Source organism: Erigeron canadensis, chromosome 8, assembly GCF_010389155.1.
Source record: "Erigeron canadensis isolate Cc75 chromosome 8, C_canadensis_v1, whole genome shotgun sequence".
NCBI classification, from domain to species: Eukaryota; Viridiplantae; Streptophyta; class Magnoliopsida; order Asterales; family Asteraceae; genus Erigeron; species Erigeron canadensis.
In genome coordinates this window covers 38,291,920-38,350,687 of record NC_057768.1, presented here as the reverse complement: position 1 = coordinate 38,350,687, position 58,768 = coordinate 38,291,920, and the positions used below count along the sequence as shown (strand labels likewise).

The window sequence follows — 58,768 nt, the reverse complement described above, 5'->3', positions numbered from 1 at the left end:
TAACAATAACTTTATTATTTATACACTGTAGATGATTTATTGAGAATCTCTATATGTTTTTATTGGTCGGATGTTAGTGCAGTTAGCATCGCCAAAAAATCTGCTCTAAATGTGCTCTCCATTGTTGGAGGGACCTCATCAAGTTCTCTACCACCTGCTGCTAGTGGTTCCAAACAAGGAAAATAAACTGCTCTAAATGTGCGTGGTAATTCATCAAGCTCTCCGTCGCATGTTTCCGGACTCCCAAAGGTATCTCGAATTATAAAAGCTGTTGGTCGGCATGTTCATGAATTTTTAGACTAGGTAGTCATCATGGGTGTGGGTTACTTAAGATCTTTGTTTATCTTCAATATATATGCTAGCTATATAAAATGTATGTATAAACTTTGTTGAAAAGACTTAACTTTATAATTTATGAATTTTTTGTTTTACTATTCTAAAAGTAAGAAACATTGTAGATGATTTATTGAGAATCTCTATATGTTTTTATTGGTAGGATGTTGGTCAGAGTAGTGGCAACCCCAAAGAATCTGCTCCCCAAATGTGCGTCCCACTGGTGGTAATTCATCAAGCTCGCAGGAATCAGTTGTTGGTGTTGAGAGTTTCTTGAAACTACTAGAGAAACAAGCTAGGCAAATCAATCAGTTGACTAGGGGCCAACAAGAGATTAAGACTACTTTTGGGGAGTTGTCCAAGGATCTTACGAGACTCGATAAGGGCAAGAGGAAGCCTGGGGAGTAACTATATATCTACTTTATGAAATCAAATCATCATCTTTATAACTAGCCTACTTTATGTTTTAGTTTTTATGTCATTTATGTTTAAAGACCTTGTGTGATTTTGTTGTGTTAGAAGGTGGTTAAACTTTGAATGCTTTCACTGTGACTTTAGCTTATGAGATCTTAACTGGAGACGATTTGTCAAATTTGGCATTGTTGTTGTTATATATTGCTTTAGTTTTAGTTTATGTGTTTAGAATTTGTAGGAACTTGTGGTTTTTTTTTTTTTTTGCATCATTAAGAACGATTCTAATGAACACCGATTAATAACAATTGGTATAGTTGCATGAATGCTCAAAAACTTGTTTTGGGTTATACTTTGTGGGTAGATCTTGAGAAAATATTGATGTTAGATCTTAGACAAGATATATGGTGGTGGTTAATGCAACTGCGCGACTGGTGGTGGTTAGAAGTACAGGTTATTTATGTAAATGTAATTTATGTACTTTGGTTATATTAGGAGTCAAGGGATAAATGTTTGAGTTTATTTTATTAAAAATACTTTTGGTAGATTGTGTATACTAGATATTAGATGTGTAGCAAAAAAAAAAAACAGATGTGTCAAACTGTCAATGATAAGGGGCATTTAAGATATATAAATCAACCTTGTAATGTGAAAAGAGAAATGGATCGATTTGTATGTTAAAAAAAAATGGATGGATTTGTAACATTTGTTGTGTTTTTTTTTTTTACTATATATTTATAATATAACTAAAAGAAAGGATTGGTGGTACATTTGGCACCCCTAATCCCTCTCTTTTAGCCTAATCATCCATCCTTTTTAATCATCTAATTTTTAAATATTAATCTAAATTAATTTACACTTTTTGGTTTTCTATCACCAATTTACACTTTAACCCCAATCTTAAACAATTAATTTATACCTTTTGGTTTCTCATCACCAATTTATACTCTAGCCTAATTCAAAAATAATAATTAACTTTTACTTTTGATTTTCATCACCAATTTACACATATACTTTCGACAAATTTTTAAATTCGAGACAGAGCCTGACAGGTAGATCACCCTTTCACCGCCGCAACACGCAGGTACAGTTCTCGTTAAAATATAAGAGCCGACTGACCCATTTTTAAAAACAAATTGGATTTAATTAAAAACATTGATTATAAAGTTGGATTTCAAATAGAATATAAATACATATTAAGATAGAAAAAAAGTTAAAAAATTGCAAAATAAATGATGTCATAATATTATTTTTATATAAAAAATATTAATTATAAAGAGTCATGGTTATGTGAAATGTCACATAGTAAAATCTTTAAAAAAAATTACCTCATAACAATTTTTTTTTAATTTATATATAAGATAAGATTACTTAGGAAAAAGAAAAATGATAAAGTATTCTAATAACCTTTATTTATTACTTTTTTAATTTTATCATTGCTTTATACACATGTCATAATATAAAGATATTATGTTATTTTTCTTTTATAAAAACCTGTCATTTCTATAGGAAAAATATTTTAAAAAATAGGTATTTTATTTTAAGCCAAATTAATAAAAGTAAATATGTCATTTCCCAGGAATATAATGATGAGAGCCGTACAGACGAGTAGACGGAAAGAGATCATAGCGTCTGACAACCCAACTAAACGGTTCATTTTCTGCTTAAAATAAAACATGATGATCATATTAGTATATATATATAGCAACCGATAAACTGCTTTCTTTTTTCATGTAAAATTTATTCTCTCATATTCTAACTTATCAAACTTACTAGTGATGGATGACGATACTTTAGTAACCAAGTCATCACTTATTAGGAATAACTGCAAAGAAAATATGAAATTTAAATGCTATATTCCTGGTGCAATGTTTGGTCGGTTTTCATTCATCAATGTTTTTTCTGGAAAAGCCGTTATTTTGGATGCTGAAAATGATCAAGGCATGGTTGAAGTTGCAGTTATTGTGCGGCTTCTGCAGTTACTCTATAAAGGTATATATATATATATATATATATATATAAATGCTACTATATGATTCCCAATTTGAAATATATATAGATCGATCTAATAATTATTATATACATATACAAGTCCTTATTTAGTCCCATCTTGTTACAGAAAGTGCATCATCAAAGCATAGGATTAGCATTGCAGTGTTATCTCCATATCATGCTCAAGTTGAATGCATGCAACACAAAGTTGAAAATCACTTCAAAAACAATGAGTTTTTCAAGGTTAAAGTAGGTTTTGTTCGTAAATGTGAAATTGAAAAAGTGGATATTTTGATAGTATCAACTGTTGGGGCTGATAAAGATGAATGCCTTGAGGAAGTCAACAGAGGTCAAAACAACATTAGTGACCTTTTCACTTGGCCAAGGTTAATTATGTCAAGATTACTCCAGTATTCATTAATTAGGGTCATATTGCATAAAAAGTTACTAAAATTAATATATCCAAATTTATAGTTTTATTTTTGTTTGAAAAAGTCATGTGGAAGGATTTTCAATCTGCAATCTAGCTTCTTAACCAAATGAATTTTTCAAAAATGAACTTCAGTGATTTTAGTAAAAGATTTTTCAGATTACATGTCAACCTTATCTGAGCATCTCAATCGAAAGTAACTTTTTTAAAAGAGAAATAAAGGTTAGTAAGTCTAATTAAAATTAGGTATATTTGAGTAACTTTTTATGTACGTAGTTCTCTAATGAACTATATATACTTTGTGAACATTTTTCTGGCTGATGCATGTTGCAGGCATTGTTTGTGGATTTTAGGAGATGAAAATGTGCATTTAAAGAGAGGGTCTGTATGGGAATCGTTGATTCTTGAAGCCAAGGCTAGTCGATGTTTCTTTCAGGCTGCTGAACACAAGGACCTTGCCAAGGTCATCATTGAAGTCAAGAAAGATCTTCGTCAGCTTGATGAGTTGCTTAGCGCGAAGCCTACACTCTTCCAAAATACAACATGGAAGGTAATTAGCCTTCCTAGCTAATAACAAATGAAATTAAGTTTGGTTATGTACATTAATTCATTGCCAAAAGTAGTTCATATATCATGCATTTAACTTTTGATCATTGATCCTGCAGGTTTTGTTTAGCAGCAGCTTTAGGGCCTCTTTTTTGAGAATCCAGTCGTGGGACACTAAGAAACTTGTACTTCTTATGCTTCTAAAGCTTTCTACTGGTTGGCGGCCGAAAAGGAGTTCGACTGCAGTTTTTGTTAGTAAAAGTCTTTATTCTGACATTATGAGAGAGTTCAAAGTCAGAGAATTGCATCTCATATGTACAGTAGACATTGTTAAGGAGACACATTATGTCCAAGTCTTGAAGGTTTGGGATATAATGCCCTTTAACGAGATTGAGGGGTTAGTAAAAAGTCTGGAGAGAATAATTGGAACGTATACCCCAGAATATATTAAGTGTTGCCAAGAAAGATGCGCTCAAAGGTATGCTCAATATCCTGGTTTCTTTTATTACAGTGATCTGCTATATGGATAAATTTTTCAAAGTGTTCTTTGTATTATCAGGGGTTCTGAATTACCGAGGAAATGGCCGTTGGAATCTGTAATTATTCAGCATAAACCAGAAAGCCAATGTGATGAAATATTTAAGGATGGTGCCGATGGAAATGTTTGTGTTGAAAATGTAAAGGTACGAGAGAGTTTGATATTAATGAAGTTTTTTTCTTTGTCAACTGGATCAGTCAAAAATATGATTTCTGGATGTGATGGTGGGGATCTCGGGCTTCCGTTTGAGCTAACCGAACAAGAAAAGGATGCTGTCTTTTTTGACAAAAGCAGCTTCATTCTTGGAAGATCCGGGACGGGCAAAACGACAGTGTTAACTATGAAGGTATTTCAAAATGAACAACTTCACCACTTAGCATGCGAAGGATTTCATGAGGGAATGGAAAGAAACGAGGAGAATACGCAGGATGTTTTGCGTCAACTTTTTGTCACGTTTAATCCAAAACTTTGTTATGCGGTGAAGCAACATGTCGATGAATTGAGAAGGTTGGTGAATTAAAATGGTGAATTATAACCATTATGTTGTGAATCAATATGCACTAGTAATTTACTTCAGTTTACTGCAACTGTAATTTTGTTTCCTGTTTTAGTCATTTAAGTACAGCAGCAAAGGAAGATAAATACTAGTTGGTCCATAACTAACGTAATAAATACACCTATGAGTTGCATATAATGCTATTGTGTTTTAAGATGTATGTGTTTATGTTTATAGTTATTTTGCGGCGTACTATGAGTCTTGCTAAATATTCGCCTTCTAACAATGAATTTGTACAATATACAGACTAACATGTGGCGGAAGCTCGTCTTCTCAGAACAACTCACCGTGTATACATGATGATGATAAGATGATGTTTTCTGAAGATATTCCCGATCATTTTGTTCATCTTTCACATGATGTGTATCCGCTTGTCATAACATTCCATAGATTTCTGTTGATGCTTGATGGAACAGTTGGCACTTCATACTTCGAGAGGTTCCCTTCTTTCAGGAAGGTCATTTCTGGCAATCAAACGAGTAACCCAAGACTTGTTGTCTGGAAACATTATATGAGCAAGGATGTTACTTATGAGAGATTTTGTTCTATTTATTGGCCTCACTTCAACAATAAATTGACAAAAGGTCTTGATCCATCGTTAGTTTATACTGAGATAATCTCTGTTATAAAGGGTGGATTAAGCTCAAACAAGAATCCCAGTGAGATCCTCTCTAGAGATGACTATGTTCAACTTTCTGATAGAACTTCCATTTTCAATGCAGAGAAGAGAGAAATTATATATTCCATATTTCTTAAATATGAGAAGAAAAAGGGGGGAAATGAACATTTTGATTTGGCTGATTTAGTGAATGATCTTCATCAAAGACTAGAAGTAGAAGGATATACGGGAGACATGATGGATTATGTATATATTGATGAGGTCCAAGATCTTTCAATGAGGCAAATTATGCTTTTTAAGTACGTGTGTACAAATGTTGACGAGGGCTTTGCTTTTTCTGGAGATACAGCCCAGGCTATAGCAAAGGGTATTGGTTTCAGGTTTGAAGATATACGCTGCATGTTCTATAGAAAATTTCTTTCTGGTTCTGGAAAGGGGAAAGTCTCCGAGATGTTTCTGTTAAGCGAGAACTTTCGTACACATGCTGGAGTTTTGAATTTGGCACAAAGCGTTGTTAACCTTCTTGGCCACTTTTTCCCTACATTTGTTGATGCTTTGTCCCCGGAGACCAGTCGAATTGGTGGGGAACTACCGAATTTGCTTGAAACTGATATAAATAACAATGCTTTCAAGATCATATTTGGAACGAAAGGAGATAGGTCTCAGCAGATAGTAGAATTCGGCGCTGAGCAAGTTGTATTAGTTCGTGATGAATCTCTTAAAGAAAAGGTAGTCGACATTGTTGGGAAGAATGCTATTGTGCTAACAATCATGGAATCCAAAGGCTTGGAGTTTCAGGTAACCCATTAATCTTGTATCTCTATCATGGGAAAAGTGCATAGAAATGGGTCAAACACTCCATCTCAGGAAACAAATTAAAATATTTGAGTCAAGGTGATTGTGTAAGTTAGCTTAACGTGGATGATATGAAAACTATTATTTCTTCTTTTTGAGTTTCTAAAAAACGTGAATATTCATAAGAATGGTAAGTGGGTGGTACATAAATCAGTTAAACTATCTATTTCATCATCAGGAATGGGGAAAATATGGTTTTACTTATAGTCGTCTGTAATCTTATAAATAGTCCTTTGATGTAAAGTTAACATAGTGTGGATCCACCAAACCTCTTAATACTATCAGGCTATCATCAACAACAAAACAAAAAAAAAGGGTAATTGAATGGAAACCCCTGATCCCATGTATCATCAACAATAAAACAACCAGAAGCCATATCTTTCATTGCTTGCTTTCAGAAAAAGAAAGTCAACTTGGTCAAAAATCGGGTCACATTCACCTTGAACTAAAATTTGGCTAAGCAGATATATTTATTCTTTTGAATATTCAATTGGTTTTTATAGACTAAGCTTGACTTTATGTATTTTAACAGTACTGCATATTTTGTAGGATGTATTGTTGTACGACTTTTTTAGTACATCTCTTTTCTCAAATGAGTGGCGTATCATATATGAATATATGAAGGAAAAAGTCTTCCTCAATCCACCCTCTACTGAACTATATTCAAGTTTCAATATGGAAAAGCACGCTGTTTTATGCTCTGAGCTGAAGCAGTTGTATGTGGCTATTACTCGAACAAGGCAGAGGTTATGGATTTGTGAAAGTACAGGTTTCTCTGAACCAATATATGATTACTGGAAAAAGTTGAACCTTGTTGAAGTACAGCAGTTGACTGATACGTTTGTTGACAAAATGCACATTACAAGCAAACGAGAGGATTGGAGATCACGTGGCATGAAGGTCTGACTTGCAGTCTGACCCATTACAATCTTTTGGAACTGAGACAGTTTAAAAAATCAACTGATTACATACGTGTGCAAAAGAAACAGTTTGAAGATACAAGCAATGTGCTTATCTTTTAAGTTTAAAATTTTCTTAAAGGCACTTAGAATTTTTTACAAATATACACCACACGTTTTTCTGTAGCAAACACAAATGTTTCCCGGACCAGTATGTCTATGTGAGTCTGTTAAAAGTGTTGAGCTTAAGTTGTGGGGGGAATTGGCAAAACCTCTGCACTTCTAAGTGTCTAGAATTTGACTTAAGCTCTACTTTACTCGTTTCAAACATATTGTAAACTTGGACAATTTTACACGCTATATGGAGTTGTAAAGCTTCATGAAGTTCCTTCTACTTTACACTCTACACATTTCTAAGTATATACAAACTTTGAGCATTTAAGGTCATAGAGAGAATAATAAAATTATTCGGATAACCCAATGATTTGTTGTAGCTAGAGTGTTGCATGGTTTTTGGGAGATACCTAATGACGTCTACTGCATCTAATTTCAGCTATTTCATGAAAAGAACTTCAGGATGGCACGCATGTGCTTCTCGAAGGCTGAGGACACATATTCTGAAAGACTGTCCGAGGCCTATCAACTCCGTGCAACTGCTGATAGCACTTGGGCTTCACAGCTTGACAGGAAGAAGCTTTTTAAGGATGCCGCCAACTTATTTAACCATATTGGCAAGAAAGAACTGGCTGCCGAGTGCTTATATGAGATGGAGGATTATAAAGCAGCCGGTAATATTTATTTTGTTTATAAATTTCATCCATTTAAAATTGCAATCGATAACTATTGAGGCCTACAAACAGATTTCACAATATTATTTAGTGAGTTACGGTTGGTAATTAAATTAGTCATTAAGAACTACATGTCCTAATGCCTTATTTGAACTTTTCATGCTTTACTTGAAACTGAGCGAAACAAATGTGTTAGTGTGAATCTATGCTGGAAAATGATATTCGAAATTTTGAAATGGACAGGTGATATGTACCTGAGTGTATTTCAGCTTGAGAAAGCAGTAAGATGTTTTTACCTTGCAAACCGTTATGAGCTTGCAGTGAAAGCATACGAACAAGCTGGAGAATTTTCCAAGTGTCTTACTGCTTGCTGTGATGGGAAATTATTTGAATTGGGGTTTCAGTTAATTCGCCAGTGGGGACGTAAAGGTGATGCTGAGCTAGATTTTCTGCGCAAAGCGGCTCTTTACTATTTTGGTGTCAAGGATTTTAAAAATATGATGATGTTTGTTCGCTCTTTTCACTCAAAAGATAGGATTCGGGAATTCTTAAAGGGAAAAAGTTTCTTTGATGAACTGATACTTTTGGAACTAGAATGGGGCAATTTTGAAGAAGCTGGAAAGGTCTCAAGGCTAAAAATGAGTCATGTGACCAAAGACCCCCATGAGTATGGGCCAGAAAGAGAGACATCATTAATAATCTTGTGGCATGTATTCTTGAACTCTCGTGTTTTTCAAATCACAGAGGAACTTGTTGCTCAGAAAGATGAATTACTAAGGATTGCTGTCTCATTTGCAGAAAGGGATTCTAATGTTTCCTTCTATCGGTTTGTGTGCAAAGAGGCAGAACATTTGTCTGAAGGGGAAACTGAGGAAGAGTTATTAAAAAGAGGTATCGAGTTTGTATATTGCTACAAAGAAAATGATTTGGCTGTGAGATTGGAATGGGTCAAGTCAATCCATGAGGTTAAAGAGATCGAGGAGGTTGTGCTTGACCGGGTTCGTTCCTTTCTGGAGTCTGCAAACCGTTTAAATGAGCTACTATTACTGGATGAAGTACGTGGAGAGTTTGTAAATGCAATACGTAACAAAGATGATCAGTCACTACAAGTAGCATCAAGGATACTCTGGTATGTCTTTTTTGGATCTCTTTGGGCTCATGGGAAAAGAGCTTTGCCTCTAAAGAACTTCAAACAAAAAGCTGAGCTTCTGGATGCTGCAAAGAGTGCAAACTCATATTCAATGGGTCAACCTGATCTACAGTATGCTGAATTGGTGTGCACAGAGTTAAGGGTTTTATCTGGTGCCGAAATCAGCTTAGACCAGATGTGTAGGTATTTGAGGGAAACGCCAAGAGAAAAAAGCCTTAGATTACATTATCTGATTTCCCAAAGAGTTTTGGGTCGTCATCTTCGCTTGATTAAGCCTTCAGAAGGTGTGTTATCGATAAACTTGGTTGCTGTTGAAGGCTTGATCTACTTTTGGAGTTATTGGATGGAACTGATATGGGAACTAATCAACTGGTGCAATACACATGGCGGTCAGGAGTGTAATGCCCGAACAATACACATGGACTTTCATTCGAATTACTTTGGGTTAAGGAAGTATGATGGGTTTAAAGATGAGAGCTATGTTGTGCTGAATACTGAAGCCCATTGGGTGAAAGAGATGCATCCTAATTTAGTCAGGAACGGATATTTGTACATAATTAGTGCTCGTGAGTTTTCATCTACGGCTGCAAGATATTGGTGTTCAGAACTTCTTTTTGTTGCCGAGAAAGTGTTGAGAGAACTTGGATCTCTTTATGCCTATTTAACTAAGAAAAGCTTCTCCGTGTATCTCCGGACAAAAGTTCTTATAAGTTTGTTTGAGGTTGGAAAGTCTCTGCGGAAATACAAGCTTCCTTACAGTCATCGATATCAAGCTAGTCTCATGGTGAATCAATATTGCCAACCATGTGTTGATGACTTCTTGGGGAATGTTTTTCCCATCAATTGGATAAACACACAATCAAAGGAAATGATATCTTTGAGGGGAAATGAGTCGTTTCTGAACATACTCAATGAAGCAATCTACAAAAACACCAAGTTGCATAAAGGTCTAACGTGTGGGCAGCTGGGGAGAATAGCCATGATCTAACGACGGTTGCAGTTCAAGTTTAGGAAATCGAGAGCTGGTTATTAGTTTACATGATGTACTGAAAGAAACTTATTCTGCGGGATGGGGAGACGGTGATTTTATGCCACCAGCTTGCTTCTTATATCTTATGGAGCGACTTCTATTATTGTCATTTAGCTTTCGGGGTTTTGTTGTCACAACAAGATCTTCATGTGTAGACTGGCTTGCTTATGAGGCATGGGAAATGGATTCTAGTAAAGGCTGTGTTACATCCTCGAAAACCATGAAAAGCATTTATCATTCTTTAGCTTCGATGGTTGTTGAAATGCTGACTTCTCAAGATGGTTTAAAGAAATGGGTCACAAGATCAAAGGAGCCAGAGTCATCCTACTCTGCTTTGGTCATGAGATTAACTGTACTTCTATCTTTAATTTGTGCAAACTTAGGAGATTACTATTATGATCATCTGTGTCATCTCTTGAGAAGCACTCGCTTTCTTTCATTAATGCCATCCAAGTTCTACGAGGCACTAACCAAGGGTGTACAGGAAGATTCTTTAGTCGATGCTGTAGCTGTTGCATGTGAAAGAATAAACAATCCTTTTGTCATTATGAGTTTTACTGAAGATTTATCAGAGGCCCCATGTCATAATGCCATATTTCTGAACATGAAAGAGTTGGATTTTCATCAGGAATCGGCCATAAAAGTGTTGTACCCAGAGAAATGTAACGATGTTGCTACATCTAGACATGATCATGGAGCTCAAGAGTCCGAATTATAACTTTCAAGACTGACATCCCAAGTGAGTCGCTTTCTTTTGTGTACTTGATGTATGGTTTGCTCCACCCTTCGAACCATACAGTCTCATTGTACGAGTTATTTTGGTATTAGAAATCCATGCTAATTAAATTGTCAGTCTAATTAGGTCTGGAAATTTATGCATCATGTACTTCTAATGATATCAAATCCAGTGTTGCTGTTTTGACCCTCATAATGGTCATATTATAGTGGCTTTTATTTTTTTTCCTTGGGTCTTTTAACTTAATATATTCTTACAAGACGTTGAACTAGAACCCTTGACTTCCGGTTTCCTTCAAACCACATATTAACCACATATTGCCCGATATTGGTGGGCAATTTGCCATGTTTTAGCTTGTTGTATAACAGGGTGGTTGTATCTAAATTCCACAGAATTATGAATACACAATTAATAGAAAACCTTATGGTTACTTTCTAATATTTTTTCTAATACAGTGAAAAATTATAAATTTAACAAGCACTGATTTCGTACATGTGATTAATTCAAGTTGCTTATTAATTTATCTCTAGAGTTAAAAAAAAGAAAAAAGAAGCCCAGATAAAACCATATATCATGTGATTATCTTATCAAGTTATCTAGTGTCTTGTGTAGTTTCTTGAGTCACCACCACTCATGTATGCTACATTATCCTTCGCTTCTTTTTTCCCTACAATTTCTCAAAATGTCACCACAACTTCAATCTTCATAATTAGCCGCACTAATACCTACTCGACCAGACCTCCAAAATCCATTTGCCAGAGTCCGCAACCGTCCACCACTCGTTGTTGGGCTAGACGGCAAGTTAGATACAATGACGACGAAGATGAAAACGACCAAGAATATGGACACAATGAAGAAATAGCAATGTTGGAATTCTATAGCCAAATTGCACAAGAAGCACTTTTGGTTAAAGCAATAGTGGATGACCAAGAAGTTGAAGTTCTTATCTTCAAGGTTGTACAACCATACTTAATCTTATTTAGTGTGTATTTTTCATTTAATTTGTTCAACTATGATAATTGTACTAACATTTTGGACTTGTATCATGTAGGGATTCTCGTCGAGCTTGAGCTCAGAAACTCCTCCCGACCCAACAAGGAGTATTCTTCCGGAAAGAGCGGTTATTAAAGGCATTGATCGAGTTAAAGGCCCTTTTGATCCATCTAATATCGATTACATTGAGAAGGACTTAACCGTTGAGGCTTTTAAAGAAGTTGTTGAGAAAATAAAAGCCATTCAACAATCCAAATGAGTGTCCATGTCAATTCTTGATTATCATGTGTAATGTAATAGTTGGCAATGATTTATTTGATGTTTTTGACATTCAAATGTGTTCATAGTTGCTACATTGGAGCTATAAGTTACTGATGTAAAATGTGAGCCTAAAATTTAATTGAGACATTCGACATAACTAAAAGTAAAGTAACTTCCAATGTCGTCTTCTACGGATTTTGGGTCCCAATACCGTCTTCGACGGTGTATGGGGGAGGTTGATATGTAGACAGTCTTACCCCTACCAAAGGTAGAGAGACTGCTTTCAGGTTCTACCATAGGTTGAAAAGGACCTCCAGCCTTGCTGGGCATGAGGATCGAACTCATGACCTCTGTTTCTAGAGGCATGAGCTCCAACCACTGATCCAACTCAGTTGGTTTAGACATTCGACATAACTGATGGTCAATAATATATGAGCATATCGTTACTCATTTTGTTAATAAAGAATAAGTAGTAAAAAGTTAGAGATTTTCATCAAAATAATTAAAACGCTGCCGTTGAAAACAACGATTGCCCATAAAATAATCCATGGATGCGAAATTGAGATGTACATCGCAAGGTACCTGAACAAAAGCATATGGTACAACAATTATAGTGATGCACCGCGTACATCATCATGCTTAATTAGGAGTTGACAAATCGATTGGTTGCTAAAATCGTGTCACATTTCCACTTTCATTGTTCTTTAATTTAATTAATAATTAAAATACCCCGTACTCTATAATAAATGTCGTACGGATTCTTAAGTCTTATGTGGCGCCAAGTAAGACTTTGATAAGAGAAAATTGAGTGAGGCAACTTCAAATGGGCGTCTTTCTTCACGTGTCAATGCTTCCTCCAAGACCTTCTTTTTGTGGGAGGGAGGCATCCTTGGACATCTCTTTTACATACATTTATATATTGATATGTGTGTGTAAAGTTAGTGTTAAAAGGTAGAAGAAATATGTCGTGAAGGTGGAGAGAGGAAGAATTTTTGAAGGAAGATGCCCCTTAGGGCAATGCAGAGGGCGACAAAGGAGCGGCGTTAGGACAAAAGAAGACTCACTCCGTATAGTCTAAGTGAAAGGTTTACATTAATCCGTATTTAGTTAACAATCCATAAACCAGATTGCAATTATAGTTTAGTTTTGTTTGAGAAAATAAGAATTCAAATGCAAAACAGTAAACCAAATTCAAATTCCGATTTGGTTTGGTTTGGTTGGAGACTTTAACAATCCACAAACCAAATTACGATTTTCATTTGTTCCCCAACCAAATCAAAATATTGAAAATCCAAATAAATTTGGAAAATCGACTTTGGTTTCTTCGACTTGAAATAGTCCTAAATTAAGAGATGCTAGAGTGACAAACAAAATACAAACCAATTCTTACAAACTCATAACCCACCAATTAAATTCAGGGAGAGAAAGAGGAGAGAGAAAACACACTCATATATCATTGGTCCAATTCATATGTCATGTCAGTTTGTAACTTTATGTTTGTAAATAGTTTGTAAACCTAGCATTTCTCAAACTGAATTTTGGGCCTCAGAATGAAAGAATTTGGACGCAACGTAAAATTCGTTTAATGTGTCACAAGGTTAAGATATATGTCAAGTTTAAACAATATCATCCCATTCATGATAAGCTTAAACATTACCCTTAACATCTATATTCATAGTAGAAAAACCTTTTTATAAAAAAATCACCTCCCTATCATAAAATGATATGCAAAGTTCTTTTTTTTTAAAACAACAAAATGACATGCAAAGCAATGATTATCGTCTCAAAGGCTATAACTGAAAAAGCTCTTTTTTAAAACGTCGTTTGTGAAATCTATCCCAAAATATAATTTAAAACACTTAAAATTATACTATTTCAAAGTTGACATTTTTCAAATAAATAAATTAATAAACAAATTATACTTGTTAATACCAGCACGATCTCCGCGCAATGCGACAATGACAACAGTGGTGGTGGCAGTGACTGGTGATGATAGTGATGACTATTAGTAGTTGTGTCAAAGTCGAATAGTGTATATTGATGTAAATATAATTGTTGTTAAGGTGATAACACAAAAAAATTTAAAAGATAAAGATTTATTGTTTAAATTAGCAAGATAAAGGTTTAAAATGTAAATTTGTTCATTAAAGTAATCTTTTATACCTCTTTTTAAAAAATAAGTTTATTTAATTAGGTTATTTTAAAACTAACATTTTTCAAAAGAAGGACTAGAATATTTTTAAAGAAGTATAAATAAAGATTTCTATTCTATAAAACTTTGCCGATTTTTTTAATTATTTAATTGAATTGCTTATACCTTAACTTAAACAAAAAAAATGGAATAAACTATGTTCTTATTCTATGCTTTAGGCGACCATGAACTCATGAAGTGCCAAACTTCTTGACGGGACTTTTTTGGCTTTATACTCCATGATGTCTTCTTGTGTTACATCATATTTTTGGTATTTATAATAATAAGTAATAATGTCGACTTTGCTAATAAGTAAGTCTTATTTCTCATTTAAATGTTCATAATTTTTTCTACTTTAAATGTCCGTTTTCAAAATATATTGATAAATTATATGATTATAATAAGGGACCTTATAATAATACCATTCATCATTAGACACAAAGATATTATTATTTCGAAGCAATTACATTCAACTACTTTTAAGAATATAAAATGATCATTTGATTAACTAAAAAAACAATCGTTATGCTTATAGCTGGTCAACTATATACACTTTAACTAGGAAAAAAATATGTAAATTTTTCTGTTGTAATAACTAGTTATTTTTTATATCATATTTCACCTACTTATTGTTTATAAAGTTTATTATACTTTAATTTCCATCTCATTTAAGTATTTGTATTCTCTTTAATGTTTGTACCATTTTTATGAAATGCAGTTCGAATTACTCACGGTATCACATTTTCAATCAGTGGCAGCCACACGATCATCCTCAAATACTTTCGGGAGGAATCCAAATAATTGAAAAGAAAACCCTGCTTGCAAGACTCGAACCTGCATCCTAAGACTCTATCCTTCTTCCTAATGACCATTGAACTAAACCTCTTTGACATTTGTCCCATTTTAAATGTTAACTTTCTCATATAAATTAGAGTAAATTACACTTTTCGTTCCTGAAGTTGGTACGTTTTTCACTTTTGATCCCTAAACTTTAAAAATTACAATTTTGACCCTAAAGTTGGCCAATTTTTTCAATAATCGTCCTTTGGCCTTACGGCGTTAAAAAATGGCCGTTAACGTACGCACGTGCTAGACACGTGAGGGCACTAATGTCATTTCACCTTACACCGAGGGACGAAAAGTGAAAAAATAGCTACTTGAAGGACGAAAAGTGAAAAAATAGCTACTTGAAGGACGAAAAATGAAAATCATACAAATAAATTTATTCTTCCATTCTTTCTTTTCCGATCATCTTTTCAGATGAAATTTTCCGACTAGACATTTATTTTCCCTTTACCCCCAAGCATCTCCAATCACCACCACCTAATAACCACCAACAACAGCCTCGCTACCAGCCACCGCCGTCTATAACCACCATGAGCAACTACCACCCACAGCCACCGCCGCCTATAATTACCACCAGCCACCGCCACTACAATCAACACCAGCCACCACCGCCTACAATCACCACTAGCCACCACCGCCTACAATTACCACCAGCCACCACCGCTTACAATTACTACCAAACACCGCCATCTACAATCACCTCCAACCACCGCCGTCTACATTCACCACCAACTAACCGCCGCCACCTAAAATCACCACCATCCACCGTCTTCCTTTCAATTAAAATCAAAATTTAGAAAAGAAAAAATAAGATGTCTGACATGTTTGAACTATAATTTGTTTGATTGGTTGTGTTTTGAATGTCATGAATTTGAGTAAATGATTTTGTTTGTGGTATAGATTTGGATTTAAAGTCGGAAAATTCCATCGGTAAAAATGATTGGAGAAGATGATCGAAAAAGAAAGAATGGAAGAATAAGTTTATTTGTATGATTTTCATTTTTCGTCCCTCAAGTAGCTATTTTTTTCTCTTTTCGTCCCTCAAGTAACTATTTTTTCACTTTTCGTCCCTCGATGTAAGGTGAAATGACATTATTGCCCTCACGTGTCTAGTACGTGCGCACGTTAACGACTATTTTTTAACGCCGTAAGGCCAAAGGACGATTATTGAAAAAATTGGCCAACTTTAGGATCAAACTTGTAATTTTTAAAGTTTAGGGATCAAAACTGAAAAACGTGCCAACTTTAGAGACGAAAAGTGTAATTTACTCTATAAATTAATTTATCAATAATATCATTAATAAATGCAAATAACAAAAAATTATATCACTCCATGACATCTACATACAACAAAATTTAAAGGCACAATGGTATTAAAAAATAATAATATTACATCAATTATATTCTTACTCCTAAAACTATTTTAAATATGTTATCTCAATGTTATTTTAGTTTTTTTCATTTGATTAATTCACATTAGCTTTAAAGGTAAATTAATTAACCACAAAAACACTTTATTCTAACCAAAAGTTCTATTGATTAACATGGACACTTGTAGAGTTGTACTCGACTATAATCTTTTTATAGCAATAAAGTATGAATGTTACAAAAAAAAAACAGTACAATGGGAAAAATATCTAGTCCTAGTATGAAAAAGAGGATTTGGAGCGCAAAGAATGATTCCCGCCATGTCATGCACAGAAATATCTAACTACTAGGCTAGAAATATATAGGTGACGTGGAAGACGATGAATGGCTGAACAACCTTGAAGATATTTTCTGTACTGAAGACTCAGAAAATATCTTTCGCTAAACAACACGTAAACATCTTGTCACTTGCCATTACACATTTGCACCGCCCCATTCCCCCCTCAATTTATTTCTATATTTTAATTTTAATCTAAACACATGGAAGTGATATTTATTCCAACTCTTTATATTTAACTTTTGTAATCTAATTGACAATTTGATGTATAAAAAATTAATAAATATTACTCCTTTTGTTTTGTATTAACTAAAATTTGATATTTGTTATATTATGAATGTTCTATTTAAATTTTTAAAGTTTTAAACGTAAATATGTTTATATATATTATATAACATTATTGAAATGAAACTTTTTAATCTTACGAGAGCAATTATCCACGCGTTGCGGCAATGAGATGGTGGGGTTGATAGGTCATGAATGTGATAGTCAAATACCTTAGTCATACGGGCTCCGCCCTTGGATTTAAAAATACGTCGAAAGTATATCGAATGACATCTCTAATGAAAGAACATGAAACTTTAAGAACACTTATATAAATTTAATAATTTATCGATGTACGATTTTTGAGATAAAAGATTTTAAATAAATTGAAAGAATATATGATTTATGGGGGAGAGAAAAAAAAATGACTGGTTGAGATTTTATGAGAGAGAAAAGGTGTTAGGTAAATATATAATTGATATATGAGCATTTTAGGAAAATAAATGTTGAAACTTAAAATGTAAACATGGGAGATTTAGTTTATAATATAGTATAGATTAATATATTTTACATTAAAATATCAAACATTATAAACAAAAATATTTACGATCAAAATAATTAAATAAATACTCGAAATGTCATACTAAAATGTTTAGATTGGAAAGAAAAGGTAATATATAAGTTTTTTTTTAAGGGTAGAGATCCAATCAAGGTAAAACAATTTGAATGGTCAAGTTAGAACAATCCTGACTGTTGAATGAAAATCAATGGTTAATATTCAAATACCATCTTTAAATCTTGAGCATTTTTTTAATCAATGTTCAATATTTCCTCAACTTAACTATTAGAAACTCAAGAGAATCTCCACACTTCTTTTAAAAACAAATGTACTAACATTACTAAATTACATCAAATAATCTTAAATTACACCATTATTAAGAATTGACCTTGGTATCAATAAATTAAACTTTTTTTCCTAAAAAAAAAAAACTTTCAATTTTAATGTGGTGAGTTCCAAATTATGATAGGAGTAGTTCACAAACTAAAATTTTAATGGTGGCTTTAAAAATTTTGTTAAAATAAAAATAATAATCATAACACAGAGTTGTGTTTAAATTTTTAAAATTTTTATAAAAGTAGTATTATACATTGAAACATATTAATATAACATTATCTGATGATATCATTTCTCTTGTAAAGAGAAAAAGAAATAAAAAGGAAAGAAAGCGGTACACTAGTACCAGATATTTTTGCTGTTAGTTTTCTTTGATAAATATCTCTCTTTCTCTCTCTCTCTATTTCTCTGTGTCTCTCACATACATAATATACATCAGAAGACAGCTTTCTCTTTCAAAATTTTTTTTTTTTTTCTGATAGAAAATACCAGTATGGGAATCCTTGCTAAAGAAGAAAACGACGACGTTTCAGCTGATGATGTCCATCTAACAAAAAAGCTCAAATACACAGCAGCTCAAGATGATGAACAAAAAAAACAATTACAACTACTAGAAGAAGAAGAAGAAGGTTACAGCTGCAGCGACGAAGAAGAAGATATTGACGATGATAATAATGATGGATTTGTGTTAAGATTAGGAGAGTATTTTAATCCGATGATTCCGACGTCGATAGTGGTTTCAGATGCCATGGAACCCGATTTACCTATTATTTATGTTAATAAAGTTTTTGAATCCGTGACCGGCTACCGTGCTGATGAAGTCCTCGGCCGCAACTGGTATTTTTCTATTTTCATACCATTCTTTATTATTATAATTCATTTTAATTATATATTTGTACAGTTACTTTTTATATATGTTTCAACTTATGCATTTCGTGTTAATTTGTTGAAATCAAATTCTAGGAAATACTTTTCAAAGAAAAAAAATTATTAGGAAATCTAATACTATATATTATGTGTGTGTATTAAAATGTATTAATTAAAGTTGTTATTATGTTTTGTTATACTATGTAATCGGCTTTCAAAATTTATATATTGTATATTTGTATATAAATTGTATGTATGATGTATCAAGTTGCCCTTTCATTACTTATTTTTATTATGAAAATAGAATTCGATTGTTATCTTAGTGTAGTGGCTTATCAAAATGTGCATTTCTTTTTTACTTGATGGATGGAAGTTCACATAATAATCACATGCATTACTTAATCTATAATTGCAGTGCATAGTTTAACTTCTGTATATGGTTTATATATGTGTATGTATGTCCAAATGGTGGTTGTTGATCATGGTATTGATGTGGAAATATTTTGTTTTCAGTCGATTTTTGCAGTACCGAGACCCACGAGCCCAAAGACGGCATCCTCTGGTGGACCCCGTTTGTGTGTCGGAGATCAGAAGGTGTCTAAATGAAGGCCTTGATTTCCAGGGAGAGCTTCTTAACTTTAGAAAAGACGGTACTCCAATGGTGAACCGACTAAGACTTGCTCCGATACATGACGATGATGGTATAGTCACACACGTTATCGGTATTCAAGTGTTTACAGAAACGAAAATCGATTTAAATAGTGTGTCATACCCTGTTTTTAAAGAGACTTGCAAGAACCAATCTGATCAGGAGGTGGGTAAGTATTCTCCAAAGAGTGGACAAATAAAGTATATAGAGTGCCAGGAAATATGTGGGATTCTTCAGCTTTCTGATGAAGTAATGGCTCACAACATTTTGTCACGTTTGACGCCTCGAGATGTTGCTTCGATTGGTTCTGTTTGTAGAAGGATACGTCAACTTACAAAGAACGAGCATTTGAGGAAAATGGTGTGTCAAAATGCTTGGGGGAGAGAAGTGACAGGTGCATTAGAAAACATGACGCATAAGTTAGGGTGGGGTCGTCTAGCTCGAGAATTAACCACTCTTGAAGCTGTTTGTTGGAAGAAACTTAGAGTCGGTGGTGCGGTTGAGCCTTCACGATGCAATTTTAGTGCTTGTGCTGCTGGTAACCGACTAGTTTTGTTTGGAGGGGAAGGAGTTAATATGCAGCCGATGGATGATACTTTTGTTCTCAATCTTGACGCTGTGAATCCTGAGTGGCGTCAGGTGAGTGTAAAGTCTTCCCCACCGGGTCGTTGGGGCCACACTCTCTCATGCCTTAACGGGTCTTGGTTAGTGGTTTTTGGTGGGTGTGGAAAACAAGGGTTACTCAACGATGTGTTTGTTCTTGACCTGGATGCCAAGCAACCAACATGGATAGAAGTCTATGGTGGTGGTGCGCCGCCACCTAGGTCTTGGCACAGCTCATGCACCATAGAAGGGTCAAAACTAGTGGTTTCAGGTGGGTGCACCGATGCAGGAGTCCTTCTAAACGACACATTTTTGCTTGATCTAACTATGAAAAATCCTATTTGGAGAGAGATTCCAACTTCGCAGGTCCCTCCATCTCGACTAGGCCATTCGTTGTCAGTTTATGGAAGGACCAAGATTCTTATGTTTGGTGGGCTTGCTAACAGTGGTCACTTAAGGTTAAGATCAAGTGAGGTATACACCATAGATCTGGTGGATGAGAAGCCGCAATGGAGGCTTTTGGAATGCAATGCATTTACAGGGGTAGGGATCCAGAGTGCGGTGGTTCCACCGCCTAGGCTTGACCATGTAGCCATGAGTATGCCATGTGGGCGCATAATAATATTTGGAGGTTCAATTGCTGGGCTGCACTCTCCTGCTCAGGTGTTCTTGCTGGACCCTGCAGAGGAGAAACCGTCTTGGAGGATACTGAATGTACCTGGTCAACCCCCAAAATTTGCTTGGGGTCATAGTACTTGTGTGGTTGGGGGTACAAGGGTTCTTGTTTTGGGTGGTCATACGGGCGAAGAGTGGGTTCTTAATGAGTTACATGAACTGTGCTTGGCAAGCAGGCAGGATGTGGAGTCATGATCTCGAGTTTGGTCTTGTATGTGTTGAGTCATTTAATGCTTGTAAGTGTTAACCTAGTTTTGCATTGGTAATGTTTCATAGTAATTTGTATATCATGTAGTGGAAAACATTAGGTCATTGATCTGCTAAAAGAGTTTGTGTTTCAACATATGAGTTACTATAACTGCACAGGTAGTGTATTGTAATAATGATATTTACTTGTGTAATTTGTACTTCGGCTTTGAGTGAAGCATGGTTGATTTTTCTTTTTGCATACTCCCGTGGCCCAAAATAGAATGTATTGCACTCTCTAAGTAAAGAAACTACTTTTCTTCTATCCTTGATTCTTATTTAAAAATGTAATGCTCTATTGTATTATCGGAAAGAACCTTTTGCAAATTGATGTAATTGATCGTTGGTAGTTATTGCAATATTTCGGTCTTTATACTACATCAATACCCAGTCTTCCCATAGTGTTTATATATATATATATATATATATATTTGGCTAATGAAACTCCCCGTTTAATTTGGCTAATGACTACCTAACTCAAATTTGAGTAAGCTTCTCATAAGTCAAAACCACTCAACCAGGCTTTTGGTCATCTATATGAAACCTTGTCTGTTGGATGATGGATTGTTACCTTGTTCTGGACAATTTTGCCACAAGGCCGGCCTTAGAATTGAGACATGTTTTATTTGCTTCTTTCCAGTATTCAATCTTTTATCATATATAGAATAGGAAACGTTGAATAACCAGTAAAACCCAAAACAGGGTGAACACATGGTGGTGTGTGAGGTTAATTGCTTAAAATAGTAACAATAAAATAATAATGATAGAAAAACCATCACTTTTTTTAGTATATAGCTCTACAAGGGTAACTCTTTTACATACACGACGACCACACGTTTTCTCTGGTTGTTACGGATAGAAAGGAATATTTGATTAGAGTACAACATGACGCGAATTAACTTGTTAGACTCCAAACATAGATTTACCCAAACTTTGAGATTATACTTGCCTGATTTGTATTGTTTGGTTGCATTCATGGATCACTTCCATGCAACTGAGTCGATCTCATCTCGGGCTGACCTGTACAACTGAAGTCTCTTGGCTAAGGTCTCTCTCTTTTCCATGAGTGATGGATCTTCATCCAACATTCTGCCAAGCTGCTCTTTCTGCAAGACAAGAATACCATATTAAACTGTGATATTTGATAAGCATCCAGTCAGCTTTTTTGGGCAAGTTAGTTCATTGGTTAGATCCCACTGCATCAGCTCATCTAGTTTTGTTTTTCCTCTACTTAATTAAGTTCTTTTTATTAAACAAAAATGACTTCCTTGCTATTATTGATCAAAATTGTTTATACTAGACAGAAATTTCTTGACAAGCATTAAACATTCTATCAGAATCTATGAAACTGGGAAAAGTATCTTAGATGGTCCGATCAGTAACCAATCATAATAACAATTCAAGGAAATGAAAATATGTTCCTTTTTCTTTTTGAACGCCATAGTTCATCCTAATTTATGATTTTTGATAAGATGTTTCAAGTATTCCAGAAAGTCCCACATGTAAAAAAACAGCTTGACACCTTATATAGTAAGATGTCCAGGACAAGAAAAGGAGCCACTCTAATTTCACACTTAACAATCTGATACCTTTTAGAATGAGTGGGACAAAGTCCCATACTAGTTTGTGCATATCAAGTATTGTTGTTACATTGAACCAATAAAAAAATCTCATTTTAGGGTGTCCATTAAGAATAGCAAGTTTGATTCTTCATTTGTGATTTTTATGATGGGGGTGAATACTCCATGCCCTCTAATAATAGCCTTTTGAAAGGAAAAAAGACTTTCTAGAATGTTTTAGTTAGATTTACAAGTTACCGAGTATAAGAAATTAGTATAATTGGTTAGGGAGCTTGTTACCTCTGCCCTACATCGTCTATAAGTTAATATTGGTATAGTAATAGGTTAATCATAATTTCCAGTCTTTGTTAGACTTGTAAATTATTAGATAGTCTAATATGAGCTGGAACAAACAAAAGGCATTCCCTGAAAACCACTATATGCATCAACTGTTGACCTATAAGATTGAAGAACATACCTCTTTTCTGCCAATTTGTGCATAGAATAGATTTAGCAATGATCTCCTTGCTTCTCTGACTTGACAATATACCACGGCCTTCGGTATAGTATTCCTCAGAGTATCAGAAACCATACCAATGTAGGCAGAGACATTTGACCCTGATCACAATCACTTGCTACATTCAGAAAGAGAACACATTTTGTTTCCAACGTTTTCATTCTAACAATTACTTTTGGTGATGTCAGCTAGCAGTAGCTATGTCAAGCATTTACTTGTGAATGGGTAGATTTGGGTTGTGTTTTACCTCAAATGGGTCAGAAACTTTAGCTGAAAGGGAAACTGGTCAAATAAGTTGAAAGTCGCCAAAAGGCGATATTACCTCCTAAATAGTTTTATGTGAAGATTTAAACATCATTGTACTAATATTGTTTATAATCTTAAGTAACAAGACTTTCAAATGAACAAAAGAAATGTTTAAGGTTCACGACCCCGGTTCCACCAAAACCTGCACACGCTACCCATCACATCCATCTTGTGATTATCAGGAACACAAGAAAGAGAGCAATACATGATGTACTTACCGATCTTCCTGAAGTGATAATCCTCGTAACGATCTGCTGCATTTGGGCCTGATCTGTTTGACTGCTTATCATCTCTTGGGTTCTTATCTGATTCATGGATCTTACGAAAAAACTCTACTGTTAGATAAGTTGATTCCATTTCCACCAGGCGGCTAACTGTCTTCCGGCTTTCATCACGAAACTTTTCCAATGATTCATTTGAAGCGGCTGCTATGTCAGCTTGGAGGGACGGGAACCGCTTCAGCTCCTGCATAGCAATCAAGTATTTATGAATTCAAAACATAGCTGTCTCTTCATAAACAAAAAAACAATAGAACATCTGCATGCCACATCTCTATTTGTGAGACAACATGACAGGACTTGTTGATCTCAACTTGAGAAGATCTAAATACTTAGTATATAGCAAATAATCAGACATCTATATAAGCAAAGTAATAAACTATTTACCACTGTCTCTGCAATAGATTTCCTCACAAGTTCTTTCAGAATGAAGTGTACCTGAGGGAGGAAAGACACAGTTAAGTTAATAAGAGTAAATTACTAAATTGTAGCTACTGGTTTAAGAACGTAGTGAATAACACGAAACAGACATTAAATATGCATGTTAGGTTACATACAACCGATCTCATTAACTAGACCAAATTAAAATATGCATATAACCATTAACAGCCATACATAAATCTCCTTATTTAATGCAAGATATACTAGGACTTCAACTGGAAAAGAATTGACCTAAAAGCCTTTGCCTCAATGATAATAGAAAAATATCACTGGTTTGCAATAAACAGAGTTATCATCTGAACAAAAGATATATGTTGCAAATCCAAGTCTATATGGAGACACATATGAGTTTTTTCACATTTTTCAGTGGAAAAAAGAAAGAGAGGAGACAAGGACTGTGCTCGTCATATTTATTTAGCCTTGGATAATTAATATATTCGCTTATTGCAATTGCATTTACACTGTATAGTTACTACAGATGATTACCGCATCAACGGTTGCTTCAGCTGGGCCTTTAAAATATCCAAGAGATCCATCTATTAGTCGTCTATATCCTTGCTCAGGAGCAACTAAATGGGGTTGATAACCATCAGCCTCTGAAACAACTTTTCTGACATTACTAGTAGAGAGGTGACGATCCAGTGGAAGTTTTTTCAACGCAGCCGGTAGCTGATGATCAAAGACTCCATATATCCGATCTCCTCCTGGTCGCCTGAAAAATTCAACCAAACTAATCAATATCTCAAATTGCACTGCTATTTTGTATCAAATTTATATAGAATGGAATGAGTGCATTAAGTTAGCAAGTATATTAAATGCCAAGTAGAGATCATGCATTACCCTCCATCAAGGTGCTCTTTGAACACACGGTCAAATGCACGGCACAATTCCAAAATTGTATACAGCTGTGCCTATTCATAAGCATGCAGGAATATGCATTATATGTCAAAAATAACTATTCTACTACATAAGAGTTTAGGTTGGTTCTATGAAGTTAATTACCCCTCCATCTGTTCCGATTGGCCTGCCTATGCGGTCCAGCTCTGCATTAATTTCATCAATGTTCTTATTAATCAAAGCAACTATACTTGGTATCTTCTGCCTGATAACACTCTCTAAGTGCTGATGGAGAAACAGGGGAACTTGTCAAACAATATAATGAAAAAAGCTGTAAGCGAATATAGTGGAGACTATGAATGGGGGACGTACCCTCGACAAAAGTTTTGCAAGATATACTGAACCCATTTTAGGTGCCAGGTGACCATAATCGGGGCTAGTTTCAAAGTATTCTTGCTCCTTCCTTCGAGCAGCCATCATGTCAACATTCTTGTTGATATCAGCTTGTGAACGATTTACAATTCCAACCCATGGATGTTGAAGCTTGTAGGATCTTCCCTCAAGAACCTGTCATTTTATAAAAATAAGTCTCAATCTTTAAACCACCACCTAATGATTTTAACTCTAAATATTCAAATATGAATAAATAATGCTACAAGGTGTCAAGTAAAAGATATATTTATATAGTTATAAGATAATAAAACCCATACATCCAAACAGTTGGTTCCCTTATCCATGAGATCGAGTTTAGTGACTACTCCAAATGTGCGGTCGCCTACAAAAATATGTATAAAATGAAGAATGTTGCATTATAAGTTCAAGATACAAAAAGCCACAAGTTGGAAGATCTCCTTAACCAAGATGACAATGCATGCATGCATATGGGGCCAATTAATGTAAAAGGAAGAATCATGACAGCTTTGGTTATGGCATGAGAATGTTGATTAAACAACCATAAGATACCTGAAGGGTCAACTTCTCTAGCAAGCTTTATAGCATCAGATGTGGCAATGTCTTGATTAGCAGGAGAAATTGCCAATATGATACAATTTGGCTACAGGAATAATAAAGAAAAGGAGAAAGAATTACTAGATGAACTAAGTGAAATTTATACATGAGAAAAGAATGCTGCTGACAAGTTTCCAAATGCAAAATTTCACTATGGTCACACGGTATGGGTCTCCCTTATGACAAATATTACCTTACCTTCTCAACATAAGAACGGACCATATTTTCAATATCTTCCACTATGGACTCTGGCTGTCCCTCTGCAAAAAGTCATAACATATAGTTGCATCAGTTTCTGTTGCCATAATATGAACTTGAAGCCAGAAGATCAATCTTTTACCTAAATACTAGTAAATGCTCACCTACAGCAACTTTTGTTAACCCGGGGAGATCAATGAGAGTCAGGTTCACAACTGTAAAATAAATGTCAACCACTTAGCTGATAAATTACAAATATGCGAGTATTATGTCAAGATCATCAAGATGTCATAAGTCAGATAGAAACCAAGGATAAGAAACAATGGAAGCTAACCACATATGCTAAAAGTCAAACATAGCAGTCACGTATGCAGTTAAACAGTAATGGAACTTCAAAAACGAAACATGCACAAGCATCCGAACTTGACATTCCCAACTGACCTCAAAATAGAAGATTGATTAGAAAGAGCGATAAGCAGCCTTCAGAGGTTATCCTTATCGGCTTATTGTACGACTTTCGTTATATATGCTAGATGAGGCTTATAATATGATGTTATATATCGCCTCTAAACCAGTACTGATTAGTTATAAAGGAATATTCTGTTTACAGTGAAGAGATACTAAATACCGGAAGATGGGAGTAGATTAGTAGAATAATAACAGAAAGATCAACCACCACTTATCTCTTTTGATTTAAAAAAGAGTCTAAAGCCGAATGTAACACTATCCAAAATAATTTCAAGTATAAATACCAAAAGCATTTGTTTACTTATAGTGGATTTATCACCTAGTGCTGATCCAAACAAAACATTTATCATAAGTGCACGATAGCCATCACATGAGGCTTCCATAGTGATTTAGTATTAATACTATAACAAAAACAAGTCACACTGAGGTACTAGAGTTTTGTGCCAAAGCTTGGAAAGTGGAAGAAAAGTATTGAGCATGACACACATTCATAAGCAAAAAATTGCTGTTATATTGCGAGGTTTTATTTGATACTGGAAGTTATGAGTGGTTAGCTTAGAGTGTTCATTACTGTAAGGGTGCAACTACATACTAGATAAGCATAACCAATATTCAGCGATAATCACTATGCTTCGTGGAAAAATGGGTATTAATACTTAATGGCAAAAGGGATAAGATTCACAATATTTCAATCCGTCCATGGTTGTTGTCAAGAAGTGATCAAGTTTCATGATGAATATCAAGTTGGTTACACTGGCTATTGAGTTACAGTGCATATATTCGTGATACTTGTCAATCTCTAGATATTTGGCAAATGACTAATAGCATATACACCAATATCATCTATAGTAAGCTTAACGTTTTTGGTTCAAGCAGATCTTGGCTTACAATTGCTATCCTTCTCACACTAGTATAGATAGATCATATCCAGATCAGTTAAAATTATATTAAAATATATGTAGTTGTAAAGTAACTACCAAAAAAAAGTGACATTACCATTTGGAGAATAAATGCTAAGGTGAATTGGACGGTTAGAGATTGCTTTTGACCTCCCAGTAAGACGCTCTGTTTCATCTTCAATCTCCTTGCGCACGGCAGCTGCTCTAGGAAAAATATATGTAAGTTTGTGATATAATATTTATACGAATAGATATAATCATTCAGGGAGGCACACATATAAGCGCTAAGCATTGAAATGACAATTTATATTTTCATGGGAAAGCTCAAATATTTCTTTACAATAACAAATATAACAGACATTACAACTTTAAGCACTCTTCTTCCTCCAAAAATCATGATGATATCAAACAATTAATACTTAATAGTTAATATTGACATATCAATGAAAAAAAAATTGTCTAAGAGAAACAAGTGGCATCAAAATAAGGTTCTCATGTCCATCAGAATTCTTTTTTATACATATTAGATCATTCAAGTTGAGGAATTGTCAAGTCATACGAAGATTATAAAAGCTTCTTTTCATTTAATTGAACTGATAACATATGCAGCCTTTCTACAGTCTAAGGGGCCAAGATAAAGGCGCATCTAGTTCTACTTTGGTAACTTTTCTTTGAATGTCTGGTTCATATTTACAGGGAACATAAAAAACTCTGATCAAACAGAAATAGTTGGGAGTTGATCCATATAAGCGTCCCTTTAGCACATTATTTGAGATCTGTGCTCCAACTATTTCACCATTAAAACTGTATGTCTTGAAACACCTGGGTATAGTAGAAGTGAAGTTGGGAAATCATTGAGATTGTCAAAACTGAAGAAAGTTTCACAACGTGTGACAGGTTAGAAGAGCAACAAAAATCGAAAAGTGATAGCATAAGAACAGTAACATTTTGGGTAACATAAAAATTATTACATGAACAAGTTACACATTATGGAAAAGGAGTTCTCCAACATAAAGCTTCTAAAACCAGGGGGGGTGTTGTTCAAATTTTGGAAAGAACCAGAGAAGTCTATTACATATAGATTCATTCATGCCATTGCAAATTGAGGTGGTTCAGAATTGAGGTCAAGAAGTCATACACCATTCAGGCATTCACTACTATCAAACTCATATCACACCTCAAAAGAACTACTATATGTTCATCTGTAGTACATATTAATTGGTAGTTTGGGACTATAATCATATAGATCTACATATAGTATCAACATGTCAATTACATTTTAAAAAAGGTGAAAATCAAGCGCTTTAAGTTAACATACCGAAATCCGTGAACTTTTTCCTTGGGGCATGAAGAAATTCTGCATACTCAGTTCCCCTCTCTATCTTATGCAGCTGCAATACCAATGGCCTCCTTGTAACAATACCTTACGGTTCAACCAAATATCCACAAAACAAATAACGAATGGAGTTAGAACCTCTATATCCACACTATGGATACATCCTTGTTCAAAACTTATATACAAAGGGTTTAAGTGCACCAAAATATATTCAGCTTGTTATGTTTTACTATTGTGCATATCCAACTTTTAGCGGTCAATTAATGTGTATCAAACTTTTGAACCATTGTATCTGACTTCTTATAACTTGTAAACTAGTGACGTGGCAACCTATATGGCTGCCATGTCATCGTAATACTAGTTACCTGATAAAGAGTTACAGGTTACCGGATACACATAATAGTAACAACCTCAAATTTTGACAAATACGATAGACAATTCAGAAATTTGTTACGATAGACAATTCAGAAATTTGTTAAATACATTATTGTGCACTTGTACGTATACTATACACTCGAATATATCCCCTTTACCTAATCCTATACATATATATATATATATATATATCTCCATATACAATTAAATACACTCGAATTAAATAACTGCACTTAAAATCTGTATGTATAATGTATGATGTATATATATATATATAATCGTTATATGTGTACCAGATCCACGAGGTAAGAAATCTCTTCCAACAACGCTCTCGAGCACAGACGATTTCCCCGAACTCTGAATTTGATTCACGCAATTAACAACATTATGTATGTGTGTGTGTGTGTGTAAATATATATACCAAGGGAGCATAAAGAAGCAAGTAAATACCTGACCACCGACGACGGCGACGGTAGGAAGAGCTTCCCAAAGAGACATGCCTTCACCGCCGTGATCTCCTAATACAGTGCACGCCATTTGTATCCTGTTAACGAGCCCGATCAGGCTCTCCATTGTTGCCATTTTATTTTTTTAGATTATATGAGTTAGAATAGGATATAATAATGTAGGTTGATTTTTGGGTTGAGGGTTTGGATTTAGATGTAGATTTGGGGGAGAAAGAAATTAAGGAAGACAAGAAATTTGAACGGAAAAATAAAAAAAGAAAGGCTTGTGAAGGTTGTTAAAAGGTGATTATTTATGAGTGTGCACGTCTTTATCACTACTACCAACACGCACCTTTTTACATTTGAAAAACCTTTGGAGTTAATATTCAAAAAAAAAAAAAGGTAAATCTAACTTTTGGATACATGTTTGATGTTTGTAGCGGTAGCGGTTTTTGTGATGGTGACGGCGATTGATAGGGTTGAAAACGCGTTAAGTTGGAAAGCGCGTTCAAGTTATACTTCTCTCTTCTATAGTACTCTTTCTGTTTTAATTTAATTGACTTTTAAAGTTTTTTTATCGCAAATTTGACCATAAATTGTTTCGTGAGTATTATGCAATAATTGATGTGAAATATATGGATAGATTGAGCTTTAAGTACATTTTTCATTTGTATAACTTTCATAGGTATTATATTATACAAAAAAAAATACTTACTGTTAAAGTTAAAGAAAAAATTATTGAGCAAGTCAAATTTGAACATTTAAATTCAAATGGATGGAGTATGTATACATGTATAATAAATGTGTATGTGTATGTATGTATTTTTCTTTTTATAATTTAGTGTAGGTTACTCAAACTAAACTTTTGTGTAAAACATTCGTTGTTATAGGTTCATTGTAATTATTCTAGTGGAGAAGATGAATTACTTAATGAGTTAAATTGAGACCCCTAATTGATGTTTAGATATATAGCCTAGAAATGTAATAGTTTATAATATTAGCTGCCATGATCAGGGATTTTTTATAATGTGGTTTGCTCTTTGAAGGTTAGGTTCAAATCCTTCCTTCTGCAAATGTGGTGAGGGGGCCTTAGCAATGTTATACGCATCTAACACATGAGGAGCAATCCCTTTAGTGTATTGTCAGGAGTCAAATCGGCGTGGACACATCCGCGTGGGGATATTAGCCATTTATCCGTTGCTGTTTTTTCTTTTTTTTTATAATATTAGCACCTTTGACTCTTTGAGGCTTTGAAGTATAGGGATTTTTTTTAAACAACCTATCTATTACCCAATATATTAATAAAGAAAGATTGTGATAATATAAGATTTTTTTAAAGTTGTATTATCATACATCATTTTCATTTAATTATGACATCATCATACCTTTTTTATTTCTAAAATTTAAGTTAAATATATTTTTTTAAATATGTATCATTAATATAGATTTTTATTAGATGTCCACATTATTATATAAAATTTTAATCACCTTATTTTTTCATTATAACAGGCTGAAAACTATGGTGTTTTTTTTCTTTTTCAGATAACTTTTTTTTTTGCTAACCAAATGTGTTTTAATGTGTGTCCACAACTACACAACTATTGTTTCTGTGTAGTTTCGTTTTTTACATAATAACTTTTCACAACTTATTTAACGTTGTTATTGTACATTTTAATATGACAACATATTTTAAAGCTACATATGTATCATTCGGTTTATTTGCAAAGTGTTTATGATTTAACCCGGGTTGATTAGCTAGTGAAATATAAATGATTATTGATTTAGCACTTTGTAATAAATGTATTGCTTTTTTCATTAATGTATATGTATTTTTATTGATTTGTATTTAACACCTTGTAATAAATGTATTTTTATTGATGAACATTACTTTTTTAGGAAAACTCTAAATGAAACTCTTAGAGCTTATTAAACGTGCATAAAAAGGTTGTACATTTCTATATTAAATGTCGGCTCCCTGAATTTTATGGTAAATGTACGACTAATTAATGCAACTTAACGAAGGCCCTTAAGACTTTATTTAGCAAAACTTTTTTTTTATTATTATGTAGCCTGGAAGTAAAAGTAGTACAATTTGTTTATTCAAAGTGTTATTGACACTATTAAATGGTTTTCAATATATTCTATTGGAGATCTCTAAGATGATATCAGACATCTCCAATATGATATATGTATCAAAATACTAAATTTAGTGTCTTATATAACATCTTAGAAATCTCCAATTTGGTATTATTGGAAAACTATCTACAACAAAATCATCAAATTTGATATAGTTTTAATGCAAAATACATAATTTTGGATAAGTCGACTTCAAAGTTGGTGCAACACCAAAGCTTACACCAGATTTCAATACTTTTTATTTAATCATTTTATACACTATAGTGTTTTTCTTCTATACCTTAGCTATCTATCTATTCATTAATACATATAACTAGTAAATCTCAAAAGTTTTAAATGATATATTTTTTGTGCAAAATATTGAAAAATATTTCAAATTGGAATAAATGTAGTATATATATATTGAAGTAAAAACATAATTTAGTGTAAAAGTTTTTTGTTCTTGTTAGAAAGAACATCACTCCATCTAACGGTAATGTCAGGAATGAAAATGGAAAAAACACCAAGTTATGGGCATTTGGTTTCCTCTCACGTGATGGTGGGTTACCAAAGGAATAGAATATCATTGCAATATTTATTATAGGAAAATGCTATTAAAATAACATATCTTTTACTTATGGTTCTGGCCTTCTTTCCCTTTCTGACACGACCATTCACCAACACTTGAATTATTCACATCGATCTATCCATTTGACCATGATCTTGACAGGATTTACAAGCTTAAATTACCAAAAAGGACTGTGTGGTAATATGCAACTATACAATCCTCATTGCATAATGTACATGTCTCATACATTAAGCACACAAAATTAGATCTAGCAGCAATGATAATCTGATATTACCTTACACAAAACAAGCAAAACATTGACCAATCTAATATTTCATTTTGCAAAGACCACAACTATTGCTAATCAGAAAACTGTTCTCGCATAATCGCTACTAACTCCAACTTCTTCCAGCTGATTACAGCTATATTGCCAAACAACCGACAATCACACTACAAACTATAAGAACCAAAAGTAAGAAAACACCAACAAAGCTACCTATACAGCCACACAATGGTTAGCTCGGCCTCAACATCCTTCCGCTCGTTTCTTCTCTACCAAATAGTCAGAAAGAATACCAACACAGCATACCCTTTTCTCCAACTCTTGTTTTCCATCTTTATGCTACTACTTCCATGACATATAGTATCAGTATCCTAGTTTTTGAAAATATTAAAACGAGGACAGACCCAGTACACATTCTCTTTTTCATGTTATTGGGTGCTTCGCGTCAACCCGCCCCTTGCCACATTCCTGCATAAACATAATTTGTCAAATACTGCCTCTTTGAGCCAAAGGGATACAATATGAGTGAGTGAGTGTTTGTGGGTACTATGTTTAAATAGGTAATATTAATTATACAACATAAATTTGCAGGAATTCTAGAGAGGTATAAATCAATTTTGGTCATTTGAGCATTAGTGTTAGTTTACTGATAGGTGGTATAAAATGGATTCATGTGTAGTATATAGGCTTTTATAGTAGGAATATTGATGGGCATATCCATAATAAGTGCATGTTTGACATGCTTGTTTTCAAAATCAGAAAGAAGTTTACTTTTCTATACACTGTATTGTTTTAGATCACGGCATTACAAAAAGGGATAAGCAACTAAGAAAGTGTCCTAGGTTTGGCCCAACGCATTTCAACCCACAAAGATGTCCAGCTTTGACCTGAAACCATTGACCCGCCAGTTTTCGACCTCTATAGCCAAAAGATCCCATTGACTTGATTTCAAGTCAGTTAAAAAATAGAGATAGATTGGCTCTATTAAACTTGTATTTTTTATTCCACTTTTTATTGACTATGAGTTATCATTTTAAGCATTTATGAGCAACAGATTCAAAAGAACATGGAAATCAGTAATTTCTTTTAGAAATGTTTAGAAAAAAAATTTGGAAGTTTCAAATTTCGGTAAAAGGCCATCACCCCTAGTCAGAATGAGTTTCAAATTACATTACCTTATTACACGGTGTATACAAAGATTAAAAAACAAACTAAAGTCCCAGCTCAGACTAGAATGATCAACAATGTCTGCCATTGGTTATGAAGAGCACAAAAGCATTCAGATTCAGATACTATTCAACGTACATGACAATAGTCTATATATACATGCAATGCTTTGAAGAACGACATAGAGCTACCTGGCTGGAAGTAGCTGAGAGCTGTTTACAGGACCTTTGGAGTTTGCAAAGCGTTTAGCCCTGGAATCCTGTTCTTTGTCGACCCGCATAGCAGCTACCTCCTTCTCCATTGCAGCCACCTCCCTTCTCATCTTTTTGGCTTCAACCTCCATAGCTTTGGTTAAAGTGTCTACTTTCTTAGCTAACATCTGAAAGTGAATATTATGATTCAGAAAATGAACAATAACTTCTTGTGATGAGAAAACAAATCTTAAAAAGAGGTATTAAACTAACTTCAATTGCATCATCCTTGTCTTTTATGCTTTGATCCTTTTCATGACCAGATTTTCTCAAAGCAACCACCTCTTTCTGAAGCAAATCATACAACAGTCCCGGCACAGTATCCTCGATTTCGGTTCCTGACGAGCCACTAGGTTTCTCATCCAAATTTCCTATCTCGATATCTTTGGTTCCCTCGCATGATTGGCCAAGATTAAAAGTAGGACTGCCACTTCCATTTGAAGTAAACTTACTCCTGTCAAGTGCCCGTGAACCCCCATCAAATGACTTTGATGTACCCTTTGCATGCCTCAGAATTGAACTGGAACCAGATGAAAGTGTTGATCTCATTTGGAAAGATGGTGATCTTTTCGGTAATATTCCATTTGAAGCCATCTTCGAGAAGTTATCACCTCCACCCAAGGACTGGCGACGTGAAGGCCCATTGCTCATGCTTTTTCCATCTGCTGAGCTACGAGCAAAAGAGTTCGGTGATCTCAAAGTGTCTTCCAGTACTCTGAGTCGCAGTTGAAATTTTTCCTATGAATGTTCAGAAAGAATCAAGATTTAATGCTATCAGAAATGAAAGAGTCCAGAGGTGGTAATTTTGACCCATTTACAATGATTGGGTTGGTTTAAGACTTCGGATTGTCTTTTATCTCAAGCAAGTCGAACCAAAACTTTTAATAAAAGAGGAACATGTCAAATTGGTTGAAAAGTTGAAAGTCACCTGATGTCTTATGCATACAACCTCACAAACTTTTGTATTCAAAGATTTAGATGGTTACAGACTTATAGTAAGCATTTTGTTTTTACAATCATAACAAATTTACTTTATCTGTAAGATGGATATAGAAATGTATATGTGCCAACGAAAACCTGAGATGAACCATATCAACCCGTTCTAAGAAAGGGCATGTTACAATCCGACCCATTTTGACAAGTTACCCACCCATCTTGCCACCTCTATGAAGGAATATTTTCATAAAGAATTCATTAACATATTTACTTTCAATTGTGCTTCAGACTTTGCCGCACGCTCGGTTATAGCTAATTTGTCCCGCAGTTGTTGCATTTCTCCCTGTGAACATGGAATATTTTTTAAGCTTAACAAAGGATAACTGCATTTCAACGCATATACTAGGAGCTAATACTTGGATACATTTATCAGTAATATAAGTATCATATACCTGCAAGAACCTTCTTTCTTCAAGCCATTGTTTTACGGGCATCACTTTGTCATTAGAATCTTTCCATTCATTAGCTACTACTGTTGCTACTCTATTTGCTGTAACTTTTGCACGAGCTAGCTCTCGATCCAGAGTTTTTCGTTCCTCCTATACAGTCAATACCAAAAATAGAGTTATAATAATAGACCAATGGATATCTCTTGAATGAATACGTGTAAAAGTTAGATAGCTAAATGGATAGGGTTGAAGGACGTCTACATTCATCTCTTGAACTTTTCGCTGATAATCCCTCACAGCATTTGCAGCAGCACCACCAGCAAGAACAGCCTCTTCAAGCTCGCGTACTGTTTGTGTAAGTTTTTCAACTTCAGCCACTTTTTGACGATGCATTTTATCCAAAATTTTGTTTTCCTCCTGGTGAAAAGTAGCAGGAAAAGTGTAGGTAGATATTTTAGAAATCAAGATGAACAGTTAAGGGGCCTGATGATATAAGGCAAAGAATAGTAAACCACCATACCTGGCAAATTTCAATCTGCTTCATCAATTCTTGATTCTTATTCTGAAGATCATCCACCATTGAAGCCTTCGCCAAGGCTACCTGTACAGTTCTCTCAGCTTCAAGTAGAGCAGCCTCTTTTGATTTCGTCAGTCGGTCCAATGCTTTATTGTCATCCTGTAGCTTAGCAATCTGAAAACCAAAAAAAAAGGCAACAGTATGAATGTTCATTCTTTCTGGTGTAGCATCAAGGGATAAACATTTAACAATCATTGCATAGAAAACAAACCTCTTGTCGAGCAATCTTCAACTCAGCTTCTAATGGTGCAAGAATTGCTTCAATAGGGGGCATGTCATCATCCTTTTGAGCAGCATGAACCCTTCTAAGAGTGGCTTCTGCTGCAAACTGGGCAGCCATAGATGCTTTCTTCTCATCATTGATTTTCTTAATTTCAAGAGTCTACATGATCAAAAGTATATCTATCATATTCAAGCTATAATAAGAAGAATAGAGAAACAACAGAAATAGAAGAGTTCCAGTCAATACTTTGGCATCTAGAAGAGATTCCGTCAACTTCAGCTTCTCATCGACCTTTGACAACTCTTCAGTTAGCTGAAGTTTACAACGAAATAAAACAGCAAAATTTGTGTTAGACTAAACCCAAACTACAAACATGATTCACAAGAGATAAGAGAGAAAGTAACGAACACTGATAAGTAACAACAGCAAGCGATTGTGAAAACAATTTTACAAGGTTTGGCAAAACCATCATAGTCAAGGAAGCAATGATAGCATGCAGTAAATCAGTATCAGAAACCGCGACTACGATATTATAACTTTCTCATCCCCAAGAAATTGTCATTGGAGAATAGAGGATGACGAAAAAGAATTACTCCCAAAATATAGCTAACAGGCATATTACTTAGGTTAAATATAATACAAATAAGTGAACTAATTGTTTTCATGTACAAACATGAGCTGATTGGCAACGAGTTGCTGACAAATGAAAAATACGTTTTAAACACCGTATGTAATTTTAATAAAGGAAAAAGGAGAGGGGGGGGGGGGGGTACGTAAAGGTAACGTCAAAAAGGAAATAATTTCCGTAAGTCGAAACATCTAACTGAATGCAATATTGCTAAATACACTACACCAAATAGGAAACCAGTAACACACCAAAAGCATGCCCGGTATCTTAACTTATTAAATACAGTATATACCGAAACCCTACACCTACCAACAAAGTAATTACATTACGATATATCGTTCCAGTAAAAAAGATAAACATTTCAAAAACACCTCGCCCTCACATATGAATCAATCACAAAACAAGTAAGTTATGGAAATGAACATAAGGCATTAAAACTCAAAATTTTATCAAGCAAACTAAACCTAAACATTGCATCCAATCAAATTACATCCCTCATATTACATACATATATATAGAAATAATGTAAGCATAAGTAATTAACAACCTCTTCAACAGCTTTCTCACGGAGACGTTCTGACAGCCTGAGAGCCTTGATCTCAGCTTGAGCTTCATTCAGCTCCCTATCCTTATCTGCACAAACACATTGAATCAAACTTCAAACTTAATTATTTAATTCTATATATATATATATATATCAATAAAAAAAAGAGCTATAAAAACAACTAATACATACAGATCAATACCTCTAACTTCATTTTCTAAACGATTAAGCTCCACTTTAACCGGATCCGACCCGTGGAGAAGATTCATAAACTCATCAGTATCTAAACTAGGTCTCCTTGAATTCCTTCTACGACCTGATACCCTAGCACTTTCCTTAAAGGATCCTGAAACAGTCAAAGGCGTCGTTTCGGATACCGGCGGCCGTACATTGCTGTACTCTAGCATCTCCGGCGTGTCTTCCATTGGATCTGAAGTTATTCACGCATTAATCGGCTCGGAATGAAATTAGTTGTTTAGTTAGGGTTTCGGTAAAGTACATACACTGTAGCTGATGTGAACAGTGAATTTGAATGAATAGATGTAGATAGATATAGATATAGATGTATAGATACAGATTTGTATGTGTTAGTTAGAGAGAGAAAAAGACAGGGTCAGTGTGTGTCAAAGGGAGAATGGAATGGAAATGTTGTCTCCTCTCTCTCTCTCTCTCTCTTGATTGGAATCAGATCTCTTGTTTCTCTCTCTATAGAAGAGGAGTGTGCGAGAGTGGGAAGAAATGGGGGTTACTTTCTCTCTCTTTCAGTCTGTCTTTAATGTTTTTAAATATTTTCGAATTTCTTACATGACGTTCCCAATAATTTTATGTACACGTGGCAAAAACTAAATAGGGATAAATGATACATACACTCAAATTTTAGAGAAATACAAAATTACAATTAGACTAAACGGAGTTGGGACATATCTCCCCTCCCTCCCTTTTCGTCCATCAACACCATCCCCTGCCATTTACGTCCCCAAATACCTTCGGGCGGAATATTTCTCTCGTCCAAAAACTTTTTTGATCAGGCCTTATTTTTCGGTCCCCACCCCTCCATCGCCCCTTTCTCGCCCCTACACCATTTCCCCCTTTTCCTACCAAAATGTTCTTGCCACATGGGAGATATCTCAAATGTACAAACTTTTAAAACACCTACTAATTTTAACCAGATTTCGTTTTAACCGCCTAAATTATAACCAAAATTGGTTTTAACCCCCTAAAATTTATATTTTTATAACTTTTACCCCACATCAAAATTTTCGCTTTCATTTTTGTGACACTAAATTTTTAGGTTCTCATGTTTTCATCAAACAAATTTCACACAGTTACGGTTTTACTTTTAAACATTTGGTCTTTGATTATTTTTATTTGTCTTTTTATACATATAGCGTTTTCATTATACAATAACTTTTATCATCGTTACATCTTACGTTCATATTACATTTAAAAGATTAATATAGTTATTGTTTATGTTTATATACATTTTAATATATATATATATATATACTACAAACCTATGTAAAATACAAGTGATATTTTTAACAAGTGATACTAAAAACCACGATAATTTGACATATGTAATCTACTTGTGTTTTTTTAAAGAGAAGTGATATTCATAACATCATTTTTTATTAATATACCACAGTGTACAGCTGATTGTATAAATCAGTAATACACAATTGTAGTACATCAATGAAAAGAAATGGTAGGAATATCACTTCCCTTTCTAGTATATACTAGGCTCAAAGCCCGTGTGAAACGCGGGATTGGTTAAACTATCGTGTTCTAAAATAGAAGAGTTTAAGGTTATGTGACGAAACAATATAAGATTTTATTTGATAATTTTTAAAATTTTGATTACACAATTAATGTAACATTTAACTTGTCATAAACAAAGAATGTATTTAGCCCATAACAATTTTTTTTTCCTGTAACTAATCCATATTTTTCCCTCCATTTTCTTTACTTCTTTTTTATAATTAAAAAGTTAATCAGAAGCTAATCAATCCCGATGTTCCAACTTCTAACTATTAGGGTTTAATTATTAATTATAAAGCGGTTAATCAATCTCGAGATTTAATTAAAGTAGGGAAACTGGTTAAAAATAGACTAAAATATAAACAAAATAGATAAATTTTTGAAGAGTAATCACCTTCTTCTAAATTGGTTAATATCATCAATGTCATCATCAAGGAAAATACGTGTACCAAGATTAATATAATTATTGTTTATGTTTATATACATCTTAATATATATATATATACTACAAACCTACGTAAAATACAAGTGATATTTTTAACAAGTGATACTAAAAACCACGATAATTTGACATATGTAATCTACTTGTGTTTTTTTAAAGAGAAGTGATATTCGTAGCATCATTTTTTATTAATATACCACAGTGTACAACTGATTGTATAAATCAGTAATTGTAGTACATCAATGAAAAAAAATGGTAGGAATATTACTTCCCTTTCTAGTATATATTCACAAGATCATATTATTAAAAAGTAAAAAAAGTAAGTACCAAAATATTTTATGAGAATCTTATAAGAGGTAGATAAATCGATATCACCAAAAGAAATCTTAATAATTGATTAATTTGATATATTCATGTGTACATATTTTATTTGTGTTGGAGATCTACTTTTAGAATAATCTTTTTAATAAAGTCAAATGATAAACCGAAATTTCATGGTAAAATATCATTTTGGTCATTTTTCTAAACCCACAATATGATATAATACGTGTAACTACACTAATTTTTTTTTTTTTTTTTATCACATCCTACAATTTTACCTTGTCAACAGAAAATATTTACTAGTATAATAATTCTTACAGAGACTAGAGACATCGGATAATATATCTTACTTCATCACACGATTCAATTGTTATAGATACATACATGGATCAGGATCATTCACCATGAAATTCGATATAAATATGAGAAGATAAAAAAAAAGGAAAAAAAAAGGAGAAGTCAGGATATTCTAGTATCACCGTTATTCTTCATAATTGACAGATACATGTTATGTCAAATAGAATAAAAGATTGTGAACTGCCAATTGTTGAATAACATGAAAACTATCTTTCGAGTTTTAGATATTTTACATGGCTTGCGAGGGGTCTCTTGGGAGAGCTTCCATTTGGCAATAATATGACGAAAAGCTCGTGGACAGCCGGACAAGGTTATAGTCCAACTTATAATACCAACATTTATGGTGGACGTGGTCGTGTGATCGTTGCATCACTTTCGGCTAACAATCTTACTTACCACGTGGGCCTGACAGACACAAATAAAATATGGGCCAGAGGAAGCCCAATTTTCACTCCCTATTCAAGTATTTGTTAGTTGTAATCGATTTTTCTATATAGAAAAGAACATTTAGAAGGTTGTTCCAAAAGAAATCGAATTCTCCTTTCCATTTCTGGAGATCAGGTCCTTCTTGAAGTTGATGACACTACCGAATTATGAGCCTGCCCGATGAACCCCTAAGGAATTTATTCGTTTAAAGTTTGCCTACCTTAAGCCATACAGAAAACCATCTCGTTATATCCCAGAAAATGTCAATACTTCGACATGGAGAATTTTGCATAACTCTGGTGAATCTAGACAGTAAATGGTAATATGCTATAGTTCACTCTCCACAATGCACCTCACACAACGAGGATCAAGAAAGAGAATTACACACCTTGAAGTGTGAACTTGTTGGTTGCAATTGTGTAAGGTAAAGTGATCAATGGCTGAATATCTCAATGAAACGTGGTATCACTTTCCAAAAGTAATTATTTCGACCCTTTTTAAGGATATCTATCCATAATTCAATATCCCTGTCCAAAAATGAAATAAACCAAACTTGTTTCATATAACAAAAAAATGAGTAACGTTCTAACTCTCAGAATGACTATTCATGTTATTGTAGTCCAACCTGGAACATGTTTATAAATATAACTATATAGCCGCGGAATCCCAAGCAGCCATCTGACTAATAAGAGCAGTCTGGTTTGACAAGGTTTAGGATCGGCACCCAGAAACTAGGTTTTTTAAGGACTACTTTTGGGTCTAGACTAGCCCTGAAAAACCCAGAACCTGTTTCAAAATTGTAAAATTCACTCAAAATTGTGAAATGTTTACTGCAATCATGTTATCAACCAAATGATCAAAACATCCCCAATATATACAAAGAAACAAATCCAAAACATACATACATGGAACTTGTTAACCATCTTCACCATTTGATGAAAACTGGAATAAAATTAAGAAACTATTATTAGTATCCATATATATATAATTATATATCACCAGTTCAACCTCGGAAATTGTTCATATGTGCAATGTAGGTCTTTATGATCATATTTGGTGTCGTACTTTCCTTGATCATTGTTCACGTCATTGGCTTTTATAGATCCAGCTATTTATGATGAACTCAAAAGGGGTATTGGGATCAATCCATCTCCTCAAATACCATCAGCTACAAAGTCAACACAGAAGTTAAGCAAATTCAAAACATTAAGAACGCTTTAGGTAATTAAACTAGATTTAGAAAATTACAAAGACTCTATATTACATAATTACGTAATATAGATGGGAGATCAACAAAAAGGATTCTAATCTTCAGAAACTAGAAAATCGTGTATATTTTGGATCCTAAACTAAATCAATTTCACTGTGAAGTACTAAAGTTCAAAAGATAGATTAAATATAAAATATTATTACCTTTGAACAAAACGGACAAGTTTCGCTTCTCTCATTCCATTCATATATGCAACCTAGGTGATAATGATGAGAGCATTTGGTAACAATTCGTGGATTTTCAATCGTATATTCTGCAAACAGATATTCAAAGTGAAAGTCAATCCACATGTCAAATAATCACGTCAAATTAGTGATGGTAATTTAACCCATTTACTTCAATATTCTATAAGTAGAAGTAATGAAATTTGGATAAAAGGAAACCAAGTCAAATGGATCAAGCAGGCTGAAAGTCATTCAAAATGTACTTTGAATGCACACAATCTCCTAAATCGTTTTATTCTAAATAATTGGATCATTATTAAAACACTATAATATCGAAACATAACTTACATGCATACTTGTAAAAAAACCAAAAAAAAATATGTTCAAAAGTATTTCTGGTGAACCCGACCAGTTTGTAACATCTACTCATCATGAATAGCTCCGAAGCAACATTTGTGCTCTAGAAGACAACTCATTTTACTGGCCCACATGAAATTATACTATGAAGAAAAGAAACAGTTCTGGTATTTGAACAGTGAAAAAGTTGACACAGGGGTTTCCTTTCATTACCTTCAAGACATATTGGACAAACATCCTCATCATCTTGTGATATAGTGTTTATACTGCTTTTGACTTTGTCCAGTGCAGCCATAAAAGGGATCTCAGGCTGGCATTTCTTCAAGCCCTCATTGCTTTCACAAACTGGTTCCGGTTCTACTCGTGAACGGTTTGAGCCTTTACCATGCCTCATGAATGATATAGCACTGCCGCTTCCACTGCCACTACCGCTGCTAGATCCAGATGAACCGATTTGTGGTATTGTAGGTTGTGAAGAGCTTGGACCTTGGTAAGACCATGGCACAGCTTCTATTCCTCTTCTTCCAAGAACAGCTTCACACTTTCAAAATATTAAACTGACAGTTAAATCCCTAGATTCTGAAGATAACAGTCTAAGTTATTAAATGCAAGTATTCCAGTTATACCTCTTACTGACATGCCCTTGGCTTCAGCAATATGAAGAAGAATTTGTTTGGTTCAGACTTCAAAAATTACTTTCATTTGAAAATCATAAGTCGTTTTCCATTCAAGGAAGAAAATTCAAGAGACTTTCTAATATATGCCAGTTTTATTTCGCCATGATGGAAAGATATTTCGACACGATCTATAAATTAAGGATATTGTGGTCTGTCGTATCGTAAACCATGATTCATAACTAAAGAAGTAAGAATGCAGGGTACAACATATAACTAATCAACATCAAGCTAACGAGTCTCACATTAAGACCTTTTTTAGTTTTTTTCTCCCCATGCAATATAAATGACAACCATAAAACGCAAATACTAATTGACCAAAAATATATATATGCCAGTTTTATTTTGCCACAATGGAAAAGATAATTTTCAACACATGATCTATAAATCAAGGATATTGTGGTCTGTAGAGATGTAAACCAAGATTCATAACCGAAGAAGTAAGAATGCAGAGTACCACATACAACCAATCAAAATCACGTGGATGAGTCTCAAATAATACCTATTTTTGACCTCATGCCATATAAATGACAGCATAAAAGGCAAATACTAAATGAACAAACAAATATTATAAAGTATGATTAAAGATGCAACAAGTCAACAACAAAAATACACAGATTTCAGTTTTAAGTAAGCATTTAAACCTATCTAGGAACAAATGAGGACCTTGAGCAGAATGATTTGCAAACCCACATTCACTATAGAAACTATGATGAAAATGAGCAATGTTGACTTTTTCAATGGCGTTATTCTGAATTTACACGTATGCAGACCCAATAAAGACAGCCAAAAACAAATCCACATACACGAAGCCAACTCAATTATACTTCAGAGAATGAAATAACTCCGCATGATTCACCTCAGCTTGTTTGCAGAAGGGTACCTACATCTGTGAGGGTAATTGCTGCAATGGCTGTTATGATCACCTCCCTTTAAGGACGGTCAAATAGAGCCCTTTTCACTGATTCTGTCAGAGATGAGCAGCCACACACCGTATGGTACGTGAAGCACATTCTGACCTTATCTCTCTAAACAACATTTTAAATGCCGTACCTATAGATAGCAAGTCTTGCTTCACTTTATATAGACAGACTTTCCTCACTAAACTTGTCACCCTTCACACCATCCTCTTGCCATTATGGAGAAATTAAGTCATTAAACAAGGGATTTTTTCCCTGACGTAAAACCATTCTACCATGTGGTATGTTAACAGCTTTAGAAACAAAAAAATAATCAGCATCCCTATGTTTATGTGTCAATTCCTTCTCATCATACCACTTCTAGCATTAAATTGATTTAATTTTATGACCTATCCAAATGAACCTGAATTTCACACAAATCAGCCCACCACATATTTTGCTGCATCAGTTAGCATGTTGTTTGTTTTGCCTATGACATACTATATTGAACTTTTATATAAAACATTGGAAGGTTTGGCACTTAAAAATCGAAGGTGTGAGTAAGGGATCACATTAGATCAAAAGGGTCAAACACTCAAACTACACACATGACACATCTAAATTAAACACATATATAAGTACAAATAAAAATACAAAAAAGGACTTCAAAACAAACACTTGTAACATGTAGATTTAGTGAAGTTTCATCAAAAGCACAAAATTATATCAATATAATGTCCTTATAAACTTAAAGAAACATACGTATTAGTAAAAACAAACTACGGCCATTAGATAAATATAATGATCATTGTGACAAGTAGTTCAAAGTTCAAGAATGGTCATCACAAAATCATGCCTTCTTATAGTAACATTCTTTATATACTCACATAAGCTACATAGGAAGAATTATCACCAAATTCACATAATTATGTTAGATGTTATTCGAAGTAACCCAAGGGCCTCTTGCCTACCAGTATTTTCCTTTCGGAAGCACGACATTCAAGGTAACTAAATCCATCTTTTAGATTATACAAGGCAACTTACAAATATAGTTACTTTCATACTTCCATGTAAGTAATGGAAGCTTAATAGCGTTAAAAGAATCTAAAGTGCAAAAACTAACCTTATTAGACAAATTCTGCAAGAACAAAGTGAAATTATCTTGTGCATTTCTATTAACCACACCACTCGACTCTGGCACTTGTTCGTTGTCATCCGAATCCACACTTTCGTCATCCGGCTCAGAAGCACGAAAACATGAACACAAAGATCCCATCTTTTTCACTTTAAACTCCTAAAAAAAGCATAATTTAAACTAAAAACTCAATAATCTTTGCAACATAAACATCACTAAAAATTAACATTAAAAATTACACTAATTTAAGTATCTAACTGATAAGATCAACAGATAAATAGTATAGTTAAGAAACCCAGAGCTAAAAGCTAAATTTAACATGATGGATCATAAATATATATATATATATATATATATGAACAAAAATAATGTCTATGATTGTGCACACAAAAAATAAACACAAAATTAAACAGTCAACGGAAATTCCTAGAAGCTAACAAGAAAATCAAAGATAGAAAATTACCTAAATTTACATAAAGATTGAAACTTTATTTGTGGGAATCTCACCTGGGGGTAAACTAAACGTACAGATGATATAAACTTATAATATATCAATATTAAATATTGTATATTAAAGATTGTAGAATTTAAAGAATTATGATGAGATAGAGAGAAGAAAAAAGTAGAAGAGCAGTCATTAAAGGTGTGTGTGTGTAATTTAGATTATTTATTTTTATATATTTTTTTTATTTTGAATTGATGTTGATAACTTGATACAGTGAATGAATAATAAAAAGAGAAACAAAAGCGATGAAGGGGGAATTGGGTTGACGTTGGACTGAAAGTGACTTCGTTATTGTGGAAGCTTCACTTTTGCACTGTCGTAGGAATTGTAGCGATTCTATTTTCTTTTTTCATTGAAAATTTGCTAAATTATGATTGATTAATCTTCTAAATTGTTTCTAATAAAAAAAATTGACTAATAATAATTTGATAATGCATAAAAAATTATAATTTAAATCATAAACCGACCACAAATGCCAAAAAAAAAATAAAAAATGATTAGAGGTGTAAAAATGACTATGTTAAAGTAAACATGAAATCGTTTAAACTTGAAACCAACTAGAGTTTTAAGAAACGAGCATAATACCCGCGCATTGCGGTGAAATTTTGTTTTAAGAATGAGATAGATTTGGGGGTAGTTTAGTCCAACTGTAGAGGTGGGTATAGAAATATGTATTAAGGTAAGGGGCATTTTAAACTTATCAGGTTCTTAATGACTTAAAGCTAATTTGCTTTATAAGAGAGTATAGATAACTTCCGATAAGGAAGACTAAGATGATTGGCACATGTCAAAAAGAGATCGCGGAACCTTTCATAATTGTTGCTAGAAATGAAGTAATAGACCAAACCGGATCGGAAAATTTTCAGATAAATTACATATAATATAAATACTTAATAAAAATCAACATGCATGAAAAAAAAATGTATATATTGTTTTCACTTTATCGAATTGGTACTTAGGGCCTGTTTGTTTTTTTAACCATTAAGTGACTGAATTGATTAAGTGACTGAATGGATAAATAATGTCTGTGTGAATTAAGTCAATACAGTTATTTTTTGTTTATTAAGTAAAAAAAACACACTTATGATAACTTAATGGATTAAATTTTTTTGATTAAGTCATGACTTAATTTATTAAGTCTCAAATAAACACCACCTTAGGGACTCATAATGTGTATATTTGTCACTATTTTCACGTATAGAGATAGAGAATTTTTTTATACCCATTTATCCTAGATATAAATTTATATTTATATGTTTAGTTTTTCTGTATAACTATATCCTTATATGTTTCTTTTTTCCTGTTATCATACATTATTACACCTTCTTATATCTAGTGGCGGTACTGTATGGGGGGCAAAATTTAGATTTTGTCATATTTTTTAAAATTTTTCATTGATTTTTAAAGATTTCCTCTAAATTTTTAACCCTTTTTAAATTTCTTTTTCACGAATTTTTTAATTTTATCCTCTTTAAATTTTTTTTTCTGTTACCATCTCTGCTTATATCCATGTATATACAAAAATACAAAAGCACCTTGACACGCACTTATATATACATAAGTGAACACACACATATTGTAGACTTCACACATATAAATATACGATTACATATTTGTTTTGCCACGTTTATTGAAGGTTTTGCTGAAACATTCATTTAACTATTGATATACAAATATGATTGTCTACAACTATATGTCATATCTCTTCCATATTTAAACTCTAACAAAATTGTGTATCGTTATCGTCATATATAAACTTCTATGGCTATGATTAATGTATTTGCACATGAATACACATAAGAAATTATATTTCTTTGAAAATACGATAAATATTGGAATATAATAGTTGCATATAATATGAAGATGTTAAAATTAACAATAATGTTAAGAACGATGGTTGGTGAACTTTAAAAAAAAAAGCTATAGGAGTAACTTTTCATGAACGGGATGAATAAATTAGCTTAATTTTATTTAGTTTAATTTAATGAATCAAGTGACATTTGTATGGATGACCTAACTAGTTTGTATAAGCAAATTGCTTCCATCATTTGCTAACAACAAATAAACTACTTTGAATGTTAAAGTGTATTCCTGTTCATTATTTGATTATATTGTGTAGGGTGTATTAAGTCGTAAACTATTGTTTTCATTCTTATATATTGTTAGACTAGCGAGTTGTTTTGTATCCAGTTACTTTATAATAGTAATCCAACGATAAAATAACTAGCTATAATACGATACATTCTACCTTTTGGTATTGAAAGTTGTTAAAATAACCAAAAAAGAAAAAGCTAATATAGTAATATGTCACAAGAAGCTAATATGCCGAAAAAATAATGACTATATATACCACTTATGCTTGAACCTTTAAATATTATCGTGTTGCAGTATTTTTTATTCCGCCCACTCGCCCTTTCCCACAGGGCCACAATTGGCCGGTTCCTTTTTTACTTCCATTTTGAGTTTTTGACCATCAATTTTCAAACTTTCGCTTTATTTCTGTTAATTTTTTGTACAGTAATTTAGTCAAACTTTCTTGTCAAGAAATTAATAGACTTTGTAATTTATACAAAATGGCCGATCGACTTGTATGAGGTTCTTAAGTCGTGATGGATTACTAGTTAAATGTTTTTATGTTCACACAATTAACTTGAGCTTCTAACATTATTATTAGATATCATCTTTGGGGAGTTCAGGGTGATCGGGGAAATAAAAATTGGAACATGAAAAATCTCAAAAGTGTATCATGGGCCATATAGAGTCTCACGGGCCAAACCACATAAAACACAATCCAATCCAATCCTCATTTACCATTTAAGAATGTACAAATCATATGTACTCAAAACTAGACCAAAACAAACAATATATGATGAAACTTACCCTTAATTTTATTCTAAGCTTTTGATCAAGCCAAGAGCCAAAAATCCTTTTGACGTTTGGTTGTAATAAGATAGCCACCAACTCTTTTACTCTTCCTTCGTACCGCTACTGCCATACAAGTGGCGTTTTGGACACAATAATCCGCCACTCCGCCACCATTGCCACCCAACGGTCTGCCGGCCCACGTCAACAATAGACGCCATGTAAATGGTTGCTTCTTTTGTCCTAGTACCAACATTGTCACCTCTTGTTTTTTTGCTTCTTCCACAATGGTTGTACCCTTCTCTGTTCCTTCTACCATCAATATCTCAACTTGTAGCTACAGTGACATATGAACATTTGTTAGTATTATTTGAATTAAAATTTCACACTTGTAATAAAAAAAAAAAAATGAGAAACAAGAAATTTCGGGTCAATACTCACATCCGAGTATTTCATCTGACATGTGTTTTTCATTGCAGAAAGAAATCCAGGAATTTTGGTAGCTTTCTCCTTATTATTAGTCCCCTGATCATTTCCTGAAGCGAATACATATATATTTAATTAGCAAGTACGAAATATAACACATTTAATCTTACTTGTTTCACTATGAAAAAGTCGACTTAGGGAAAAAGGGGCATGTTTACCATAGTACTTTCTACTTTGACCAGGAACCTTCAAATTTAGAAATAAGAAGTGGCCGGTAAACTAAATTAAAGCCAAATTAGATGCATAAAGCTTGAGGGGCTATTTCTAAGTCATTCATAATTTCATATGGCCCTTCGAGCGCAACTATCTTTGTCAAACCTGATGAAGTCATTCATATGTACTTTAATTTGGATATTGATTGATATGAAATTTTTAACCACCACCTTTAATCTATACCAAAACCCAAATATATATATATATAGCTAGATCGATAAACGCTAAGCCTCAAATAGCCCTACTATTATATTCTACCAATAACCGATTAGATATATCATCCGTATTAGCACATCACCCACCCACTGTCCCACTTGGTTATACTCGTATTATTTTAGGGTCGCTGAAATGTCACAACAACATAAGTTGTCCATAAATAACATGTAGAAATGGTAGAGTTTAGCATTGTACAACTAGAGTAGATAAAGTTTGAAATTAATTGTTGTGTAAATATCAACATATCGCTTTAATTAGTTATCTTAAGGGCTAGGCAACTTGTGTCTACTTATATTTTTTTACAATTTATTATAGCTAAAGAAAACCACAAACAAATAACTAATTTTATTATAATGCTTGCTAGTTAATTAGTGTGGCAAGATAATAACTTATATTAAAACAACAATTGCGATATCACTAGCTATTAATTATGTATTAACTAATAAATAACTGCTAAAAAACTAACCTTGCATAGAAGTAATCTTTTTAACATATAGAAGAACTAGAATGTCATGGCCCTGAACTGTATGCGTCAAGGCCCATTGCAATGCGTTTTTCGCTTCAATACTTGAATCGACAACGATCATCACTTTCCTGCTAATAACCTTCGGAGGCACTTGATCAACTTTAGGGACATCTCCCGATGTAATATCTTTCTCATTGCAACAACTATCAGAATCTTTGGATTTTTGGTCTTCGGTTTTAGTAAAAGAATCAATGTTGTTTTCTTTCAATTGTATAGTTTGTGAACGCACTCTAACATGTGGCCTAATTTTTGCTAAGCAAAAACTTGGCATTTTAGTGCCATTTCTGACCATTTTATTTTTTTTGTTCTTGCTCTCTCACCTAGCTAGTCACTTCCCCTTGTCATATATATGATGGCGAAGAAAGTAGAGTAGAGAATTTAAGATTTAAAAGGCTAAGGCAAGAAGATGGTAAGAGTAATATTAATGATAGGTTTGTGGGGCCTATAATTGTCTTTTTCCTTTTTGTAAAAGTAGTTACTCTTTAAATAATAAGTATATGTTGTTAAAAAAATAATAGTTATATTGTTGTTAATTAGTGAAGAATATCATATCAGTCTACTATAGTCTATATAAACGTTGTACGAATATATGAGGTAAGAGTATGGGCTCCCATGTCAAAACTTTCTTTTAGTTTACTTACGTCTATATCCCGCGTAAAATACGGATTGTAGAATAACCATTTTTAGAATTTTTAAAAGGTAAAATAATGAACCATTGATTCAAATGCATGTCTTGTATATTGTAAAATAATTATAATAGCTTTTCAAAGAATCCATTTATTTTATATATTTAAAATAGTTAGTTGATGATGATATAAAGATGACATAAGAAAAGTTTTGTTGGCTATGCTAGAAACTTGATAAGTTAGCTTTTCTTATGTGATATTTCTATCCCCGGAGATTTGTAGTTTTTAGTAGTAGTTGATTGAGGGAGCATCAAAATAATGATTTTGACAATATTTAGTTAACTGTTTGTATCATTGCTGATGAACAACGATGAATGGTTTGATAAGAACCATATATAACAAAAGGATAATGTAACTAAAATGATCAAGAAAAATGATTGTATCGGTCTTTAAATGTGATTAAGAATACCATAAAACAAGGACGACATTTTATTTGGCTCTTCAAATGATACCCTATAGGGTTAGGACCTTCTTGTTCAACTTTAACACTACATTACATACTATACGTACCCTTCTACTTTGTACATATTATTATGACATTTTCTTCAAATTTATTTAGTTATTGTATATGTATGATTTACTATCATCATGTATGTGGCTTATTAAACGATATGCATATGTGTCTTCCCATTAATATTGATATCTTGATGATTAACAAATACCATGGAGTAATAGTTAATTAGTTAAATGTAGTGTCTTTAATTTGATGACATTGTTTATTTATTTTCACTTATCATTGCTCTTTTCCTTTTATTTGGGTGTTTTAATCATGTTGGTTTGTTTACAATGTACGAGTACATAATTAGTTTAGTTGTGGGGTTGCAGCTGAACGTGGCTGACTGTCATGAACTTGGTAGTTGGTAGGGGCCATTCCTTCTCAAGTGTCGCCAATTAAGATTTATATGTTATGCATAATTATCCTTCATGTTATTCAAGGTTACCAAAACCGACCCTAGAGTTCTAAATAGTCATATAAGATAATTATAGTGCAGTGGTTGAGTGACAGCTTTACATGCTGGAGATCCCCGGTTCGAGACATAAGAAAGGCAATTTCAAGGAATTTTTCACAAATAAAGTCATCCAGTGAAACATGTAGAGTCCCGCAAAGGGACATGATTTTATTACAATTAAATTTATGTTGTGTTTTCAGATGGTTTAGTTAGAGATTTATTCTCCTACTAGGTATTGGAGGTGAGGAGGCTTTCTAGCGCGGACCCAGTTAAGACAATGTATGATAGACACTCCGCTGCGAGTAATCCACACTTTTTTAAAAAATAAAAAAAACTCTTTTGTGGTTTTAAATTCAAGGGATTAGTATTTCAGAATGCAATCAACTTTACACGAATTATCATAGTGTGTATCAAACTTTAATCATGTGCATTGTATGTAATGAAAATTCAAATCTTGTGCATTGTATGTATCCGACCAATAAAAAACTTACAAGTGACAGCCTATATGGTTGCCACATATACGCGAGTACATACAATGCACATGATTTAAAAGTTCATTACATACAATGCACATGATTGAAGTTCGATACTTACTATGATAATTTGTATAAAGTTGCTTAGATTCCAATGTACTAATCCCTAAATTCAATTATTATAGTTAAATGATAAGTTTTAGGTTGAACTTTGTTTAGCCTTAACTAATAAAATGGAATACGTACTCTTTGGAAATACAGTTAAGTATGTAGATCAATTAATTATATATATTATCTATATAAACAAACTATCCTCCTCAAAATTTAACACTCTACTTTTAAAATCTCTAATTTACCCTTTTAATTTATACTACCATCAAACACTTTATTCTTGAAATTCCAAAAATACCTTTAAAGAAAAAAACTTTATGCATGTCCCTTCCCTTCCCTTCCCTGAAGTTGCTCTCATAGTATACCAAAAACACACACATGCGTTACTGAATTTAATAATCAATCAAGCTAAAAACCGCTCACTCTAAATCAACGACGACGGTTTGCACTTTCAGTCGGACTAAGAAACACTTAAGTTGAATCATACATTCATGTAATAACACGATACCACTATTTAACCAACGTTTTTTTTTCCTATGCTCCGCTGTATCGCGCGAGTACAAGGCTAGTAAAGAAATATGTATATGATTGTTTCACTTGTTTGGAAATCATGAAAATTTACATCTTATTGGTAATATTAAGTATCGTTTATTTTCTTGTATTTTTTAGTTGTTAAGTGGTTGTTTCCATTGTTATTGACTTATTGTTAATTATACGAGTAATTCTTAGATATGGTTAGCTTTTATCATCAAACAATTTTTTTGTTTTAAACTTTGTGATTGATATTATAAGTTGGTGGTTCTATTTTGTACATACAATATTCCTTTTCAGAAGATAGCAAATGGTGCAAAAAGCCAAAAACTATTATTTGGGCATTGGATATAGGGAAAAAAATTTCGGGATGTACATAACTTGTCATCTTTTACTATTACATGTATGCATAAAAAAAATTAAACATTTGATGGAAGTATGTCGCTAAATTAATTGAATGAATCGTGTAAAAAGTAACCTATTAAAAAGGTATCCGGTTAACATTATATATCTTTTAAATTAAATATGTTGATCTGAGTGTTGACTCACCTGCTACTAAAGAAATCCCAGTAATATTCTAACCTAAAAGAGCCAAACAACATGGCAACACACTCGATCCTACAAGCATACAAAATCAATCACTCCACACGTATATCTATCACGTCCCTTTAAAACAAAACCACACGTCTATCAGTCTTTACACAATCATAAATCTCAAATCAAGAATCCTGATTCAATCAAGAAACATTTCCCAGGCGGAGATTGGGGAATTTTAAAATGGGTTTTTGATCAGAATCAAAGAACATCCACAATCATCAAGAAACCGTTCATGGAGGTTCTCGATGGTGCGGATCCGTTAGGGTTTCTCATTGGAACAACCACCCGCCGGACACAACCCACGCCGCCGCCGATTCAATTCAACCACCAAAAACCCATACCGCCGACAGCCTCCCCACTGCTAATTCAACCAACCGTCATCCTCACTAAATTTGTGTCGAGAGTGTTCGTATTTTGTAGATCAAGGTTTGATCCAGCCATCATCTTTCACCAAATCCGACCTCGATTTGTCGACATCCTACTGCTGATTTTTCGGCTACCGGTGGCAGCCATCATCATCACCATATTTGTACTTCAATCTATCTGATGTTTGTTAATTATAGATTGATTTTATGGTTTTGATTTTATTGATTTCGTAGTGTTTATTGATTTCAGTAGGCATGTACTTTCAATTGAATGAATGGTTTTGATTTTCATTTGTAACCATTGATTGATTTTCATAAACTTTTCTGGATGATACTGAAATTTTATATATGGATATAGATATGAAACTTTCAATACATTTTGAATAAGTGATTGTATATGAAAATTTAGATTAACCTGTTTTTTTTTTTTCTAAAAAAATGATTAATCTGTTTTTTTAATATATAATTATATGACGTGGCTACATGACCGGCTGAAATTTTGATCCAACCGGTAATTATATGATTTATTCAAGTTAACAAGTATACTTGCGTCAAACGTTCAAATTTTTGATGCATACATACAATAGTAAAAGATGACAAGTTACATACACTCTGAGATTCTTTTTCCTTGGATATAATACTCATGTTCTTGAAGTTATGAACTTGTGACAATCATTTTGATGGCTACATACCCTTAACAAATTCTCATTTTTTTAGAACGGCGGAAATATATTAACAAACTACTAGCAAGATGATAATAGCTAACAAAATACAAATACATACAAGACGACAATACACACCTCTAAAAATAGTACTCTAGACACGTCCTGAAACAATTAACATCACAATAAGAAGCCAGCAAAACGAATAGATCAGCCAAACGGAAAATCTAATCAACCTTGATCCAGTGGATTCTCGATCCAATTGATCCAACAGTGATGGTGCTTCCTAGTACGGTTAGAAATCCACAAATAAGAAAGAGAAATAATAGAGTTAAAAATATCATTGATGTTCTCGTGGATTCCATTGTGTGTGATATTGTTTCTCTCCTTCCAAACTTCCCACCACCAAACATAGAAAATTCCTTGAAGAACCTTTCTAGAATGCGAAGAACACTGAATGTTCTTGATCGCCATCATCAAATCTTTAGGAGCCAACTCCGGAATGTTGAATTTAATCCAAGCACTAACCTTATTTCTGATTTCTTTCATGAGCACACAATCAAAGAAAAAAAAATAAAATAAAATTATCATTAGTAAAAAAGAAAGAAAGTAAATGTACATACATAATACGTAGTATCAAAAATTTCTAGTTGCCTCTTAAATAAATTATAGTTAATGAAGATTACCCAACCATATAGTTAACTGTGAAATACACATTAATTATATACTTCATTAAAGGAAAATATGTGAATAGTAACTCGTATGGGTGGCGAGTTACATGCGTGGCGAGTTACTATTCGTTCACGTTACAACCATACTATTATGAGGGTGTTTGTGATTGCCTTATAAAGTGATTATCTGATTATTATGATTTTTAAATGCAAATAATTTAAAAAAGTGTTTGTATGAAAAAGTGATTTTTGGCTATGAAAATGCAGTTTTTGAGAAGCATGTACCTGCATGCTTTTTCAAAACGCAGTTTTGAAAACGCATAATCTACTTTGAAAACGTAGATTTTGATTTGTAATCGCAATACCAAACACCCCCTATGTGGATTTTGCTATATTACATCCTATCTAGTTTTCTACTATGGGTTACTTATTGGTTTTTTCACACAGTTCATCAAACCTTTTTGTGGTCACACCCCGTTCCACTACTCATATTTTGTTAACAAACAACACATACTTTTGTTAATAAAATGTAAGCTCTAAAATCAAGTCATAAGTAACTACTTCACTGTACTTCCCATTATAGTTCAATGGTTGAACGTTAACTTTACATGCTAAAGGTCTAAAATTTGAGACATTGGGAAAAACATTTCAAGGAATTTCACGAATAAAATCTTCTAGTGAAACAAGTTTGAGTCCTGTAGAGCGAGCAAGGTTTTATCGCAATTAAATGTCGTGCATTCAGACGGTTTAGTTGAGGCTTCTCCTCTTACTATGTATTGAAGGTAAGGGGACTCTCTATCGCGGATCCGATTAAAACAACGTACATTAGACTCTCCGCTGCGAGTAATCCACATCTTAAAAAAAAACTACCTTTACTCTACATAAGCATTAAAACTTTGATTTTTAGTACAACGAGCATGGTACCCGCGCAATGCGGCGGCGGTAGTGGGCACGACGGTCTAGTATTGTCGGTGAGGGTATTATTTCTGGTGGTCGCAGTGTCAAGTCTCAAATGGTGTAAGTTGATGTAAAAGTGACACTGAAATATTTAAAAAGATAAAGACTTAAAATGTTAATTATTAAAATAAATGTCAAAGGCAATTCTGGTAATTCAAAGACATAAATTACTAAAAATAAAAAGGGTCCTTTTGCTTTATAAAAAAGTAGAGAAAAGGATGATTCTGGTACTTATGATTATAATTGAGGGTAAATGAAGTATTTTATCGACATTGAAGGCACTTTAAGTAATTTATTCCATCTAATAAAGCTTTTGAGAGTACAGCACTACAGCTTTAGAGTTTTGACATAATTAGCCCAATGTTGCTTGCAAAAGAAGGATAGATTTTTGTAATATTACTTTAAATAAAATTGATATAAAGTTATTACGAGTATCATCATTATCTATAAATCTAATTTAATTTAGCGATTTATATATGTATTTGTTTGGTGCAAATCTCTAAATATATAAAAAAGAAAAAGTTTAATTCATAATTTGAAATGTATGAAACTTTAGATAAAATTTAACTTTTAATTAGAACTATTAGATCAAACGATGATTTCATATACCTTATTTAACTTTTTTAAATTTAACTTAAATTTAATTAATTTAAACTATTATTATTTTCTTATTTAAGTTTGTAGATGATCGACGTCGCTAGACCAATCAAAAATATAATCTAAATATCACTAATTAGCAAGGGTAAGTCGAGTATCGTTTCCACGGGGAATCATTGGAAAGTGTTAAACAATTTACAAGGTTAATTAATCCATGCATAAACTTAAAATCGATTGCTTGATTGATTGGATTAAAAGTGAATTTAATTATGAGCGTAACAAAATAATTCATTAAAACAAAAGTAGACCATTCTCATGCTTTCAAATATGTAACCTAACTTATATTAATTGGAAATCACATAGACATGATTCGTTATAACGTTTGGATTGAATGACTTTAAGAACTAAATTAATCGGTTGTGATGATTCACGATAACGAAAACCGGAGATTTGACACAACTAGATTTTCAATTCATTAAAATAAAGTTACAATTTCATGAAAGATTCATTCAGTAATCAATGATTAATTAACAATTTAAAACGAAAGGATAAATGAATTTCATTCAAAGTCATAAACAAGTAATCATTCAAACAATCTAAACAATATTTGATGTAAAAGACTAATGAAAAATTAAACATCTAATCCAACATGAATATGAGAAAGGTTGAACATAATTGTCTTACATAATTGTTTACATGAGAATTATCAAAAGAAACCTAGCCTAGCATCTTCATCAATGATTCTTCAATTAAGACTATGATTTCCATGGAATTGTGATATGGTGATGATTTTTGGGTCTTGAGAACTTCTGGAATTGCTATTGTGTGTGAAAAGTATGATGGATTACTTCCAAAGTCGTGTGTGATAATAATATAAACTGAAAAGTAATTAAATCCTAAAATTTCAGAATTTTGTGCAGCAACCACCGTAAGATATGGCGCCTATTGGCATAACTTACGGTCCATCAAAAACACCAGTTTTGTATTATGTCATTTGCTGCTTCTTTACGCCACAAATTTGGCCCAGCGTAAGGTATAACCCATCTGGGCATAACCTACGCCCCTTCAGATTTGCCCAGCGTAACCTACGCCAGTGATGGGCGTAATTACCGCTCCTTGAAACTTTCAGGTTTTCAGTTTTCGCATCCTTGGCTCTTTTGACTCGTTTCTTGATTCACATTAGCTATATTCGTTTCGTTATATGGCCTGTAATCACTCAACATACGTAAAACCGCCCTACTCGTCTATTAACAAGCACAAAACAATCCAATTTTACCCATTAAAATCATGTACTTGCGTTTATTAGTAGACATTAATAATTATTGTTTTTAATGATATTATTATAGAAACTAATATTTTTATATTTTACATCATTTTTTTATCTTTAAAATTAATTTTTAACCTTTTACAATAAATTTTCTTTTTTAATGTAACATTTTTATTAAGTAATATTTTTATATAGGATTTTTATCATATAACGAATAAAATTTGATTATAAGGATTTATGTATTGGATTTTTATCATATAACGTTTTTATTAAATCAATATTTTGAAACCAGATCGGATGTTAAACTGACATTCTTAATAAAGAACTAAAAAACAAATATAGAGTCTATCGTAAGTCATCACAAATATATATCAAAACAATAGTTGTATGAAAATTGCAATGATATTATGCATAATTTTAAGTTAGATTAACTCAACATGCGATATATAAATTGATAATTAAATTGCTTAGTAATCTTAGTGTATAAGTAAATTATTTGAGCAAAACGTTAAAACATAGGTACAATGACAATGCAGACATATCCGGATGAATGAGAGACATCCAAAGAAATGAAAACCTTACTTAGCAAGACCTCTAATAAATGATGTATCCGTTTTTAACCGTCTAATCACTATTAACCAAAATCTAAACGACCACTAGTGTAACTTCATGTTTTTTAGTGGTTTAATATTTATCAACCTATAATATTATAAAATTTAACATGTCATTAGTTATATATGTTTTTCGCGTATTACGCATGTAATAATCCAATTTAATTTATCTGTATTAAAAGGATGTAAAAC

General features: G+C 33.2%; 6 protein-coding genes and 1 long non-coding RNA gene across 9 annotated transcripts; 2 read left to right on the top strand and 5 right to left on the bottom strand.

The window, feature by feature from the left end:
- Positions 1-11,472: 11,472 nt before the first annotated feature.
- LOC122580106 lies at positions 11,473-12,206 on the top strand. Its single transcript, XM_043752380.1, has 2 exons — positions 11,473-11,837; positions 11,935-12,206. The coding sequence occupies exons 1-2, from the start codon at positions 11,517-11,519 to the stop codon at positions 12,133-12,135; spliced, it is 522 nt and encodes a 173-aa protein (XP_043608315.1). The 5' UTR covers positions 11,473-11,516; the 3' UTR covers positions 12,136-12,206.
- Positions 12,207-18,447: 6,241 nt separating this feature from the next.
- On the top strand, positions 18,448-21,280 carry LOC122580105 (adagio protein 3). Its single transcript, XM_043752379.1, has 2 exons — positions 18,448-18,875; positions 19,419-21,280. Exons 1-2 carry the CDS (start codon positions 18,532-18,534, stop codon positions 21,025-21,027), a joined length of 1,953 nt encoding a protein of 650 aa, XP_043608314.1. The 5' UTR covers positions 18,448-18,531; the 3' UTR covers positions 21,028-21,280.
- A 520-nt stretch (positions 21,281-21,800) lies between these two features.
- Positions 21,801-30,014, bottom strand: LOC122610024 (phragmoplastin DRP1C). The gene is made up of 16 exons (XM_043782995.1): positions 29,751-30,014; positions 29,594-29,657; positions 28,908-29,012; positions 27,687-27,788; positions 26,387-26,437; positions 26,223-26,284; positions 25,980-26,070; positions 25,727-25,791; positions 25,389-25,583; positions 25,182-25,301; positions 25,020-25,090; positions 24,666-24,891; positions 24,126-24,176; positions 23,679-23,925; positions 23,116-23,255; positions 21,801-22,184 (listed from the first exon to the last, which is right to left on the bottom strand). Exons 1-16 carry the CDS (start codon positions 29,880-29,882, stop codon positions 22,059-22,061), a joined length of 1,848 nt encoding a protein of 615 aa, XP_043638930.1. The 5' UTR covers positions 29,883-30,014; the 3' UTR covers positions 21,801-22,058.
- Positions 30,015-32,698: 2,684 nt separating this feature from the next.
- LOC122611190 (microtubule-associated protein 70-2-like) lies at positions 32,699-38,224 on the bottom strand. 2 transcript variants are annotated; one of them, XM_043784171.1, is made up of 11 exons: positions 37,690-38,224; positions 37,491-37,576; positions 36,562-36,627; positions 36,304-36,474; positions 36,036-36,206; positions 35,777-35,932; positions 35,519-35,665; positions 35,338-35,409; positions 34,344-34,868; positions 34,068-34,258; positions 32,699-33,180 (listed from the first exon to the last, which is right to left on the bottom strand). In XM_043784171.1, coding segments are annotated over exons 1-11 (1,809 nt in total). In that variant the 5' UTR covers positions 37,913-38,224; the 3' UTR covers positions 32,699-33,179. The 2 variants fall into 2 exon arrangements, with proteins under 2 accessions (XP_043640106.1, XP_043640105.1); XM_043784170.1 differs by having other exon boundaries at positions 34,071-34,258.
- A 2,297-nt stretch (positions 38,225-40,521) lies between these two features.
- Positions 40,522-41,211, bottom strand: LOC122579735. The gene is made up of 2 exons (XR_006320688.1): positions 41,180-41,211; positions 40,522-40,979 (listed from the first exon to the last, which is right to left on the bottom strand). It is a non-coding gene; the product is annotated as an uncharacterized LOC122579735 (long non-coding RNA).
- A 396-nt stretch (positions 41,212-41,607) lies between these two features.
- Positions 41,608-45,944, bottom strand: LOC122579734 (E3 ubiquitin-protein ligase RLIM-like). 2 transcript variants are annotated; one of them, XM_043751961.1, is made up of 5 exons: positions 45,754-45,944; positions 45,279-45,449; positions 42,796-43,123; positions 42,205-42,314; positions 41,608-41,959 (listed from the first exon to the last, which is right to left on the bottom strand). In XM_043751961.1, the coding sequence occupies exons 2-5, from the start codon at positions 45,429-45,431 to the stop codon at positions 41,933-41,935; spliced, it is 618 nt and encodes a 205-aa protein (XP_043607896.1). In that variant the 5' UTR covers positions 45,432-45,449; positions 45,754-45,944; the 3' UTR covers positions 41,608-41,932. The 2 variants fall into 2 exon arrangements, with proteins under 2 accessions (XP_043607896.1, XP_043607897.1); XM_043751962.1 differs by having other exon boundaries at positions 45,798-45,944.
- A 2,631-nt stretch (positions 45,945-48,575) lies between these two features.
- Positions 48,576-50,441, bottom strand: LOC122580367. Its single transcript, XM_043752639.1, has 3 exons — positions 50,039-50,441; positions 49,099-49,193; positions 48,576-48,994 (listed from the first exon to the last, which is right to left on the bottom strand). The coding sequence occupies exons 1-3, from the start codon at positions 50,388-50,390 to the stop codon at positions 48,701-48,703; spliced, it is 741 nt and encodes a 246-aa protein (XP_043608574.1). The 5' UTR covers positions 50,391-50,441; the 3' UTR covers positions 48,576-48,700.
- Positions 50,442-58,768: the final 8,327 nt, after the last annotated feature.

Excerpts from the sequence above, each read along its gene's own strand:
- LOC122580106 (XM_043752380.1), top strand. The coding sequence starts at position 11,517 with ATGTATGCTACATTATCCTTCGCTTCTTTTTTCCCTACAATTTCTCAA. Across the intron at positions 11,838-11,934 it reads TTGAAGTTCTTATCTTCAAG|GGATTCTCGTCGAGCTTGAG; the intron begins GTTGTACAACCA and ends TGTATCATGTAG.
- LOC122580105 (XM_043752379.1), top strand. The coding sequence starts at position 18,532 with ATGGGAATCCTTGCTAAAGAAGAAAACGACGACGTTTCAGCTGATGAT. Across the intron at positions 18,876-19,418 it reads GAAGTCCTCGGCCGCAACTG|TCGATTTTTGCAGTACCGAG; the intron begins GTATTTTTCTAT and ends TTTTGTTTTCAG.
- LOC122610024 (XM_043782995.1), bottom strand. The coding sequence starts at position 29,882 with ATGGCAACAATGGAGAGCCTGATCGGGCTCGTTAACAGGATACAAATG. Across the intron at positions 29,658-29,750 it reads TCGCCGTCGTCGGTGGTCAG|AGTTCGGGGAAATCGTCTGT; the intron begins GTATTTACTTGC and ends AATCAAATTCAG. Across the intron at positions 29,013-29,593 it reads TTTCTTACCTCGTGGATCTG|GTATTGTTACAAGGAGGCCA; the intron begins GTACACATATAA and ends TTGAACCGTAAG.
- LOC122611190 (XM_043784170.1), bottom strand. The coding sequence starts at position 37,912 with ATGGAAGACACGCCGGAGATGCTAGAGTACAGCAATGTACGGCCGCCG. Across the intron at positions 35,410-35,518 it reads AAGAAAGAAGGTTCTTGCAG|GGAGAAATGCAACAACTGCG; the intron begins GTATATGATACT and ends CCATGTTCACAG. Across the intron at positions 34,259-34,343 it reads ACAAGGATGATGCAATTGAA|ATGTTAGCTAAGAAAGTAGA; the intron begins GTTAGTTTAATA and ends ATTCACTTTCAG.
- LOC122579734 (XM_043751961.1), bottom strand. The coding sequence starts at position 45,431 with ATGGGATCTTTGTGTTCATGTTTTCGTGCTTCTGAGCCGGATGACGAA. Across the intron at positions 43,124-45,278 it reads TGCAGAATTTGTCTAATAAG|TGTGAAGCTGTTCTTGGAAG; the intron begins GTTAGTTTTTGC and ends ATATTTTGAAAG. Across the intron at positions 42,315-42,795 it reads TTGTCCAATATGTCTTGAAG|AATATACGATTGAAAATCCA; the intron begins GTAATGAAAGGA and ends ATCTGTTTGCAG.
- LOC122580367 (XM_043752639.1), bottom strand. The coding sequence starts at position 50,390 with ATGGTCAGAAATGGCACTAAAATGCCAAGTTTTTGCTTAGCAAAAATT. Across the intron at positions 49,194-50,038 it reads AAAGATTACTTCTATGCAAG|GAAATGATCAGGGGACTAAT; the intron begins GTTAGTTTTTTA and ends TATTCGCTTCAG. Across the intron at positions 48,995-49,098 it reads GTCAGATGAAATACTCGGAT|CTACAAGTTGAGATATTGAT; the intron begins GTGAGTATTGAC and ends ATGTCACTGTAG.